Source organism: Hevea brasiliensis, chromosome 3 (genome assembly GCF_030052815.1).
Source record: "Hevea brasiliensis isolate MT/VB/25A 57/8 chromosome 3, ASM3005281v1, whole genome shotgun sequence".
NCBI classification, from domain to species: domain Eukaryota; kingdom Viridiplantae; phylum Streptophyta; class Magnoliopsida; order Malpighiales; family Euphorbiaceae; genus Hevea; species Hevea brasiliensis.
Genome location: NC_079495.1, coordinates 111,608,829 through 111,669,661, shown reverse-complemented (window position 1 = coordinate 111,669,661; position 60,833 = coordinate 111,608,829). Strand labels below are relative to the sequence as shown.

The 60,833-nt window shown below is 35.0% G+C and overlaps 6 protein-coding genes, 3 long non-coding RNA genes and 2 pseudogenes across 20 annotated transcripts; 7 read left to right on the top strand and 4 right to left on the bottom strand.

Moving 5' to 3' along the window:
- The first annotated feature begins 1,413 nt into the window (after window positions 1-1,413).
- LOC131178561 (uncharacterized) lies at window positions 1,414-2,434 on the top strand. The gene is made up of 2 exons (XR_009147465.1): window positions 1,414-1,729; window positions 1,829-2,434. It is a non-coding gene; the product is annotated as an uncharacterized LOC131178561 (long non-coding RNA).
- Window positions 2,435-9,932: 7,498 nt separating this feature from the next.
- On the bottom strand, window positions 9,933-10,647 carry LOC110666552 (uncharacterized). Its single transcript, XR_002497168.2, has 2 exons — window positions 10,479-10,647; window positions 9,933-10,381 (listed from the first exon to the last, which is right to left on the bottom strand). It is a non-coding gene; the product is annotated as an uncharacterized LOC110666552 (long non-coding RNA).
- Window positions 10,648-11,661: 1,014 nt separating this feature from the next.
- Window positions 11,662-17,637, top strand: LOC110665804 (phytochrome A). 2 transcript variants are annotated; one of them, XM_021826072.2, is made up of 5 exons: window positions 11,662-11,940; window positions 12,660-14,726; window positions 15,213-16,029; window positions 16,715-17,005; window positions 17,246-17,637. In XM_021826072.2, exons 2-5 carry the CDS (start codon window positions 12,671-12,673, stop codon window positions 17,475-17,477), a joined length of 3,396 nt encoding a protein of 1,131 aa, XP_021681764.2. In that variant the 5' UTR covers window positions 11,662-11,940; window positions 12,660-12,670; the 3' UTR covers window positions 17,478-17,637. The 2 variants fall into 2 exon arrangements, with proteins under 2 accessions (XP_021681764.2, XP_021681759.2); XM_021826067.2 differs by having other exon boundaries at window positions 11,662-11,945.
- A 597-nt stretch (window positions 17,638-18,234) lies between these two features.
- LOC110665815 (glutamate--tRNA ligase, cytoplasmic) lies at window positions 18,235-22,777 on the top strand. The gene is made up of 7 exons (XM_021826093.2): window positions 18,235-18,451; window positions 18,552-18,724; window positions 18,800-18,896; window positions 19,002-19,155; window positions 19,475-20,574; window positions 20,985-21,452; window positions 22,398-22,777. The coding sequence occupies exons 2-7, from the start codon at window positions 18,582-18,584 to the stop codon at window positions 22,614-22,616; spliced, it is 2,181 nt and encodes a 726-aa protein (XP_021681785.2). The 5' UTR covers window positions 18,235-18,451; window positions 18,552-18,581; the 3' UTR covers window positions 22,617-22,777.
- A 1,381-nt stretch (window positions 22,778-24,158) lies between these two features.
- On the bottom strand, window positions 24,159-25,235 carry LOC110665832 (germin-like protein 5-1). Of its 2 annotated transcripts, none has more exons than XM_021826114.2 (2): window positions 24,940-25,235; window positions 24,159-24,804 (listed from the first exon to the last, which is right to left on the bottom strand). In XM_021826114.2, the coding sequence occupies exons 1-2, from the start codon at window positions 25,046-25,048 to the stop codon at window positions 24,269-24,271; spliced, it is 645 nt and encodes a 214-aa protein (XP_021681806.2). In that variant the 5' UTR covers window positions 25,049-25,235; the 3' UTR covers window positions 24,159-24,268. The 2 variants fall into 2 exon arrangements, with proteins under 2 accessions (XP_021681806.2, XP_021681799.2); XM_021826107.2 differs by having other exon boundaries at window positions 24,159-24,807; window positions 24,940-25,234.
- Window positions 25,236-28,531: 3,296 nt separating this feature from the next.
- LOC110666693 (membrane-bound O-acyltransferase gup1-like) lies at window positions 28,532-31,995 on the top strand (annotated as a pseudogene).
- LOC110665871 (PH, RCC1 and FYVE domains-containing protein 1-like) lies at window positions 29,125-31,144 on the bottom strand. Its single transcript, XM_021826167.2, has 2 exons — window positions 29,850-31,144; window positions 29,125-29,727 (listed from the first exon to the last, which is right to left on the bottom strand). The coding sequence occupies exons 1-2, from the start codon at window positions 30,018-30,020 to the stop codon at window positions 29,332-29,334; spliced, it is 567 nt and encodes a 188-aa protein (XP_021681859.2). The 5' UTR covers window positions 30,021-31,144; the 3' UTR covers window positions 29,125-29,331.
- A 15-nt stretch (window positions 31,996-32,010) lies between the features above and the next one.
- Window positions 32,011-37,086, top strand: LOC110638063 (uncharacterized). 7 transcript variants are annotated; one of them, XR_009147797.1, is made up of 7 exons: window positions 32,018-32,200; window positions 33,183-33,245; window positions 33,451-33,560; window positions 33,643-33,735; window positions 33,826-34,099; window positions 36,435-36,493; window positions 36,563-37,086. It is a non-coding gene; the product is annotated as an uncharacterized LOC110638063 (long non-coding RNA). The 7 variants fall into 7 exon arrangements; XR_009147796.1 differs by having other exon boundaries at window positions 32,019-32,200; window positions 36,594-37,086; XR_009147794.1 differs by having other exon boundaries at window positions 32,020-32,200; window positions 36,435-36,643; window positions 36,758-37,086.
- Window positions 36,905-43,634, bottom strand: LOC110665844 (flap endonuclease 1). Of its 4 annotated transcripts, XR_009147790.1 has the most exons (19): window positions 43,475-43,634; window positions 43,267-43,383; window positions 43,086-43,141; window positions 42,884-42,946; window positions 42,686-42,739; window positions 42,517-42,565; window positions 42,384-42,431; window positions 42,169-42,234; window positions 41,950-42,000; window positions 41,595-41,714; window positions 41,434-41,518; window positions 41,216-41,297; window positions 40,535-40,649; window positions 40,366-40,422; window positions 40,202-40,248; window positions 39,176-39,230; window positions 37,504-37,620; window positions 37,386-37,420; window positions 36,905-37,286 (listed from the first exon to the last, which is right to left on the bottom strand). XR_009147790.1 is itself a non-coding variant. In XM_058144619.1 (18 exons), the coding sequence occupies exons 1-17, from the start codon at window positions 43,484-43,486 to the stop codon at window positions 37,552-37,554; spliced, it is 1,146 nt and encodes a 381-aa protein (XP_058000602.1). In that variant the 5' UTR covers window positions 43,487-43,634; the 3' UTR covers window positions 36,905-37,420; window positions 37,504-37,551. The 4 variants fall into 4 exon arrangements, 2 of the variants coding, with proteins under 2 accessions (XP_058000602.1, XP_058000601.1); XR_009147789.1 differs by having other exon boundaries at window positions 37,386-37,620; XM_058144619.1 differs by having other exon boundaries at window positions 36,905-37,420.
- Window positions 43,635-45,142: 1,508 nt separating this feature from the next.
- Window positions 45,143-49,647, top strand: LOC110637895 (uncharacterized; annotated as a pseudogene).
- Window positions 49,648-54,111: 4,464 nt separating this feature from the next.
- LOC110634967 (pectin acetylesterase 12) lies at window positions 54,112-58,284 on the top strand. Its single transcript, XM_058144617.1, has 12 exons — window positions 54,112-54,562; window positions 55,175-55,257; window positions 55,965-56,094; window positions 56,195-56,268; window positions 56,415-56,501; window positions 56,590-56,714; window positions 56,818-56,878; window positions 56,972-57,025; window positions 57,112-57,189; window positions 57,438-57,543; window positions 57,741-57,886; window positions 57,988-58,284. The coding sequence occupies exons 1-12, from the start codon at window positions 54,364-54,366 to the stop codon at window positions 58,093-58,095; spliced, it is 1,251 nt and encodes a 416-aa protein (XP_058000600.1). The 5' UTR covers window positions 54,112-54,363; the 3' UTR covers window positions 58,096-58,284.
- Window positions 58,285-60,833: the final 2,549 nt, after the last annotated feature.

Sequence of the window (60,833 nt, the reverse complement as noted above, 5' to 3'; positions counted from 1 at the left end):
TAAATCTCATGCAATATATATACAACATCATCTAACTCAACATACACATCAATTAACATTAATCTACAAATTTAATTGAAACTAAACCTTCAAAACCCTAACCCTCTCATGGCTGCCAAAAATGGGGAGTTGCCCTAACATGTACATATTTGTTCAATTTCTCAATTTCCTAGCGTAATTCATGAGACTAACACAAAATCTAAAGAAAAGAAGAAGGATTAAGCACTAACCCTTGTGTGAGCAGAATTTTTTCTCATCCAATCTTAAATTTTCCTTCACTTTCTTGGCTTTTCTTGGCAGCCAAACACTTTTCCAAGAGATGTAAACAAGTTTTAATGAAAGATGTTTAGGGTTTAGTAGTGAGAATTCATGGAAAATGGAAGAGAGAGATGAAAGAAAATGTTTATGGAGGAGAGAGAGACATTTTTAGCTGGTTTGGGTTAAGGTAGAAGACAACTGAATTTTATTAGTATTTATCTCATTTTGTTTGTTTTAAACATGCTTGTTGAAATTTGATTGGTTGGAGAATGTTAAATGACATCATCTTATATCATAATTAGGTATTTATTTCCATTTTCTTTTTTTTTCTTTTCTACTTATTTTGAATTAAATTTTTAGCAATATTTATTCATATTCTATATCATAATAATTATTTATTTAACTGGACAAGTCGGTAAAAAATTATCTCTGAAGACGAAATGATCAAAATGCTTTCCGTTTGACTCCTCACTCTAGTCTAAATATTTTTTCAGACGTTCTAACTGTCCGAACCGATACCGATCACTGAAATAATAGAATGTACGAAAGAAATTATTATAGTGAGGGTGTTACATGATAAGCTCTGCATTCTCTTCTATTAATATGTGCAACTGGATTTGGAAATTTCTTATTGATTATCATGTGTCATGATATCCAAATCATTAAGAAATAGCTTCCAAACTCTGCGCGAAAGGCACTTCATTTACACGGAAACTGTGAATGACAGATGCAGAAACTGTGAATGACAGATGCATTTATTTGCACTTTTGAATTTAATTTCAAATCAAATATAAGATTCTATATTTTTAAATACGATTTCAATATCAAAAACTAAAACTCATTAACACATACATGCATGTTTTTTAAGGTCTTGAATTTTGGTACTACACGTTGACATAAAGATGGTAATCTTGTATAATAATCAAGACAGATAGGACCATTTGCATGGTTAAAACTTGCAAGGAAGGAAATTGTACTAATATATAGAAGGTGTGGTTATACCTGTCTGACCTGTATTTTTTATTATCAGAGTTTACAGAGCAGAGCAATCTGGCAAAGCCATTGCTTTCCAAGAATGTACTATCTATATCCCTTCACTTCCCTCTTGTTTATCCTCTAAGCATGCATCACCTTTGGTTGCCTAGTTGGCATTTAAAACATATTTATAATCTTATTACAATTTTGTTATTATCAATTAAATATAAACATAAAAGGAAATAGAAACACAAAAGGCACGTGACCTCCCATATGTCTTATCTCAATCTCATCCACAAGAAGGCGACTGCCCATGTGGTAAAGTGCAAAAGAAGGAAAAGCTTGGCTCTTTTCGGCTTCGCTCCTGACTGCTGTGGCGGCTTCCTTCTTGCAATTGCATTACTAAATCAAGCAAAGCAAGCCCATTTCACTTCTAACCCAACCCAACCTCGCGCTCTCCCATCGCCACCACCGCCTCTCATATACTTATATACATGTATGCTTTAGCTTCTTTACACTGTTAAAGACTTGTTTTATTATCTTTCTTCTTCCCCAGTTGTTTAATTTCTGTTTTCTCCCGTTTCATATAAGCCAGGGAAATGCCTCTGGTGAATCGAAACTATGGTCATTTGGGTCCAACTCCGATTCTGAGGAGTGACTCGTTACTTGGATACACAGAACAGAGCTCGTTGATGATGGAGAAGAGACAGTTGTTCCTGAGAAGCTACCAGTTCTGCAGAAAAAAGAGCCTTACAGAAAGAATGAAGACATCTTTGGTCGGAGTGAAGAAAGTTATATGGCTGAAACTGCGATCTGCTTGTAAACTTCGAAGGTTGTTGTGGTCTGGACTTCGTTATTCATTCTACTTCCGCCGCAGAAGAACTTTTTTACGTTTCCGTAGTCCTAATCACCATTACTACTCTTTCTCCTCTCCTTCTTCTTCTTCCTGCTTCTCGTAGGAGTTCTACAGTTTCTCACTTCGTTTCTTTCTGCTTCTCCCTGTTTTCTGGATACCCTGTTTCTGTTTATGATGATATCTGTAATATGTCTAGCCCAGAAAAGCTTTAAAATCTGTATTTAAATTTATGTCAACTTGTTTGCAACATGCGAGATGTTTTAAACTAGTAAATTACTCTCCAACTCTGTATTCTATCAAGAAAATTCTCAATTGTTGCAATACGAAGTTTATTATTAGTTTCAAGCAATTCTTCAATCAAGTCCTGAATCTGCTCTTCAAAACTAGTCCTAGTTGTTGGCGGCCCTAGGAGGAAACATGCATACATACATGTAATGTGTGAGAATCCCAAGCAAAATGGGATGGGATTCCACTGTGGTCGGTATGCTATTGCGCAAATCGCGAAGTCCTTTTTGTCTCCTTATCTTCTTTTTCAACATAGGAAAATCAAAAGCAGGCTTTGCCTAGGCTACGGGGGGGAGATTTAAGTGTAAAACTAGGAAATCAAATTTCAAAGTTTGATTTCAAACTAGGAATCTCATTACAATCAATAATTCTAAAGCATCGCACAATAATCTCTTGAGTTCTCAACTTTCTCACCAAAAGAAATTAAAAGCTTTTGGCTGCTTGCACGCAAATGCTACTGGCATCACTGCATTTTTAGATGAAATTTCCAATTGGGTATTCATGATTTGACAAAAATGGAAGACATTATTGGTCCTTTTGGTTACTTCTTTCCATTTAAAGATGGTACAAAGGTCATTGACAATCTAACGTCACCTATTATTGGATCTTCTCATCAATTCTTTAATCACAAATGAAAAGATACAAACATGTTAAGCGTCATGTTAATGTAAAACGATTCACTCAAAGGGCATCATCCAGTATCAGATGCTGACAGATCCTGTCCTATAATAAAACCCATTATTTTGTCTTCTTTGCAGCACACGACACATGAATCATCCCTCACCCTGTACACGCCCTGTTGAGTTTTTACCCTGTTTGGGTGTGTGGAAAATAAGGAAAGGAAAATAACTTAAAGAAAATAATGAAGGATTGACATTTTTTCATGTTTGGACAAGTGGAAAAATTAGGGGAAAAAAAAGAGAAAGGAAGTAAAGTTTATTTTTTTTTCTTATTATTTTCTCTTCAATTTAGATAGAAATGACAAAAAAATGTGAAAGAATGGGTTTTTTTTTATGAGGAAATTATAAAATTACCTTTTTTTATGTAAGCCCTTTTAAAAAATATATCGCATAAATTTATAAATTCTTCCTAACTTTCTTTACTTTCTTCATTTTTAATTCTTTTCAAATAGAGGAAAATAACTTCATTTTTGTTTCTATATTTTTTTCCTTTCATTCAAACAAATAAAAGAAAAACAATAAAAGGAAAAATATTTTTGATTTTCCTTTTTTTATTTTCTTTTCTCTCTGAAACAATTATCCAAACAAAGTGTTAATATCTGCAGGAATATAGGAAATTGGTCACTGTTTGCATGAAAAGTAACTTATTTACCCTTATGGAGATAAATAGCTCACTGAAAAGTGAAATTCTCATTCCTCAAAAAGTAGGGAGCTTGACCTAAAAATACCTAAATCACTATTTTAGACATTTAAAGTGGTGACGATAAAGTAGCTAAGCAAAGTAGAACATCAAAGTTGCTAAGCAAAGTAGAACATGGAGAAATAATATTAGTTATTGTGGAATAGATCTGGAGACTCATGTATTTAAGTCTAAATTACAAAGTCAAATTTCTAGTTTTTAGCTGCTTTCAAGTTATGGGGATCACTGGCAAAAGGCACTCTCCCTATTTACTACTATCTTAGTACACTATTGCAAAGTCAAATTCCAAGGTTATTTATTTATTTATTTTAAGGCATGCTTGTACAAGTCAGGAAAATGTGCATAAAAATGAATAGTTGCTGTGATTCCCTTGATGTGATTTATCTGGCGGTGCTGGTAGTTGTCCTAAACAAATAACTAGCAGCTCCGCGGCTGTTTTCTTCTATAAGGTGCAAATTAGACCAAAATGTTCATAATTCTGACTTGATCATGGACTAATCTCAGTCAAATTAATAAAGAAACATGTTTTGGTTAAACATCACAGCCATATACATCCTTTTCTTAACCAAATGATTCACGCTGAATTTGTATATCCTAACAGTTTAGCTTCAATCATTGCACATGCCTGCAATATTCCTCTCATCATTTACGAATCAAAAAAAATTGCAGAATGAGCTTGTCTGTTTCTGTGTTTGTGTGTGTTTAGCAATCACTAATCTGGCTATGTCCATGGTGTTGGCCATGTGTTAAAAGTAGAATTGGGGGGCATTTCTCTCCCTCGCTCTCTCTCTCTCTCCTTCTCAATGGGGAGTGTACCAAATTAAAATATGCAGCCACCCATGTGTTATAAGGAATCAAATAAGGCATTCTTCATCTTTTTTTTTTTTTTGGTGCTAATATTAATAGTATGCATTTAAAGGGACATTAAAACCTGATTCTGCATGAACTCTGCACTTTCATTTCCTTTCCTCTCTTTATATGCTTGCATAAACTCAGTTAGCTTAGGTATCCACAATGTGTTTCTCATCTAGTTCCTATTTTTTCTTCGTCTTCCTCTTTTAGTCCTAGCAGAGTCTGGAATTGTGCAGATGGGTTTCCAAGATATTGTTGGAATGCACTTGAGGTATCGGTGCGAAAAGCTGATTTCTTCTGAGGAAAAATTGGCGGGGCTTTGAAGGCGTTCTTGGGTGAAGAAAATGAATGGAGGACTAAAGGGTCTTCGATTATCGCGATCCAGAAAACTTACATTTAAGGCATTGTCTGTGATGGTATTGCCAAGCAGAATTGTCAGAATGTATGCTGATATTATTAGCAGAATCAAGATGGATGATCTTTATCCCAATATCATCTTCTCCACTCAATGGGGACTTCCTATTTTATTCCACCCATCTGTTAAATGTAGAAGGAGTGCCATTTTTCTTCAAAGGAGTTTGTTCTAACAGAAAAAAAAAAAAATCTAATGAACTTTCTTTCTATCCATTTTCCTTTTAGCTCTTCTTTCTCATTCCCCTACACTACAGTTACACTTTATTTTTTATGGAAAGACAATGGCCCAGCAGCCACACTCTAAACATGCATCATAATGATACATCCCAAAAGCATAGGCACAAATGATCTGGAGGGTGTTTATAAATTTATATATATGTTGTTATAATCTTTTTATTTTTATCTTTTATATTGGTGATCAAGTGGGAAACATGATTGCCAATGGCATGCCTGATACATTTAATCTTTGTTAATTTTTCACGCTTGTACAATCTGAAAGTATATGTAAACCTGTCTGCTTGATTCAAGTTTGATCCTCACAGTCTACATCTTTGGTAATCATTGTGATCCCGCAAAGGGATGGGTGTCTTTCAATAATCAGTGTGCTATATAGGATGACTAAAGTAGGAGACGACAACACCTGATCGGCAACTTCAACCCGAATTAATGGAGCAATGACTAACACACTTATTATTTTTTTCCTAATTAAAAAAAAAAAACAATTTTAGCAAGTCTCCTTACAGAGAAATTAAGTCCTTACAGAGAAATTAAGGTATGCGGAGAGAACTTCATCTTAGTCATGGTCAAATGATCACACAGTGCAGTAGTTGTTGGTGGGTTGGACTTGATTGAAGCTTCACTGTAAAGGATGGACTATGTATCACCTTTCCAACCACTACAAACAACTCTGTATACCCGTATTTTATTCCTGAACCTTCTCCCTCAATATACAAAAAGCAGCGCTAACAGGAAAATGTTTCATACTTATCATTTCAGGAAGGTATCTGATCACACACAAGTTCATTATATCTAGTTTTTGTTTTTTAATACTATGAAAATTGTTAAAGGGGGTGGATTTATCAGGCCTTCATTATATATAGTTTGTCGCCCTGTCAGTGCTATATCCTGGGGGGCAAAAATGAGGAGAGGCAATTGCAGAATGTCGAGTGTGGTGCCTTGCACAAGCAAGGCAGTCTCGCGAACTGAGTCAAGGAAGGACATAATAGAAATAGTCAAGACCAAGTTGGCAACCATCAAAGAAGAGCCAGAGCAGGCAGAGATGTGTGAATTGAAACGGACACCGGTGAGAGTAAACTTGCAGGTGGCTAAGAGCACCGTGAAGAAGAAGAAGAAGAAGAAGAAATCTTCTATTAATAAGGGTAAGAACAGAAGGTGTTCGGTTCCCAGGTTCGGGCTGAAGGAGTCCTATGCTTTATTCATGGCTGCAGGGTTTGCCTCCAAAGGTAGTAGCATTGGCTAAGATCTCTGAGCCGAATGGTGCAAAATCCAACCCATTTTCAGAGCCCTATTGGGTTCAGCCCATTTCTAGCACAGAGGGGATCCATTAAGCTGCTTATTTACGCAACGAATTTAAATTTTTAACCACCGAATAACTTCTAGACAGTTACGAAACCCATTTTATAAGGACACGTGGGCTCTTTCAATGTTTGTTTTCGATTTCGCGTTTGTGTGATTAACGTTTAAAATATAAATAAATTAATAAAAATGTGGCAGTTGTTGTTGATGGTGGTGTGAGTTGGGCAAACTTAGTCGCGTAACCTGTCTCTGAGTGAAGAAGAAGAACGCTACCTCCGATAACTCAGGCGAATAAATCGATATCTACCCATTTCATTTCAATTCCATTTCTTAACTGGGTTTCTCTCCTTTTCTCGAGAAATTACTCTTATTTCCATCTGAATATTAATGCCTGTGGCCCTTCCCTGTGTTTCAGTTTTTATTTTTCTTTTTCTTTAATTTGTTTAGCCGCGATTTCTGATCCTTGTCTCTATGCGTTGATGTCTGCATCTCAGTCTGATAGAGATATATCTAAAGTTGGTGGCAGAACGGATCTCGATGATGATGAAGATGATGAAGTTAAGATTAGTGGTGGGTCCCCGAGCAGAGACAGAGGCAGTACTATTGATATCGACAAAAATAATAATAGGAAGAAGAAGAAGAAGAAGAAGAAGCAGAGAAGTGGGTATGGGTGCTGTAATGGGGATTTCGTTAAAGCAAAGAAGGTGGTCCTCCTTCAATTTACAAAAGCCAAGAAATATCTGAAGCACCGCAGGACAAAATCCATTAAGAGGCCTTCTTCTTCTGAGAATGCAAGTACTGCTACTAATATAGGTAAGAGGGTTGTTGTTGGTTGTTGCTTTTGTTTGAAGCAACCTTCTACTTTGGAATCTCCTGCTGAGTCTCAAACAAGTGATCCTAATGATCCTAACTTCACCTTTGATAAGTTGAGGACTTTGATTGAGACGAATGATTTCTATTCCAAAGAATGCAACCACCATTGAAATGCTACTTCTCTTTCCTCTTCTAATAAAAATTCTGGGTGAAAGTTAAGGGTTTTTGCTAAATTGATTTGAAATCAAGCTTCAGAGAGGTTGCAGCCTTGCGGGAATTAATATAAAATCATATTGGGTTGATGAATTTTGTGTTGTTAGAAAGATTGGCTTGCTTTCTATAATTCTATTGGGTTTTATCGGCTTTGGGCATTCATTCATTCATTTATTGGCGTTCTATGTGATGAGGACCAAGTGTGATCATATATATATATATATATATATATATATATATATATATATATATATATATATATATTGGTTTCTTGAGTTTTCTCTGAGGTTTACCCATGAACAAATGGTGGAGCTTAAACCTTGTCTTCTCAACAATTATTCACCTTGGATGATTGGAAGCAACCTTATGATCTATCAGACATGCCTCTGGGAGTTTTGTCCACGTTATCTGAGGAACGAAATTCTGCTTGCGTTGGAACTGCACACGAAAATTTCAGATACAAGCATATTCGAACTACTGAAATTTACAAGGGTACACACATTATAGGACAAATGCTAGTGTGAAATAATTTGGTGGTACCCTTGGAATTCTTCAAATTGTATAGAATTTTTTTTTTCAATCCGTGAAATCTTGTTTCTTTTACATGTGATATAGTTTTTATCTGATTCATGGGCTGTGTTAGTAATCTTCTAAGAATCTATTGACTGCGTTTTGGAAGTTCCTGATCCTATAAGGTGCATGATCATAATATTTCTGGATGAAAGATGAAATACAAATGCAATATCTATGGACTAATTGGCGTCCTAACTACTTCCTCTGAGGTAATGAGGTTTCTTTACGTTGGAACACTGTCAGAAATCAGAATAATGCTTATAGCATAAAAGCAATGCGCCTGTATTTGAGCTTGAATTTTACTTACAGGAAGAGGCCATGAAGACCTTATAGCAATGAGGCACATCATCTTTGATTATTGTCATGCACCTGTTGGAAAGTTTCCAGGAATAAGTAATTCTCAATGTGTGCGTCCGTTAAGCTAATCTGTTTTCGATTCTGGATTACGGCATGTTTGTGCAGAACAAACATGAAGGATCTTATCCAGGCTTGAAATTGGGAGGGCATTGAGTATCTTTAATGGTAGGGTTTGGTGATTCTTGATTGAAACTCTTTCAAGTAAATAAGCCATATGATTAAGTTCAGATGGGAATTCATGACTATAATTGCACATCATTATTGCTTTGTACAGAAACACCATCTAACGTTATGGTACTGTCACTAATCACAGAAGTTGCATTAATTATGATCAAATTTCTTAAAGATATATTCTTTCATTAATTAGAGTAGGAAATAACATTTGTCATCTTCATTTTTTCGTCTGGGATGGATAAGTTTGCTCAAGATTGGCTGCGAAACAAGTTTTAGTTTTGATAGATAATTCTGGCGTCTGAGCTTAAACCTTTCATGTGATTTGGCATAAGAGATTACTTGATTCCAAGCACTAACAGTTGCAGCATACATGCTTGTGATGTTGAAAGTACTTGCCTTCAACCATAAATGAAAATTGGAGCACTCAATTGTGTCACTAATGCTAATATGCTAATCACACTATCACATTAAGCACTTGCTTTAATCAGTACAATTTGGATAGGCAATTGAGTGTTGGGAGCCTTTACACATGACAGTTACTTGTTGGCTAACTCTACCAATATCAGGAAGGAAAATACATCGGCTGCAGTCGTGTATTACCACAAACTAACGAAGGAAAATGCTTGACGTGATTCATTGTGAATTACTATACAATAGGTATGATGAGACCCATGTGAAAAATGGAAATGACCCATATATTTGCATACTGACTTTAATAAATAAGTTTTCAATTGGCATATTTGGCACTCATTCATTTACACCATGTTTGGATAGGTGGAAAAAGAGAAAAAAGAAAATGATTAGTGGAAAATAACTTTGAAAAATACTTTTTTTGTTTGGATAAGAGAGAAAAAATAAGGGAAGGGAAGAAAATTTTATTTTTCTTTAGTTATTTTCTCTCTAAATTAGAGAAAAAATAAGAAATTAAATGAAAAAAGTTAAATTTATATTATCTACCATTTATTTTTTGTGTTAACTTTTATTTTCTCTTTTTTATTTTCTATACATCCAAATACAAAAAAAATATATATATTTTTTCCTTCTTTTATTTTTTTTTCCTCTCTCAAAATTTATCTAAACAGTGCAATACATATAATGTATCCAAGTCTTTTCCTATCAGAAATTCACATATTATATGCTGTGAATCAAAGCAAAATAAAGCATTTCAACAAATTCAAGATTTGGATGGTTAAATTAAAACATTTCAACCAATTCGAGATTTGGATGGCAAATGAGAAAGCACATATGCAGCAACTTCCAGAACTCTTCAAGATTAGAAACTATAGTCTACAACAAGTTGAAGTTTTGTATCAGAAACAGTAGCTTTCTGATCCGCTTAAAAACAAAAACCCACAATCAAAAACAGCTTCCCAAAGCGGTCAAAACAAGAACAGTAGTTTCTTTCTTGAAACATCAAGTTCTGGAAAACAGGAATCAGAAGCATAGGGTCCCCCATCATGATGGCTTAGAGATGGCACCATCGAAGCTTAGTGTTGGGTACCCAAGTCCCAACATGAAGAGCCCATGTGGCCTCACATCGTTTTCTTCTTGGCAAGCGCTTCAAGACTACAACTCTTGGCATTAATCCCAAGGGATAAAGGGACAAAAACCACCGGGAATAACATGTTCACTTGCTGCTTAAGCTAGCTTCTATCCTTTCGTCTGCTGTCTGCATTGTTATACATGATATGATATCTACAAATGAACAGATTGCGTAAATGAAGACACCAACTTTTTTTAATCTCATATAAAGAAAATAAAATAGGAAAGAAAAGTGGGAAGATGACCATACAACTACTTCCCTCCGCCACCATCAGCTGCAGCTACAGATGATTCTACAACAATAACCAATTAACTAGGTATGGGTTGAAGCCAACCCTAAAAGGTGGTAGGCAAGCGTCGTGTAAGACAGTTGTTCACGTGACTACCATTACTCTATCATTTTCCTGATCACAGGAGGTATGTGGGTTTGCTAATCAAGGTTTTTTAAGCTTTAAAAATCATGAATTTATAATCAGAAGAATTCATAAAATTTTAATTTTTTTTTTATTTTTTACTTATTAAATCAGTGAATTAAAAAGATTTTATCTTCAAAATTTTTAAATACTTTTAAAAATTTTCACTTCTTCTTCAAAATATGAAAAATTTCACTTTAATAACTTTATTTTAATAAACATTATTTTATTCTATCTCCTTTTCAATAAGATGTTTGATGGAGGAAGGATGTGAAATGAGAGAGGGAGTAATATATATATATAAATTTTAATAATATGTGTTATATGTTATTAAAATTTTAAAACATATTATTAATAAAAATTATTAACAAATATATAATATTTTGCATAAATTATGTAATTTAAAATTTTAACAATATAATTTTTGTAATTAATGTACAGTATGCCACACCAAAACAACTATTTTTTTATCATATTATTATTATTATTATAATTTTTGTTTAATTTTCAATTAATTTATTGTTTTTATTTAATATATTTAAAAATTTTGACAGTTGTGCAAATTAGGAAAAGGGGAGAATCATGGAGGTCATCAGCTGTCTACCATCAATCTTTGGAAAGCAAATAATGCAACAAAGCTATATAAAAAGGAAACCTACCCACAAAGGAAATCTCTGATTTTTATTATTATTATTATTTTCTTTTGTGATGATGGAGATTTTTCATAATCCACTTGCATTCTTTATTTTATAGATGCAGATATGGGCATTAAAATATATCATGTTATGCTCCCACTTCGCTAGACATAAAATGTTAATTATTGAATGCATCTACTAATAATTATTATTAAATTTAACTTAAAAGATTTTATACATATGATTTAATAATAAATATATTGAAAATAGAATTTGATTAATTTTTTTCTATCTAAAGTTTTGAAATTTTCTATTTATTTATTTTAAAATTAATTGTATTTATAATGATTGTATAATAAATTTTAAATGGCATTGGATAATGGAAATCAGATTCCCCATTTATTTTTTTTTTAAATATTGTCGCATCTGCTGTCCGAGATTCATCTCGGCCCGATGCATGTATCATTGCTCTTTAATCTTTTCAATTTCTATTGATTGATAAGAGATATGGGATTGCTTGGGATTCTCGTTTCCCAGCTATACTTGTTCTTGTTCCTGCACTTCTTCTTCTTCTTCTTCTCCTCCTCTTCCTTATTCAAGCAGCTAAATTCATCAGGTGGACGAGGCTAGATCAAAGATTACTGGGTTTGGCTCTTTCAGTGCAGTAAGGTTTCAGACTCTTCCTTCTTTAATTTGTTTTAGTTATTTTCTTTTTCAGGTTAAGCACAAAGGCTTATAATGTTTGTTTTATTGTTCATATTTTGTTCTCATTCTTCACTAGCTAAAAGATTCATCTTTTTTGGGTATACCGTTAGCTGGAGCTAGTTTTATCCTTTGTTGATCATATCAAACCAAATTATTGATGTAACTGTTTTGGTTAAGACATTGTAGGATCAACTGTTGAGCTTTGAAACAAAAATGTGTCTTTGCCTGTTCTGTTCACTAAAAGCCAGTTGTTGTTGTTGAATCGTGCTTGGTATAATTAAGGATCAATGATATAAATATCTTTGGTTCATTGTTGTTAATGAACATGACAAATACCTACTAATAGACCATTGGATTTTCTGCCGCTGATTTTTCCTATCCTGTATAAATTTGATGGACACTTCATGAATTATGATACTATGGTATTTGAATGTCATTAAGAGATATGACAAAAACGAATCAACTTCACTTTATGATGATGAAGAAAAGACAACCATCGCCACAAGATGAATAAATAAACAAATAGTAAACCATCATAGCAATAATACATGCTCTTATGGTTTGAGTTGATGCTGATAAGAGAGAGGGATTTGTTAGTATTATTTTGTAGATCTGGATATAGCAATCTTGTGGGGTATCTAACTTTTTTTTTTTTTTAATTTCTGTATTTTCCCCCAGATTGGGTGAAGATGTCTTCCTCTAGGCCAAGCCACTCCTCGTCCAGCAATTCTGTGAGATCAAGACACAGTGCTAGAATTATTGCTCAGACCACTGTAGATGCAAAGCTACATGCAGATTTTGAGGAGTCAGGCAGTTCATTTGACTACTCGAACTCGGTGCGTGTTACCAGTTCAGTTGGAGATCAACCACCCAGGTCAGACAAAGTAACCTCAGCTTATCTTCATCAAATCCAGAAAGGCAAGCTCATCCAGCCTTTTGGCTGCTTGCTAGCCTTAGATGAGAAAACTTTCAAGGTTATTGCATATAGCGAGAATGCCCCTGAAATGTTGACCGCAGTTAGTCATGCAGTTCCAAGTGTTGGGGATCATCTAGTTCTAGGAATTGGAACTGACATAAGGACTATCTTTACTGCACCCAGTGCCTCTGCCTTGCAGAAAGCTCTGGGATTTGGAGATGTATCTCTTTTGAATCCAATATTAGTCCATTGCAAGACTTCTGGGAAGCCTTTTTATGCTATTGTTCATCGGGTAACTGGTAGCTTTATAATTGACTTTGAACCAGTGAAGCCTTATGAGGTCCCCATGACGGCTGCTGGGGCACTGCAGTCATACAAGCTTGCTGCTAAAGCAATTACCCGTTTGCAGTCTTTGCCTAGCGGGAGCATGGAAAGGCTTTGTGATACAATGGTTCAGGAGGTGTCTGAGCTCACTGGTTATGATAGGGTGATGACCTATAAATTTCATGATGATGACCATGGGGAAGTTATCTCTGAGATTACAAAGCCTGGTTTGGAGCCATATTTGGGTCTGCATTATCCAGCCACTGATATCCCTCAGTCTGCTCGCTTTTTATTTATGAAGAATAAGGTTCGAATGATTGTTGATTGTCGTGCAAAACATGTCAAGGTGCTTCAAGATGAGAAACTTCCATTTGATCTGACTTTGTGTGGTTCAACCCTAAGAGCCCCACATAGTTGCCATTTACAATATATGGAGAACATGGATTCCATTGCTTCACTGGTTATGGCGGTTGTAGTCAATGAGGGGGATGAAGATGATGACAGTCTTACTTCTGTGCCACCACAAAAAAGAAAGAGACTTTGGGGTTTAGTGGTATGCCATAATACAACTCCAAGGTTTGTTCCATTCCCTCTAAGGTATGCTTGTGAGTTTCTAGTTCAAGTATTTGCTATCCATGTCAACAAGGAATTGGAATTAGAAAATCAGATTGTTGAAAAGAATATCCTACGCACCCAGACACTCTTATGTGATATGTTGATGCGGGATGCACCCTTGGGTATTGTCATGCAGAGTCCTAACATAATGGACCTTGTGAAGTGTGATGGGGCTGCACTGTTTTACAAGAACAAGTTATGGAGGTTGGGAGTAACTCCAAGTGATCTACAAATTCAAGATATAGCTGTATGGCTATCAGAGTACCATATGGATTCTACAGGTTTGAGTACAGATAGCTTGTATGATGCAGGGTACCCAGGGGCTCTGGCTCTTGGCGATGTAGTTTGTGGAATGGCTGCTGTGAGAATAACTGCCAAGGACATGCTCTTTTGGTTTCGTTCCCAAACTGCAGCAGAAATTCGATGGGGTGGAGCAAAACATGAACCTGGTGAGAAGGATGATGGCAGGAGGATGCACCCAAGATCATCTTTCAAGGCCTTCCTTGAAGTTGCCAAGACAAGGAGTTTGCCTTGGAAGGACTATGAAATGGACGCTATCCATTCTCTGCAGCTTATACTGAGGAATGCTTTCAAAGACGTAGAAACAATGGATACACACACCAAAACAATTCATTCGAGGCTCAGTGACCTCAAAATTGAAGGGATGCAAGAACTGGAAGCAGTAACTAGCGAGATGGTCCGTTTAATTGAAACAGCGACAGTGCCAATTTTGGCAGTGGATGTTGATGGACTTGTTAATGGGTGGAACACAAAAATTGCTGAGTTGACAGGTCTTCCTGTTGATAAAGCAATTGGGAAGCATTTACTGACACTAGTGGAAGAAAGTTCATTTGACATAGTAAAGAAAATGTTGTTCTTGGCATTGCAGGGTATGTCTGATTCCAATTTCACAATTTTAGCCATTTATTAATTCTTATGTCTTACTGCTAAAATGATGTGTGTTAGCTTGGAGTAGAATTGAGCAAGTCAGGGGTTGCCTATGACTGCACTATTTGTGTTTGTCCTTTTATCCAGGGAAAATGCTTCTCATACCGCTTTGTTTCACCACCAACCACTGCCTCACTAAATGTTTTTAATTTTATTTATCATACTCCTTTTCCCCCTGTAAATTTTTTTACACAAAGTGTGAGCAATGAACATATGCTATTTCGCCATGTTAAGCGGGAGGGATGAATTTGTAGCTCTAGAATCTAGTCTATATGTCTATATGGTGCATTGTTGCTGTTAAGTCTATGTACTTGTTTTGCATGTCTTAAGAATTATGTTCTGCATGGTTGAAAACAAAAGAAAGAATTCTTCTTTTTTCCATTTTGAGTTTACGTTTATAGAGTTCCTTGTTTTCTCTTTCTAATTAGGCAAGGAAGAGCAGAACATTCAATTTGAGATTAAAACACATGGCTCCAAGGCTGATGATGGTCCCATCAGCTTAGTTGTTAATGCTTGCTCAAGCAGGGACATTCAGGAAAATGTTGTTGGGGTGTGTTTTGTGGCTCAAGATGTCACAAGCCAGAAGACAGTTATGGACAAGTTCACCCGGATTGAAGGTGATTACAAAGCAATTGTGCAAAACCCAAACCCATTGATCCCACCAATATTTGGGACAGATGAATTTGGCTGGTGCTCTGAGTGGAATCCAGCTATGACAAAATTGACTGGATGGAAGCGAGAAGAAGTAATAGATAAAATGCTTCTGGGGGAGGTTTTTGGAATCAACATGGCTTGTTGTCGTCTCAAGAATCAAGAAGCCTTTCTAAATCTTGGTATTATACTTAATAATGCCATGACTGGCCAGGAACCTGAGAAAGTTCATTTCAGTTTCTTTGCTCGGAATGGAAAATATGTGGATTGCCTGCTATGTGTGAGTAAGAAATTGGACAGAGAGGGTGCTGCTACTGGGGTCTTTTGCTTCCTGCAACTTGCAAGCCTGGAGCTGCAACAAGCACTTCATGTCCAGCGATTAACAGAGCAAACTGCTTTGAAAAGATTGAAAACATTAGCTTATATAAAAAGGCAGATAAGGAATCCCCTCTCTGGGATTATATTTTCTCAAAAAATGATGGAGGGCACAGAGTTGGATGCAGAACAAAAGCAGCTTCTACAGACTAGTGCCCAGTGTCAGCGTCAACTTGGCAAAATTCTTGATGACTCAGATATTGATAGCATTATTGAAGGGTATGACAAATTATTATTTTTCCTATTCTAAATTATGCTTCTATTGTGCATTTTCTGAAAAATATTTTAGAGAGGGAAAAAAAACTGTACTCGATCCTGTGTCCAAGCTTCATGGGAGACTGCTGCATCATTGTTTTTTCCCCTTTTGCTGTTTCATTAGGAGCCCCACTAGGCTTAAGAGGATAAATCCAAACCACCCCCTCCCCCCACTCTTTCAATTGCATAAAACCCTTATTGATTGATTAAACTATAGAGGGATTCAGGTCTGGTTTCAGTGGATCAGGTTAGGATAAGTGCATAGGTTAGTATGATCAGGATTGTTGATATATTTCTCACCGAGTAAGCTGAAATTTGATAAAAAAAAAACAGCTAAACATATTGGAAAGATAGATGACCAAGGTCCCTAACCACTCGAGGCTTGTAAAATCATTTAACTTCCCATTCATACTAAAACAATCGAATCCTATGCCTAAGCCTAGCTTCTTTTTTGTCAGCTAAAAACATGAGTGAAGTACATGAGGACTATGAAACAGTATTTTGTTCTGCTGTTATTCTGTAATTCCAAAATTTACTTGATGATTAATTGACAAAATGATATCATATGCATATAGACTTGCATGTGATAATTTTTTTTTTCTTGTATCATCTTTATTTATTGTTATCTTTTTTCTTGAATTGATGACAGATATTTGGATCTGGAAATGGTCGAGTTTACTCTGCATGAAGTACTAGTTGCCTCCATCAATCAAGTCACAATGAAGAGCAAAGGGAAGGGTATTCGAATAATCCATGATTCATCAGAAGAGATCACGACTGAAACATTGTATGGTGATAGCCTTAGGCTTCAACAAGTGTTGGCTGACTTCTTATTGGTGTCAGTTAACTATACACCAACTGGAGGCCGGATTACTGTTGCAGCTAGCTTGACCAAAGACCAGTTAGGACAATCTGTTCAGCTTGTGCATCTGGGACTCAGGTACTATTTCAAGCAAATATGAAGACATCAATTTTACATTTGCTTTAATTTTGTTATGCATGACAAATGTTTAGAATGCTTTGCATTTAAAGAATTGTACTGGTTCTAGCATCAGCAGTCTGTAACCAACTAGATTTGAACGAGTGAACAAAGCATGGTGCATTGAATAGGTTTAAAATTTACACAAATAGATTCTGCTAGATATATAGCTAATCTGTGGTTGCATTTACTTTTGGTCAGGATAACACATATTGGTGGTGGGATACCTGAAACGTTACTAAACCAAATGTTTGGTAGTGATGTTGATGCGACCGATGAGGGCATCAGCCTGCTTATCAGCCGAAGACTGGTGAAGCTCATGAGCGGAGATGTACAGTACTTGAGGGAAGCAGGAAAGTCAAGCTTTATTCTATCAGCTGAACTTGCAGCTGGCCATAAATCAAAAGCTTCACTGACTTTGAAAGAAACATGACTGGCAATCTGTTCTGTATAGAGCCTGAAGAATTAGGAGTTGGATTTTGTTGATTGCCATATCACTTAGTTCTTCATTTGTTTAATTTTGTTGTGTACGCATTGTTTGCCTTGCTTCCAAGTTGTAAATATTAATGGCAATTTCATTACTGTTTTATTAACTTGGGTTAAACTTTGCTAAAACAAACTCTTACATCCATATTTGCAACAGTGTTGATTCATTTTTCTTCCAAGGCAACGTTGCTAAGGATGAAATTGCATAGAATTTGTTGAAAACTTAGATGTTCAACAGTCATCCCTTCTTTTGAGGATTTGAATTATCATTTTATGTATTTTTTTATACTTATTAATACTTTGTAAATCAGTAATTTTGATAAGTTTAATTGACCAGAACTATATTTATAATTATTTAATTATAATTTTTGTTAAATTTTATTTTTTTTTGTTTCACCTCATTCAAGCTTTCGATTGTGTGTAGATTTGGAGATCCTTTGGCAATTTAGTTCATCTTGTGTCTTTAATAAACATGATCAATTTTGAATATTGACAAGAACTAACTATACCCATTAAAAGGTGTTGAATTTAATATTTAATTATGACTAATTTAAGCTGGAGTTCAAGCCTAATTAGGATTAAGTGTTGAATTCAAAACTTCTCTCTCTCTCTCTCTCTCTCTCTCTCTCTCTCTCTCTCTATATATATATATATATATATGAGGTATACAAAAAGGGTTTTGAATAAGAAATCTGCATCAAAAAGTCTCAGACTTTTGTTAGCTTCTTTGGTCAAGAACAAGGAGCAAGTTGAAAGGAAACCATGGAGCCAATCCATTGGTTTGAAGAAACTGCGGGCCTGAAGACCCAATAGCGGGCCGAATTGGTCTATAGCTTTGAGGCTTTTCATACATGTATCCCCTTTCCTTACTTTCAACGCCGATCCTTCTCTCTTTTTTTTTTCTTGCTCCACTCTACGAAGGTCTCTTGTGGCCGCTCTTCTTCTTCTTGCGTTTTCCAATTACTTTTACCTTCTCTCTTGTTCTAAATCTCAGTTCTTTTTCTTCAATTTTTTTTTCCAGATCATTGAACGGTGCAGGTGTTATCGGAAAATGGAGATTAAACAGCTGTCCTTTGCAGCTGATAGCCCTCCACTTTCAGTTCTTGCCTCCGCCAAGGTTGCTGCCGTCGTTCTTCCTACGCCTACTATCGTCACCGACTCTTCTTCGCCTCCCACTATTATATTCTCTGATGGGTATCTTTTCTTTCATTTTTCTCTTTTATAATCTCTAGTGCTTTTGCTTGTTTCCCAACTGATATTGTATTACAGGACGAAATTGCAAGGTACTTATGTGCTTCTTCGCTACATTGGTCGGGTTGCTAGCCTTCCCAATTTCTATGGAGAAGACGCTTTCCAATCTAGCCAGGTGATTTTCATTTTTTTTTCCCCTCTTTGATTTGCTATGTTGCTTTGGAAATTTTATTTGTTGTTCAATTTTGCTAATTCGGGATAAGTGTTCATTCCTTCCCAGATTGATGAATGGCTGGACTATTCTTCTATCCTTTCATCTGGGTCTGAATTCGAGAATGCATGTACTTACATTGATAGTTATTTGGAGAAGCGTACTTTTCTGGTTGGATATTGTTTATCAATTGCAGACATTGCGATTTGGTCAGGTCTAGCAGGTATTTGCTTCAGCTATCACCTGAAATTTATTTTACTGTGTCATTCATTGCTGAACATCTATGCCACTTGCACAGTGAAGCATTAGCAATTTCCAACCATTTCCATGGCTATAGATTAATTGGTTTGACAATAATCCTAAAATATCAAGCAAAAGAGCAAAAAAGGGAAAAAAAAACAATTGTTATTGTTATCATGGTAATGGTAATATCATGTACTGTGATGAGCCATTTCCATTTTTTCAATTTGTGTTTTAAAATGTCCAAATTTTGGTTGCTTAATGAATTTTTTCAGAGATCTAGAATACTCTATTCTTTGCAGCGACTGGGCTGAGATGGGAAAGTTTGAGGAAGTCGAAGAAATACCTAAACCTAGTACGTTGGTTCAACTCAATATCTATAGAATATAGTGATGGCTTGAATGAAGTCACAACAACATATATTGGGAAAAGAGGCTTGGGAAAACCTGTGACAGTTAAATCGAAAGAGCTACAGGTTGTCAATGGAGATATCTCTGAAAAGGGAAAGGTAGGTAGCAAAACACCTGAAGTTGATCTTCCAGATGCTGAAATTGGGAAGGTGTGCCTACGATTCGCTCCAGAGCCCAGTGGTTTTCTTCACATTGGGCATGCAAAAGCAGCATTATTGAACCAATATTTTGCTCAACGTTACCGAGGTGAGCTAATTGTTCGCTTTGATGATACAAATCCTGCGAAAGAAAGCAGTGAATTTGTGGAGAATCTTCTGAAAGATATTGAGACACTGGGCATCAAATTTAAAAAAGTTACACATACATCAGATTACTTTGATATGTTGATGGAAAAGGCTGAAGAGTTGATCAAGCAGGGTAAAGCTTATGTTGATGACACACCACGTGAGCAAATGCAGAAAGAAAGAATGGATGGAATTGAATCAAAATGTAGGAACAATAGTGTGGAGGAGAGTCTGAAATTGTGGAACGAGATGATTAAAGGATCAGAGAGGGGTTTGCAGTGCTGTCTTCGTGGGAAGTTAGACATGCAAGACCCAAACAAATCCCTTCGAGATCCGGTCTATTATCGTTGCAATCCTGTCCCTCACCATCGAATTGGGTCCAAGTACAATATATATCCAACATATGACTTTGCCTGTCCCTATGTTGATGCCATAGAAGGTATATCTCATGCTCTTCGATCAAGTGAGTACCATGATCGAAATGCTCAATATCACAGGATTCAGGAAGATTTGGGAGTTAGAAAGGTTCATATTTATGAATTTAGCAGGTTGAACATGGTCTATACACTTCTTAGTAAGCGCAACCTTCGCTGGTTTGTTGAAAATGGAAAGGTTGATGGATGGGATGATCCTCGGTTTCCAACTGTCCAAGGAATTGTACGTAGAGGTTTGAAAGTTGAGGCATTAGTGCAATTTATTCTTGAACAGGTATGATAATATGTGCCACGATTTCATTTCTTTCCATTATGATGCTTGTTTATAGTACATGCAGATACTGTACCCATTGTTGTGAGAAGTTAGTTTTAGTTCAGTAATATTGTATGTAGCCAAAGGCCCAAAAATCTGCCTTTGTGAATTTGAGTATATTGATTTATCTTGGATTGCTCTATTTTTTATCTATATCAAAACCATTTATTGCATTGCTGCATTGTTTGTTTAGATTGAGGATTTTATTGGCTATAAAATTGCTTAGGAAGCCAAATTCAGATTCATTTATTTTGTGTTTCCATCTTCATCTGCAAGTTTATGCTACTCTGCTTGTAGATATACATTATCTTGATTTCTGGGATAGGCCTCTACATTCTTGAACTTCAATTTCTATGTCCATACTGTTTCAGGGGGCATCGAAAAATCTCAACCTCATGGAATGGGACAAACTTTGGACAATTAATAAGAAAATCATAGATCCTGTTTGTCCCAGACATACTGCAGTTATTGAAGAAAGGCGTGTGTTGTTGACCTTGACTAATGGTCCTGAGAATCCATTTGTTCGTGTCATACCTAGGCACAAGAAGCATGAGGGTGCTGGAGAGAAGACCACAACCTACACAAAGAGGATATGGATAGACTATGATGATGCAAACTCCATCTCAGAAAATGAGGAAGTAACCTTAATGGATTGGGGGAATGCCATAGTGAAGGAAATTGTGAAGGATGAGAGTGGAAATGTTACACAGTTGATTGGGGTTTTGCATCTTGAAGGATCTGTCAAGACAACAAAGTTGAAGCTTACTTGGCTTCCTGAGACAACTGAATTAGTTAACATCTTGCTGATGGAGTTTGACTATCTGATAACAAAGAAAAAGGTAATATTCACCCAGGGACACTTTTAAGTTTGCATCCTTACAAATGAGTTCAGTTGTATGTTGATTTGAAAATTGCTTATTTTGAAAACTTTTGAGAACCTTACTTGGACCTTCAAGTCTGCTACTCCTAACACCTTCAGTCTTTAGATTCTGTGTCTATGTAATTATCCTTCAATCTTAACATCGAAGTGCTTCAAGTTCTGTGATATCTGCAGAGAATTTAGGGTTTTATTTATTAATATTCTCATCAACCATGTATTTAAATGTTCTTCTCAAAATTTATTCTTTGGAGTAGGGATGTTTTGTAGTGATGCAAATTAACAGATGTATTGATGCAAGGAACTCCCTCCCACCACCACTCTTCTTTTTTCCTGCCTCTCCTTTTTTGTACACCTGCAGGAACTCAGTTTTGGGAAAGGGGAAAAAAAATCTGATTCCACTGTGTTATACTGTCCATCTTCTTCATATGTGGCGATTTTCTTGATGAGGGCTTTTATGTCTCTTTATATCATTTTAATTATGTTATTTTGGATGAAATTTTTATTTCTATTTTTATATTTATACAAGGGTTTCAATTACAGTTACAGATTTTGTTGATTTTGTCATAGAAATTTTTTATTTTCTTTTTTCTTATTATTTGAACCAGAGGAGCTACCCTTAGGTTGCCCCTTCTATAGTTGCTCATTAATCTCTCTCTCTTCCACTAGTATTATCAGAGTTTGTTTGGAGTTAGCTTTGCAACATTATGTAGTGGTGTATTCATGTTGAAGTTGATTCCAATTATGGGAATTAACTAGAGGCATTTTATTGTTGATAATTTGTTGACAATACTGGGCACTGGCATCTTAGTTCATAAAATCGTTCGGCATTATCCTAAGCATTTGGTTAGTTTTTGGTAGATAAAATTGACTTGAGGGTTGGTGCTTCTAACTTTTGTGGATGCAGCTGGAAGAAGGAGAGAATTTCCTTGATGTGCTTAACCCATGCACCAAGAAGGAGACTGCAGCACTAGGGGATTCTAACATTCGAAACTTGAAGCGTGGAGAGATATTGCAACTGGAGAGGAAGGGTTACTTTAGATGTGATGTTCCTTTTATCAGACCTTCAAAGCCTGTAGTTCTGTTTGCAATTCCAGATGGCAGGCAGGCAACCTCATCAAAGTAGACCTTGACATTTGACTAAACTATTTTCAGGTTCTGAGAAGTTGAAGTTAAACTTCATGTTCTTCTTGATTATATGGGGAAGAATTGGAGTTTTCAACTCACTTCCTCTAGTGTGTGGACATGCAAAGTTTTATGGAAATTTTTGATAAATCTCCTACCTTATTCATGTTTCTATACGTGTTATGAATTAACGTATGCATTTTTGTAACTGAACCAAGGTGTCACTTGCACTGCATGAGAGTAGTGTCCATATTGAAAGAACATATTAATGTAGAAAAATCTGAAGCGGTACAATGAAGCAGGGGTGAGAAGAGACAAAAATTAGTCGTTCTTATTGAATGTAGGAATGTTTTGGATCTGGATGGATGTGTTCTTTACATTCTCGTACATCTTTAATTGGTAATCTCTGGATTGATGTAGCCATACTCTGTCTGCATTTTTGCTAGCTCCTGTCATATTCTTAGAAGAAATTCATTGAAGCTTTCTGCTCGTAGATTGGAGGGATTTGGTGCTCATTGTTGTCGATGTTGACCTGTACTACCATAGGTAAGATGTCACCTCGGACAGCTTGGCCAACTTTCTTCTAAGCATGTCTCTAAATGCATGAACCCATCAAACTCTTTCCTCGATAATCATGTACACTTGAATTCACCACATATAATGATTATATCAGAATAATTTTTAAGATGTGAAGCCATATTGTTCTCTTTGCAAGTTGACTATGAAACAGAGGATGTCTATGCTTATCTTAAATTGCAATTACTAATCCATCAATGAAGTAATAATGTTCCTACTAAGACTTCCTATCATGAGCTAACAACTTCTTTAGTTGGTCTCAGAAAATTCTAGAGGCAATGATATTGTATTTGATTTCAGGTCATTATCATGACAACATTATCCATTTTGGCCTCACAATTACTTTGACAATTGACAAGTCACCCTTCTTTTGTTTCTTTAGGGTTCAATTATGTATTCACTTTTGTTTTTTTTTTTAACAAAGAATGCATTGTCGCTTTCATTTTGGGAAAACATGATAAAAGATGCCCTCTATAAATCTTTCCTTTGAATCAAGTGAAGCTGTAGGAAATATGGCAAGAGCAACAATACCTGCCAAGGGACAAGGTGAAAGAACAAGTTTTGAGGGTAAAGAATCAAATCCATGTTCCCACAACGGTCCCCTTTATCATGATTTGCAATTATTATTATTATTATTATTATATTGACGGGATTTAAGAAATTATTTTAGCCATCCACTAAGTGAGTCTACCCTAATCTTGATTGTTCTTCTTGGGCAGTGTCTCCCATACAAGTGAAGTATGGCTTAATCTGCTATAAAATTACGTTCTTAAAAGGCTGTAGGATTTGGAACTCACTTAATTCCTGAATTAAAAATAAAAAATGGTATCAGTGCGTTAGTGACTGTGAACTTAGTACAGCACCATCCATCAAGGGTTGTTCTTTTTAATTTTATTTTTAATTTAATTATTTTTTATTTTTAAATATTTAATTCGATTAAATTTAATTTAATTCAAAAATTATTAAATTCAGGGAAATAAAATTAAATATTAGGAAGGACAAATCCCACAAATTGTTTCAACGGTGGAAACAAATACAGATTATGAAGAAGGCAAGAAGGCACAAAACACAATTCAATTACTTCTTGGGTGCCAACCTAGACTTGATTTTCTCAATCTCCTTCGTCCCTACCTGGAAAGCCTTGGTTAACACGTGGTCTGGAACCGGCGGTGTGGCAGCAAATAAGGTGGCGGCGATGGCTTGAGTACCCGGAAGCTGGCTGTTGAAGCCGGCGATCACTGCTGCGGGAACCTTGCCATTGTTCTTCTGGAAATGCACCAACCCTCTTGGGAAAACAAATATCTCACCTTTCTTGATGTTCCTTGAGACCAGAACATTAGCAGTGGTGATGAAGCCCACGTCGAGCTGGCCTTTGAGGACAAAGACTATCTCGGTGGCTCGTGGGTGGGTGTGTGGAGGATTAAGACCGCCGGGGGCGTAGTCAATGCGGGACAAGGAGACTCCAAGGGTGTTAAGGCCTGGGATTTTCTGAACATTGGCTGCAGTGACCAGAGAGCCTAGGGTGTTGTTGGTTAGCCCTGGCTTGGCTAGCCCAGCGAAGAAGAAGTCATCTGCTGTTATATTCTCTTTGCAGGCGAAGCCATTAACTTTCACTGCTGTTTGATGATTTAGAACAAACACAAACACATTAATAAGCCACTAAAAATTGAAATTTCTTATCCCATTATCAAGAAAAAAAAAATACTGGAATAATAAAGAATGAATTTTGAAGAAGGGGGGAGGAGTACCAGAGGAAAGATCAGCAACACAGACATCTTGAAGCAAGTCAGGGTCAGCAGTAACAGAGGCCAAGAAAAACCCGAAAGAGAAAACAAATAGAGCCACCACAGCCTTCATGATTGCAGGGACCTTGTGTTTGTTTTGTCCTTCACTCCCTCTTTCTCTCTCTCTGTGTTTCGAGTTTACCGTTAGAGCATAGAGAAAAGGGAAAGAAAGAGTGGGGCAAACTGAAAATAATGAAAGTGAAGAGAAGAGAAAAGAAAAGAAGGATTCGTTTGAAATGGATGAACAAGAGAGAAAGTTGGAATATGTATTTATAGTATACACATTTCTTCATATATATCTTTTGAATTATAAAAAATATATATATATATATATATATATATATTTTAAAGTATTAGCCAATAGTATGAGGTTATTTGTTTAATTTTATCTCTTTTGGCCTTATGTTAATTTGAAGGGAAATGAAACGGTTACACCAAGTCACTCTTTGGCAGAACGTTCAAAAGTGAAGATAGGGACACACAAGCTTTCCTCCAGGGAAAACCAAACCCACTCCTTGGGGGCTCTCTCTTTTTGTTCCTTATATATCATTTATGTATAAATTTCAAAATTAGCTCAATTGATAAATGGGTTTGCTTCCCACCTTGTTTAAATAATATATTTTTAATTATAATTAAAAAAAAATAAATTTATTATTATACATGAAAGATTGAGCTTTTGTGCGTTTCTTGTGACGTTTTCTTATATATGCAATCAATCATTACAGTTTGATGAGAATATAAGGAGAGCATATAAAGTATGAACCTAAATACTTCCAGTTTGAGCTCCAGGCCATTGGAAGGGACAAGAGCAGGCAATTAATCAAGCAGGTGGAATGCAATTCATATTTGGTTTGGTACTTGGTACACATCATTGGCTATTGTCACTTGTGTTTTTACATTCATATATATATATATATATATATATAGTAGCTTCCGAATATATTCCTCATTGATTTTTCAATTTTTTTATCATCCTGAATATGATATTATAAAATCAACTCTTGGAGGTTTCAGTAACAGCATATTTTTTTTTATATTAAAATTCAAAACTTCACAATTTTAAAAATATTTTAATATAATTAATTTAAATATAAATTTCAAAACAAGAAGCATTGATTATTGAGGAATAGATCTGGCCACAATAAAATTAAAAAAAAAAAATCAAGGATTTTACCATTGTTAGTATTCATGCTACCGTTATTCTATATTGTATAAATCGATTATTAAAAATTAAAAAAAAATTTATTATATAAGATTTTAAAATATAATAAATTTTATATTAAATTTTTAAATTTAGAGATATCTCAATTATTGCTCAACAGTTACTGAAATTTATCTTTATAATTTGCCTATATTGTAGTTGGCCCAGCTTCAGGAGTTAGAGTGGATAGTTACGGCCCAAAAAGCATACTTCAAATTAAATGGGCTAGACATTATAAAACGAGAAATGGTCCGGTTTGGCCCAATCGGACTAAGAAAATTGCGACACCGTTTCAAAAATTAAATGAAACGGCGACGAGTTCAGTTCTGTTGTCGGCAATTTCTCATCGGAGCGTACCGGTATTCTACTCTTCTCCACTTTCCATGTTCCTCATTGGATTTTTGGTGGCAGAGGCTATGCTTGGCAGCGGTCGTGACGGCGGAGATGAACAAGGAATGGAAGCGAAGAGAACTGAGCATTTTGGTGATCTATGCCTTTGCTTTCTACACTTTCATCATCCGTCGATCCCTTCAACTCTCTCATGGTATTCCCCTTTTCCCTTTCCTAATTTTCATTTTTTTGAGAAAAAAAAAAATCTTCGCTTTATGTCAAATTAGGGATTTTTTTTTTTTGTTCTTTTTGTATTTATTTTGTAATTTGCATTATCAAACTGTCACACTGATCATCAGGCAAAAATCTATGGTTTACGCCCTGGATGGCTTCTTCCTCGTCGTCCCAATGTATTCATTTTGATTAATTTAAGTTTTATTTTTTTCATTAATTTTTGTTTCTAATAAGCTACTTATTTTCTTATTCTCATTTCTACTTAGGATGTCTCTGATGCCAATGGAGAAACTTTCGCGGAAGCTTACCTATTCTTACTGTTGTTTTTGGAATTTTCTGTGTATTGGCCAATTTCTTAACGGCTTTGTTGGGTTTAAAAGCAAAGGGAACGCCCATTGTTTGGCTTATCATTTCTTTAATCTACTTATTATATCTTCATGGAGTTTGGTTTATCTTCTTTCTCATAAAAATGCTCTTGTTTCTAATTGTTTTGCTTTTTTTTTTTTTTTTGCTAACCCTATTCCTTCTTTTTGGTCTTCTAGCACTTTATTTATACTCCCCATTGCCTCGGTTAATTTTCTTCTAGTAAAGGTGCGTCTCCGATGAGTTTTGGATCTTTTTTTAATAATGGTTGATATCTGTTCATATCAATGTTATTATTTTTTGTCCTTATACTGCACTGTGCCATTAGATTTGAAGTATACCGTTTTGGGAGATAAATGGTTTCCTAATCGTACTTCAAGAACTACAAATTCCTTCTTGTTGTATGCTTTGTTACATTCAAAGCTTGGTTAACTAGCTTCTTTTTTTTTTTTTTTTAATGAAAGAATGCCTAACATGTTCAAGAAAATGATTGCAAGATTTCACACTGGCATAGTCATTATAGCTGTGATTGGTTGAGTACTCTTTGAGGTCCATAAACTTGTTATCAAGGTGTTCCAGCATTAGATATTTTGTTTCCCGCTATTTGTTGTTTTCCAAAATTAGAATCTTATTCATCAGATTGGTTATGGTACCATTGATTTATACTGCTCCTAATTTGTGCCATATTTTACTAGATTTGCATATCCGCAGATTTTGGTGCGAACCACAAACTTCTCATTCGTACTTTGGGTTTTGAACATATTTTTTCTTGTATGTAATCGTGTTTATGAAGGAGTTAGTTTGAATGGAGCGGTACTGTCCCAAAGTAATCACTTTAAATATCTAGGCTTAGTCCTTCAAGTAGATGGGGGATGTGAGGAGTATGATAGTCATAGGATTAAAGCCGGATGGTTGAAGTGGAGACGTGCCACGGGAGTTTTATGTGATCGTAAGATTCTCAATAAATTGAAAGGAAAATTTTACCGTACAGTCATACGACCAGCAATGTTATATGGTAGTGAGTATTGGGCACTAAAAGAGTCGTATGCATCTAAGATAAGAGTTGTAAAAATGAGAATGTTAAGGTGGATAAGTGGCCATACTAGACTAGATAAAATCCGTAATGAGAGTATTAGAGAAAAGGTAGGAGTGGGGCCAATTGAAGATAAGTTGAGAGAAGGGAGATTGAGGTGGTTTGGTCATGTGAAGCGTAGACATGCGGAGACTCCAGTTAGACAAGTAGAGCACATTAGGTTAGAGGATAGAAAGAAAAAAAAAAGGGGTAGACCTAAATTGACTTGGAGGAGAGCAGTACAACATGACCTAGAAGCATTACATATTTTTGAGGATTTAACCCAAAATCGTTCAGAGTGGAGAAAGCGAATCCATATAGCCGACCCAAAATTTTTGGGATAAAGGCTTAGTTGAGTTGAGTTGAGTTGTAATCGTGTTTATGAAGGATATTCATTCTCCACTTTTGGGTGAGTTGTATAAGGTTATTCCTTTGTCATTAGTTTTTATTTAGAACACAAGAAATTATATTACTTCCATTCACCAACATTGCCTTCCATTTTTGTGTAGGCAAAGGTGGGCATACTTGGACAATTTTCAAGGCAGCTTTAGGTGGCACATTTGCTTTAATTTCGGTATTTCCTTCTCCTCGTTCATTCGTTTATCAGGATATTAGTTCCAGAAATATTTTTTGAGGCCCAAAATACAAGTTAGGGAAAAAGGAGCTTTGCAATTGTTTGCACTGAAGAAGGTTGTTTCTTTGTGTCTGACAGTTATATTGCGCATGATAAGCTTCGGATATGATTACCATTGGGCACATCTTGATACTCGTTTTGATCAGAAGGTAATATTGCTTACTTTTAATAGCTGTGTCTCTTTCATGTACCAATTCCTTGTTTCCTGTCCCTAAATTTACTCTAAAGAAAATCAGTCAAGTAAGTATACCCTTTCTATGAGAAGATGATGCTGTAAAAACTTTTTGTGTCTTTAGTTATGGTTAATTTATATAGTGCTGAAACATTCTTCCTGATGCTTAGATTAATACTCAAAGTTTACCACAAATTTTTACATCAAGGGAACTTAACAAACAAATAAGACAGAAGATGAGTGTGCAGATGCATTGGAATAGACATGCACATTTATGTTAATACTAATAAATATAATCATTTACCACAGGAAACTAAGTGGTTGATTCAGATTATTACAGTTGGACTCCCTTAAAAAACGCACCTGAAGCGTACTCGCTTAAGATCCTTGACACCTCCTGGCAGGGAGGTAAGTGTTATGTATACTCCAGGCTCATCTTGCTCAACCCATTCAGCTTCATGATGTGATTCACCATCTTTTGTTCTGCTTCCATTTCTAGATGTTGCTTCCAAATGGCCTTGTTTGTTGTAACCTGAATTACGGATGCTGGCGGCACTAGAGCCATTAGACAGCAGCTGGCTGTATAATCCATTTGTGTCTGGTCCTTCAGATGCCATTTGACCATTCAGACGAACAAGAGAAACATTAGGAACATCATTGGAAGGAGTTGAGGCAAGTGAAGTAAAGGAGGGTGATTTCACGTTTCGGGCTGCTCCTACTGGTAGCCTTTCAGCCATGTCTTTTAACTATTAAGGATAAGGATATAAAAACAAAAACCATCATCAGTATGAAGATCCCTCAGAATGTGAAGTGTCAGCAACTAAACATTATCAATCCATCAGTATAATGCAAATAAAATCCATCTTACTTGGGCAGTCAGTGATTTGATAACTTCCTTAGCTGCTTTGCATTTAGCGGTCTCTTCTCCTGCAATTGCTATTGCTTCCTTCAGCTGTTTAGTTGTCCTTTCCAGCTCAACTTCCTGAAGCTGGGCTTCATGAGTAAGATTTTCTACCTGAGAGAAAGATTGATGAGTCATAATGCAGAAGCAGACAACCAAGCTAGTTATATATGCTTGTTAATGGATCAGAAAAACCGAGGTAGCAACATCTGAAATGCCAACATTAATCTTTATGACATATTCAAGGCTTAAATATTAGTTCTATCAGACAAAGAAATTCAACTAAATATTTGAAATAAAGTTACTCAACAAGCACAATTTGTGAAGTATGAATGATGCTCCTTTGAAATACATTGTAACACGTATGATTTTAAAAGACAACCAATCAAGTGCACACTTAGTACCACCACTACACCTAAAGGACGTGGAATGATATTAGCAGCCTCAGAAATTTGATGCAGAAACTACAATAAAACTGTTAATTACTTAAGCTTGTTTAAAGCATAACAGAACTATGAACTTCAAGTAATGTTTAAAATGGATATTTGAAACAATTGATCTAGAAGTAATGTTAAGCTTTCTGCTTTTCTTATGCATAGACATTGCTGGGGCTTCCAACTGATCCGTATACAACACCCAGTCCCAAACCTATTAAGACTACTTTGTATAAAAAGGGTAAATACTTTGCATAAAATAGTAAGTACTCCGGATAAGAAAAACATGCCCCCAACTTTTTAACCAACTCCTGAATTCACAAATGATAAACAAAATGCTCCAAATCCAAACATTTTCCTACCAGCTTTGCTTGTTGCTTAAATAAAAATTCTCTGCACATAAAATGTATTTTTGTGTAGGAATGGGGATTCTATTAATGCAACTTTTGAATTTCAATTCTGGTGTTGAACATTTGTGTCCTTTGCTACTTAAGGTTCTGTACACGATGCATCATCATCAACTTGTTTCATTTTTACTTGTCTTGGGACTTAAAATCAACCATGACCTGCCCCAATCAGCTGCACTTTTTATTTTTCCCTCGCTTCTTGACAGCATACAGTATTATATCTACATATTTTGACTTCATTGTTTGCATTTGAGATTATATTTTAAATAATTGTGCTAACAGAAGCTAGTTGTGCTGATATTTTATTGAACCAATGATCTTAGAGACACATACAACGTTGCGATATATGTAAGTCTGGAAAAACATGCTACCAATTTTAACAGGTTAGTTTCTTCTTAAGCATGAGCTAACCACTTAGTATTAACTGCTCATTTGTTGGGGTTCCTTTTTTTTTAAGTAGTTAATAATTTTATTCATTTTACCCAGGAGAGAAGTGGCTCAAATGACAATTTCTCCTTCAACATAGACCTTTCTTATTTGGTATATGCTCCCCTTTATATTGCTGGGCCAATTATAAGCTTCATTGCCTATGTCTCAAAGGTCTGTTATATTATTTTATATTATTATTTTTCTTTTTTTCTTTTTTTTTTTGGCATAATATTGATCAATTTGTAGTTTATGCCTAAAATATGTTCTGCAGTAGAATCATACTAGAGAATTCTGATTTCCTCATTTGGTTGGGTTTCAGAATCTTACCCAGTTGCACTTACTCAAATAGTTTTCTGGACTTTTTACACTGTGGTTGTAGTTAAAAATGTGGAATAGTGAGTACATATTTTCTTTCACTGCTAATATGCTAGTCGTTGTAGTCATTCTTAGTTATGTTTCATTTAAACTTATTAAATCCTATACTCAAACCTTATTGCAGTTAGACATGCCTCAGAATAATTATGCAGCCCAAGATGTGTCTTGGTATGGGTTAGGTTGGATATTCAGCTTTTTTCTAATAGAAGTTTTGACACATTTGTTTCACTATAATGCTTTTGCAATCAGGTTAGAGTCTTTGCAACTCAAGAATATGGCATGCATTAAATCTCTCTGTTCCTTCTAAATTTAGAATTAATTACATTTATTTTTTCACAACTCAGTTGCCTGTGGAAATTGTTATCACCAGTGGACATATTCGTCAGAGGATATGAGGTAAGATGATTTTTACTATGTTACAGTTTTTTCATATATACATTTTTGAGACAAGATATTTGTTAAGCAGGATCAGTTTTGTATTATAAAAAGTATTGCTTTTGAACTCTACATTCTTGTAATTGGAGTTGTGAACTATATAATGTGATGAAGTTGTTAATAACCATACTAAAAATGAATATGGATGTGCAGAGACTGAACTTATGACAAACTATCCAGGCTTGTGTTGTTGAGACAAACCATCTGTACTCAACTTCGGACTCTTCCTTCTTCTGAGGTGAAGCTTGCCCCTAGTAGAGTGTGTAAGTTAGATTTTCTAATAATTGTAGTGTATCAAATGAAACAAAATTCTTAGGCAAATGACCAGAATGAGATGAATCGGTAGAAACATTCTGATGATTAGCTAGTACCAAATGTGAAATGAAATTGTGGAAGGACATACTGGTCATATTTGAAACAGCTATACCATTACCAGCTAGTAGGGACCAATACAATATGAAATTAACAAGCATGCTTAAAGCCCTGGCTATGTGTAGGTGTGAGCATTCGGTTCGAACCAAACCGAACCGAATTAAATTATAAAAACCAAATTTTAAATTTTAGAAACCGAACCAAAATGGGTAAAAAACCGAATCGAACCGAACCGCTCTATTTCGGTTCAGTTTGGTTTAAACAGATCGATTTTGATTTTTGATTAATTTTTTAATTTAGACTTGATTTTCAAGTTATTTGGTCTAATTTTGACTTTGGTTTGAACCTAATAACCATTAATCAATGAAATTAAACCATTAATATATATAAAATTAAATGTAATTCATAAATTTTTCATAAAAATAAATCAATTCAAAAACCGATTCGATTCGATTTGGTTCGATTTGAGTATATAAATTACTATTCAGTTCGGTTTGGTTTAATTGATTTTTTTCTTCAAAACCGAACCGAACCGAAATAACCGAAATTTTTATAATGTAAAATCGAACCAAACCGATTGAATTTTAAAACCGAACCGAATTGACTCGGTTCGGTTTGATTTTTCGGTTTGAACCGAATTCTGCTCAGCCCTAGCTATGTGGGAAAAATGACTTTGATTGGGATCAACTAAGTCTGACCCTTGTACTATTGGATACTGACAATAGGTTTATTCTTGTTGCCTACAAGTTCTGTAAATTTTTTTTTTGAACCTACATTTAACTTAAATGCACAATACTGGCCCAATATATTTAACTCTTATCTAATGTCATTTACTTATGCTGCTACAGGTCTTGAACTTCATGTGGCTAAAGTTTTACCTCATTTGGTGCTATTTCCAGTTCTGGTCACTGGTATGCTCATTGAGTTACAATTTTTCCCTCATTCCCCCATTGGACTTGAAATATATCTTTGTCCAAGTCCCTAGGCAGTTTAGTCTAATTTTTTGGACAGTGTATCTACAATTTTATCATAACTTGTAATAAGCTTTAAGCTTTTGTCTTTTACTATCCAAGTAAACACAGAAGAAAGTTATTTTTAATAACATTGTTATTTTAGGTTTGTGACATTGAGGCCCCAGAGAACATGCCAAGGTCTATCAATAACTGCTACGACTTGTAGAATTTATGGAAAAATTGACATGCTTCATACAATAAATGGCTTGTGAGGTGCAATTTTCAAAACTTTTACTCTTGGTCTCACCCTGTTTTCCTCTATGGTATGGTTGCTTTATGAATACAATGATTCTAGGTACATGTATATTCCTCTTGGGGGTACGCATAGAAAGCTACTCAATATATGGGTTGTATTCACATTTGTTGCTGTATGGCATGATCTAGAGTGGTAATCATAGCTTGTCTTTTCATCCCTCTTTTTAATCACTTTTCAGTATGCTTTAGCACTAACCCAACAGCTTATTCCCTTTGGTGTCAGGAAACTTCTTTCATGGGCATGGTTGACATATTTATTCTTTATACCAGAAATGGTGGTGAAATCAGTGGCAAATGGATTACAGGCGGTCTATCGATAACTTTCCAATACTCTGATTTTTATAATATGGCACTAAATTTGAACTCTGCTTGCAATCTAATCTCTTTATTTCCTAATATATGATATGTTCTCAAATCTCAGGCAGAGTACTGTTGGGGAGCTTCTTTTTCGAGAATTTAGTGCTGTTGTTGGTGCTGTCACCATCACATGTCTAATGGTATGTGATTTACTTTATTAAACCTACAGCTAAAGCTCAAATTTTGAATAGCAACCATAATTTCCTTTTTTATTATTTTATTAAATTACTATGCCCACGTGAGGCCTCTTTTTTTGGGTCGGGGTACAAGAAGAGAGTACTAAACTTGAACCTGGACTCTATCTGCACTTGTGACTTTGTAGGAAATGGTCTTTTATTAGATGCTCGACTTAAGTAGACATTGACAAACCCTTTATACATAGCTGTCTCATTGGATTAATTGCACTAAATGTCCCTCAACTGTGGGTGCTATTTCATTTTAGCCACCCAACTTTTTCTATGTTAAAATAAAATAACTCAATTTTATTTTAACGGCAAAAAAAGTCCCTCCGACCTTCTATATAGGTTTCCCGACTACAATTCACCCATCTCTTTTTTTGGCCAATCCTTCTCCCTCTCATCTCTGTCTCCTTTTTTCTTCTGATCTTGCTATCTCTCTCTAATTTTTTTTTTTTTTGATAAGCCAGAAAATTTTATCAATAAACAGAGCAAACTAAGAGGAGAAAATCAGCTCAGGAACCTAGGAACAACCCGACAAACTCCACTACTGCTCCAAAAACCGAAAAAAAAAAAACACAACCCGACAAACTCCTCTGCTGCCTCAAATGCAAATGAACCAAAACATGAAAACACAAAAATGATAATTGAGAAATGAGCTAAAACTAATCGGTTGGAATTTATGGCAGAAATCTGCTGGCTAATTCTTCCTTGGGCATTGCTCAATTGGGACATTTGACACTCATGGGAATTGCTCGGATTTTTCGGCTTCAGTTGAGGTAGAATCTAGTGTGGTGAGCTTTTTGGAATTAGAGACATGTTGGCTGTGAGGGAGAGGGAAAAGGATGAGGGGGAGGAACAAGGGATGGCGTCAAGGCAGAGAAAATTGGTAGTTTATATATAGATGACAGAGAACAAAGAGGGGTGGATCTATGAAGCATGCAAACGCCTATCACTGGCGTTTCCAAGTGTTAGAAACGATTCCGTCCTGGAAACGGTGGGACACGGCCTTGAAACGTTTCGGGGCCGTGTCCGGAAAATCCAAAAAAAGGAAACGCGTTTCTCCAAAAAAAAGGAAATTGCAGCAAGAGGAGAAGAGGACCCAACTCTCTTTTACTGTTTCATTTCTCATTAGCAAGCAACCAGACCAACAAATTTACCAAATCAACAAACCAAATCTTTTTTTTTTTCTTTTAATTACACAATAATACAAAATGTAATAAAAAAGATCAAGGCAAAGCAAAAGCATAGGAATTGAAAGATGAATTAGAAGAAAGAAAATCCTAGATTAACTAGGCAAAAGTTCAAACAATGACTCATTTGGAAGAGGAGATTAGACTGAAAAGACAAATTAGAAATGGAGGTTGTGAGATCTGAAAAAGTTGAAAGGCAATTAGGGAGAAAGAGAGAGGGAGATTAGGGTTTGATAGAATGAAACCAAAAAAGATGATAAAAAGCTGATAATCGGTGGAGAAGAAGAGTATTAGAGAGAGCGTGAGAATGAGAAGAACGGCAGGTTGGCTTTTAACGTTGTGTCGCACATGGCCAGAAAACAAATGCTAGAAATGCTAGCTTTTTAAGGAGAGAGAGAGAGAGAGAGAGAGAGAAATGAGAGGCTGACTTTTAAATTGAAAATTTTTATTGTAATTTTTATCTTATTATTTTTACTCTTTACTTTATTTTTTGAATTGATTTTAATTGAGATGTAAACTTAAATTTTAATATCTTTAATATACTACTTTTTTTAATAATTATACAGGAGGTGAGAGTTTAAAATAAATAATTATTTTTATAATTTTTAATAGACTATTGATTTTATATATATACCCCTATATTTTTTATATTTACGCGTTTCCCCCACATTTTCTTTTCCTATATTTTTTAAAATGTCATTTCCCAGTGTCTGTTTCCTCATTTCTCTGTGTCCACGTTTCCGTTCCCGTGCTACGTAGGGGTGGATTGCAATCAGAGAACCTGTTATAGAAGGCTAGATGGGTTTTTTCTGCATTTAAAATTTGGTTACTGAAATGAAATCACCTCTAAAGTTAAGGGACGGTTGGCGCAGATAACCCATCTCATTTCAAATAGTAACATCAAAGAATCTGTTTGAAATTCTGAAATGACTGGTTTTTGCTGTTTGGACTTTGGAGAACAAGTGGATGCTACAGTAAAATAGATGTTATCTAGTTTCAAGGATTTGCAGATTTCCTTACCTCTCCTCTCTCAATTTGAGAAACAAATATTAGAGATCAATCTCTCTACTTAGGGCACAATTTTTTTTGAATTATTCATTATGCAGGTTGCAAACCTTACCATCAGGCATTAATTGGTTTATTTCACAATTTCTTACAAGAAAAGGTAAATTAACACCTTGCTCCTATATCTCCTATATCACCCTAATTTCCAATATTGGTAATACACGTGCAGCTGCATATTTGGTGCAATATTTGTCTTGTAGGATTGCCTATACTGGGTGGCATGTTTATAACATTTTATGTTGGGACAAAGGTATATGTCATGAACTGTCTCAAGTATTAAATTGAACATGTAATCTGTGTTGAGGTTTCATGATCTCTGATGGTTTGATTACAATGTTGCTCATTTGTATGTGTTGAAATCTAGTTATTTTGCGGCTTATGTTCTACATTGATGATGCCAAGCAAGAGAAGCACTGAACAAAGTGGACTATGAAGTTTTCATAGTCAGCCTATACTACCAACGCGGATGTCCCGTTGTTAAAAGTGGGGAGGAAAACGTGCCGGCAAAAAATAGGATAGATGACAATGCAATAGATTGAGCCTCTAATTTGATGGCTGGGTGTTTACATAGTTTGCTTCATGAGCACATTTAGTTTGTTCAATGTACACAATTACTCAAGTACGAGGTTTGTTGCCTGCTGACACACGTGTTTTTTCAGTAAATGACAACTTTGATAAAATTTCAGGTCACAACAGCTTTTTTTCAGTCTGAATTACATAACAGAAGCAGAAGTCTCCAGGGTAATCTATCACAAGATCCACAAATCTTACCCAGGTCTACAGGACAAGATTACAACATTATATATACGCCTTGCAAGTTTCCAGATCGATAGCCAAAAGTATCAATATGCATCCGCTGATCAAGAAACATGTCTCATGCAGAAACTGCTAACCTGATAAATAGTACAAACAAGAAACACTACATTGTAAGGAAACTAGCAACTAGAAACAAATTTCAATAAAATGTCCGGTATCAGAATGGCAACCATTACATGCTTAAAGACCCTTCACATGCATGAAACAATACCTGCTCCACAAAATGAATTGGAACACACACCAAAAAGAAAAAATAATTCAGGCAAACAACTTCTCACAAATCACACTTTTTACCTGATTACCTTCCTTGTGTTTGTTAAGGTTATAATGTCATCAAATTTACTACTTCTTACCACCTCTGGCCCTGGACTTCTTAGCACTAGTTTCTTTAGCATTGATATTCGGCGTTTCCTGTCAGAAGAATGTACAAAGAATGAAAACTAAAAATGAGTAGCAGCTGGCAATTAATTCCTTCCAAGATCTAGACACATGTACTAATGATTCAATATTATGTCTACCATTTACACCACTGGAGAGAATTAAGAATCATCAATAACAATTCGCTTTCCTCATGAAAGTAAATTGCAATATGCAAGTATATGACTATTATGCTGGCAGCCTGCTACAGTGAGCTAGGCGGAATAGAGATGAATACAAATTGGTTCTGAAGGTTCACCAAAGTTTTCAGCTTCATGCGCTGAAGCAGACACCTCTGGATGATGTGGAGCGCTTGGATCCCAGCAAGATAATTGGTAGGCTTAAGCTGCCAATGACCTTGGGAACAGAACAATTAAAGACTTGAAGAGAGAGAGCACTTTAGACTTGATTGTTGGTTTAGGAGATAGAAACACACATTTAGTTTCCTGTCATCCCGTGTACCAAGAAATTAAGGTGCTAATCAGTTCAAAACTTCCCGATGGATCAAAAGAAGCAGGGGATAAGGATCATTATTCTATCCTTTACAACAAATTTATTTTAGAAAAGAAAAAGGAGGTCTACAAATTATTTAAGATTAGTATCTATTCATGCTTGCAGCACTTTAAAAATAAATAACCAAATTATTTAATGTAAGATCACATGTGCAAATTTTCCATGCTGAAAAAGAACAGAATAAGATGAGGGATTCCCTTGGAGTTATCACAAGTTACCACCAAGGAATGAGTATCATGGTCATGGGTCCAAACCTATTGCATGGAAAAGAGGAAGTTCAGAGACACGCATGCAAAGAGAACTGAGATCTTAGAAATGCTCCTCCAGTCCCACCCTACCATAACTGTCCACCCCCACCCTGCCCTTTTCCCAAAATTTAGGGGCAAAAAGCAACTTCATCTACATAAGCACCTCCTTCAGTCAATGAAATTCATTATAAAAGAAAAAAAGACATGCATAATCAGCATAGAAAAGACTCAGCAAAAACTCGATGAGAAATAAGGGGTTAAAGAAGAATAAGCAACCTAGCAGGCTTAAAACGCTATAAGCAAAAACAACCACTCCTATGAATGGCATCTAGGACTAGCCAAAAACCAACCCTGCCTTGCCACCAGAACACCATAACATTATCTGCAATTAACTCAATGTCCAAAGTCAGTTGGGCAAAGCAAGATCCCCAGAAAGATGCTAAATTTCATGCTATCAATCTTACTGAAATTTTTGCTTTTAAAATCTCAGTATTTATTAGAATATGTGGATAGAATAAGAAGGCCAAACCAAGTAGAAGGCTAAGGCCTAGGAGCAAACAAGAGGAGAGGCAAACCAAAAATGACGTGGGCAGAATTGGTACAAAATCATGTAGCGTTATAATTCATCAACAGGTCACAGAAAGTCCCTAAGCAGAAAAGAAAAGAGAACAAGATCCAAACAGCTAATTTGGGATTGACACTTGATTGAATTGAGCATCAACCCCAAAGAAACATACATAGGAAGAAATCTCAATGAATGACAATTGAAATACTTAATAGGATATTACCTTCCGTTTAATAGGCATAGATGAGTTGGCAACTGGCTTAAAAAATGATTCCAATCTGTCAGAGAAATGAAACAAGGCATGATAAGAAAATGGAAAAAAAAATTGACGAGTGCAAATCAGTCTAGAGCTTCAACGAGTTGCAATTCATCCCAGCTTCTAAAACTTGCAATTTAAACACTATGCATTGAAATGTGTTTGAATATGGTCTGTGTGAGCTAAGCAATTAGTTTCACACCCATAAATCAGAAAATAGTAGTTAACACTGAACTGTACCTTTAACATTCTAGAAAACAAATTTAAACCAGGCAACTGCCTTGCAAGCAGAAAATATTAAAAAAAAAAAAAGAACTTGAAAGGTGGCATATCATCATAAACATATGGTGAATATTGAAAATCAAAAGAGTGAAAGACCAAAAAGTGGGATGATTAACCCTCTACTACAAAAAACGAAGGGGAGGAAGGAGGTTTGTGTGTTGGGGTGAGGAGGGCGCTCTCCCTAAAGCCAAATCCCAAGAGAATTACAGATTTTACTCCAAATTCCAATAACGCTGGTTCTCTACTCTCACGTGTATGCATCATCACTCAACCATTGCCCTTTACATTCCTCCTGAGGCAGTATTATAAATTTACATCAGATATGGCTAAAAGTCCTAAACCTTGAAGACAATTGGGTGAGGTGGGCTGGCACAATTTGGGTAGCCCAGTTCCATGTCCTAAGAACCAAAAGGGGGAGAGAAACAGAAAGAGAGAGTAAATGGACCTTTCCCCCTTTTTTGGATGATGAAAAAGAGAGAAATGGTGATGATGTGGCAATAGCCAACAAGAGATAGAACTATGAATATCATGTGCATCATCAATCCCAATGCAGGGATATAATATAGGCATCACATTGAAACACTTGTGCAAGTGTAATGAACACATAGCAACTCTTAAAGGACTGTGGATGAGACTTACATGCTAGTCACTAATTTGTACTTATTTCGGAAAATTCAATACCACATTTGCTATCACGTAAGCATCACTTACCGGCCTTGTGATGACTTGTTCTTAGCTGCTTTAATTTTTTCTATTGCCTGTCACAATTACACAAATGAATTGAAGACCAATAAATAGTATGCCATATTTCCTAAAACAGAACCCATTAGGGAAATCCTGCACTAGATTTTTGTAATAATGATCTAAGGGCTCACCTTTGTCACCCGATCACTATTGAACCCATTTTCATTCACCAAGAAAGTAATCAGCCCCTGCAAAAAATGATGAGATGAGTAAACCCATTTTCATTCAACATGCCAGAAAAAATTTACAACACTTCCACCCAATCACTATCAAACCCATTTTCATTCACCAATAAATCACCTCTTCATCTGAGGCAGTCCACTTAAGCTCAGGCTCCTCTTCATGAGCAAGGACAATTGGTTTTTTAAAAAGCTGTCGAGCCTCCTGATATGGCCAATCCTCTGGTATTTGGTATCTGAACATGTAAGAAATATGATCAATGCAGATTCAGAAACAGTATTTAATACTTGAAGACGCTAGCGTACTCTTTAAGTTCTGATAATACACAGCTGATAATTATTGATGAGACAAAAATATCATGGATGTGATAAAATTTCATAACTAGAACATCCAAGTGCCAACAAACCATCAGCCACAGCCCACATTCAATTGTCAATACAATAACACTTAATAAGGTAAGCCAGTTTTTCAAATCCTAGCAAATCAAAACCAACTTTGGAAGGATTCCAAAGAAACTCGTATTTAGCCAAGCCAATAGTTTTGCCAAGCCAATATGAATAACAGCCTCATCAAAAAAACATGATGATTCAAGGACCAAAACAGGAAAATAAAATATTATAACATGCTTCATAGTTCATCCTAAACTGAAAATTTTGACAAAGGCAAACTGATATTAAATTTTAGCAATTATATATTTTTATCACTTTTAACAAGGGGAAATATCATATTAAGTCAATTGCATAACTGGTTCACCATTTGACATGCATGAATGACATCCATCCACTGAAAAATGACATTCACCTCTCTTTGTTTATGTTCTCCAATATGTTCTCTATAGATCCATGCTGACGGATGAGCTTCAAGGCAGTCTGCCCTCCAATTCCTGCAGCATGGATTTGCCATGGCAATGATTAATGAAAGCATTATCAAAATTTCAAGCTGATTACAGGTAAGAGCTTCAACTCTTATATGGTTGATTAAGATTACTCAGGGCAGCCATAACTAAAAATCCTTAATACCTCGAATGCTGTCACAATAATCACATCCAGAAAGAATACACAGATCGATGAATTGATCCATGGTAAGGTTCAATTCCTCCAAAATCTGAAACAAAATCACTCAGAAAAGTGGATTAAATATCAAAAAAAAAAAAATTCCCAGTGTACACAGTTCTGAGCACCTTTGAGACTTCAAATTCCATAACCGGGATTTTTTTTGAGCTGGGATCCATCAAGTGGCGAAGAAACCTAGGAGCTCCAAAAGTTAAGGAATCCATGTCCTCAGAAGCTACAGCATAAACCTGGGAGATATAAAAATTTTGAAATAAATCACAAGAAAGCCAATCACAGATTCAGGAAACCTTAGGAAAAGGAGTTATCCCACTTCTTTCCAACAAAATTAAACCCACAAATCTAAAACAAAAGGATAAATCCATTCCCTTCAGGCATTAGAAACAAAATGGACCCATTCCAAATGCCATGCAAACATACAGTGAACCCAAAACTAGCCAAATTAAAAAGCAGAAAAATACATGCCTTTCCTGATTTGCAAAGTGCAGCACACTCTGCCTCTGCCTCCGAAGGAGCCTATACAAACAGAAAAAGATAAGTCCAAAGCATCAATATATTTTTATATCATCATTGGCCACAGATGCATAAAATACATGAAGTTTCAAAATATAAGATTTTTTTTATTGCCATATTCACATGTTAAAGCTCTAATTAGTAAAAGTAAATCAAACAACGGGAAAATACCTCAATTACAGGTACTCCCATGAGTTTTAAAAGTCTTTTGCAGTCTTCATTGTGCTGCTTTGTTACCTGTAGAAATAGAAGTACAAATAATCTCGCTATCCAAACCTTTGTCTAAAAGGGATACCTATGCAAGTGTTCAAGAAAACCATAGTGACCTCCAGAGAGATCACAGAAACCACTACTGTGGGGGACTGAGAGTCGAGCAAAGAACCAACCTTCACTGTCCGCTTACTGAATTTCTCAATGTCTTCCTTGTTGCCAGTCTACAATGAAAAAACAGAATTTTGTAAAATGAAATCTCAAAAAGAAATGCTAGAAACTATTGAAAGTAGAAATAAACACATGTACCTCCACAGCTTGAGCCAAATCCTCAGTAGCATCTGCCCTTCTTGAGTAACTGTATTGCAAGTATTGTATGACGATCATCATTTTTCATCAACCATCATAGAAGACTTCCGAATTGTAAAAGTGCTGAAAAATAAAAATGAAAAACGAGAAGCATAGATAGTAATAGTACCGCTTTGCCAGCTCTTCTTTTTTCAAGTCTGGAGGCTGCCCATCAAACACATAACTGAAGCACATACATTAAGTGATTTAGAAGAAGCATAAACCTCACCAAATGACATTCAAGTAATAAAGAGACGCTATTTCTTATATTGAAAAATAAAATGCAGAAAAAAAAAAAAGAAGAAGAAGAAGAAGAAGTGAGTCATACACAGGCTTTATTCCAGCCTCAAGAAGCCTGATTGTCCGAGTAAACATGCCTTGCAAATGGCTACAACATTGACCCAACAAAGAGAGGGGAAAACATGTTAATGATTATCCCAGAGATTTCAAAGAAAAAAAAAAGGTGAAACCCTTTAAAAAGAAATACTTTATGAAATTGAGAAAAGATGAAATCATTTAGTAAAGATCTAGTGACTTCGCCAGCCTCATTAGTAAGCATTTCAGTTCCAATTCTTCCCACTACAATCTGCAAACATTCAATAAGACGCCAACTCATTCCAGATAAAACTCCAACACACGCGCACACAACCACACACACATACTCCAAAGAAAAAAAACTAAAATTGAAATAAAATGGGAAATAATACAGACAAGGAACTGGTAGATGCTCATGCTGGCATCAATGGCAATCTTGCGGCCAAAGTAGCTCTCAAATTTCTGCTCTTTCATAGCTTTCGGGGCATTATCCGCCAACAGCTTCGTTAAACCCTACATTAATCAATCAAATAAGAGTATTCCAAGCAACTAACAATGGTGCCAAATTGCGAGAAACAAACACTGATTGAAGATACCAACTGACCTTAATGCCCATTGATAATTACGATACAGTGCACTCGAAATTGCTATGAAGATTAAGAATTCAACAAGAGTATCAGATTTTGGGGTTGGGGTTTTGCGAGGCTTCTAGGTTATGGAAGACGATAACTCTTTCCTTTTCCCGCCTATTGAGAGTACAGACGAGCGTATTATTAGGTTTGGGCTGCGTTAATCTATCAGCCCTAAACTACAATGGGCCTTCCTTTTCTTATTGAGCCCAAATTCACTATTTATAATAGAAAATTTTATAAAAAATTAATCCAATCTCTTTGCGATTAGTTTTTATTTTTGAAATATTAAATTTTTATTAATTTAAAAAAATTTTTTAAATAAATAAAAATTAAAAATAATGATGTAAAATTTTAATTAAATTTTTTTATAATAAATAATTTATGTTAAATTCTAACTTTTCACTTTTTATAGAAAGATCAGATTATCTAATCTCCATTTAACATTGTAGCATAGTAAATTTTATTTTTTGTTTTTTATTTTTTAATTACAATCTCAAACAAAGCCTGTTTATCCTGGCTGCGAAATATCATCACTTGCCGACAAGGAATCAAGATTCCAAGAAACTCATTCAATAAAAAGTTACAGATAAAGAAATCAAGCATCATTTGTGAAGTTATGAAAAGTTGAGCATAATAACGAATAATACTACCAAGCGAGCCTTGCTTCATCCGTCAATCAAAAACAATAATATTCAGTAAATTTCCAAAGTGACGGCTGACAGCTGACAGCAATTTTTTCCTTCCTAGCAAGCACAGTATCTGCCATGAAAGGTCTAGCTTGAAGGCTTACGATTCCCTGGCTATTCATCAGACAATGCAAGTAATGAGATGAGCTTATATCTAATTAATTGATTAAAAAGATGATTATTTTTCTCCTAACAAAGTTTCCAGTGTCCGGGAAGAAGCCATTTTCACTTGTGAACATATAGATTTTACTAGCAATGGATGTGACTGGATATAAAAATTTTAAGTGCATATAGAAATAGGTATGCAATGCTAAATCCCTTCTCGAACAAACATGAATTAGAGTTGTTTTTACATTGCTTTTAAGAATAATGTTTAGTAAGAAGTGATTAAAAATTGATTTTAATAACAGGATAATTAATATTCACCTTGGGAGGAATGATGGGTATTCTTTACTGGAGTACAAAATTGAGAAAATCAGTGTTATTTTTGTGGCTTGAAATTTAGATATGTTTTTCATAGATTCGAATTGTGTCTCAACCCGAAAGTTTCACGCTGCGACCTGATTGGGATAAAAAGTGAGATCTGTGGTGGTGGGCTCGGGCCTGAAGCTCACCACTGATCTCCTTGGGTTGCCTCCGCGGTATGGATCAATATAAATATTATAATATTCTACCATTTGCAGAAGAGTCATGGGATATTCGGGAAATACACTGGGATTAGGGTTTGAGAGTTCTGATTGATTGTATCTTGCTCTTTTCATCACAGTGGAACTTTTTTTCTCTTGTCTTGCCCGTAGACGTAGACCTTATGGTTGAACCACGTTAAATCCTGTGTTATTCTTCTTCTCTTTTTAATACTGTATGATTTTGCGATTTGTATGTGTATCTTAGATTTATGTGCTTGTTATAACAAACTGGTATTAGAGCTTTGTGCGCAAAATCTAAGGTTTACAGATGGCGTCGTCTTCAACGAAGTATGAGATGGAGAAGTTTGATGGTGGATCGAATTTCAGTCTGTGAAAGATTAAAATTAAATCTTCCTTGATCCTACAAGGTCTATGGAAGGCAATTGATGATAACTTTCCAGAAGGTATGAAAGAGGCGGAGAGGGCTGATCTAAAGGAGAGAGCCTTGAGTGCGATTTTCATGAGCATAACTGATAATGTCGTACGTGAGATTGTTGGTAAAAGCTCAGCATCTGTGGCATGGAAGAAATTAGAGGAGTTGTACTCTGCCAAATCGCTGACCAATCGCCTATATCTGAAGAAAAGGCTTTACAATCTGAGAATGAGTGAAGGCACGCCCATTAAAGAACATCTGAATGAATTCAATTCAATCATTATGGACCTGAAGAATATTGATATTGAGATTGATAGTGAGGATTAGGCTCTTATTGTGTTATGTTCTTTGCCACCCTCCTATGAAACTTTTGTTGATACTCTGTTGTATGGGAAAGACAATATTTCACTAGACGATGTTAGTAATTCTCTAAAATTGAAGGAGTTGAAAAAGAAATTTCCAGATAATAGAGAAAGATTTGAGGGATAAGATTTGGTGAGCAGGGGAAGAACACATTCAAGGGAGGGTTCTTCTAGCAGGAAGAAATCTAAGGCCAGATCTAAGTCGAGAATGAAAAAGGCCAACTGTTTTGAGTGCGGGAGCAAGATCACTACAGGAGAGACTGTCCCAAGTTGAAAAATAAAAAAGGAAAGCAACCAGAAAGTTCTACGAGTGTGGTTGATAGTTTTATTGATTCTGTCAATGATGACAGTGCTGGAGAAATTTTATCTGTGAGTTCAAATCATGGACAAAATTCCTGGATTTTGATACTGGTGCTACTTATAATATATGTCCACACAGAAATTGGTTTGTCACTTATAAACAGATGAGTGGCAAGGTGTTTCTGGGCAATGATTGTGCATTATCTGTTGAAGGAATTAGTAACATCAGATTCAGGACGTTTGATGGCGTTGTCAGAACTATAAAGTGTTGGCATATTCCAGAACTAAAGAGGAACTTGATTTCTCTTGGGACACTTGACTCTTATGGATTTAGATACCATGCAGAGAATGGAGTTCTCAAAGTGTGCAAGGGCTTTATGGTACTCATGAAGAGCAGTTTGATTTCAGGATTGTATTTTCTTCAGGGTAGTACAGTTTCAGGGGAAGCTACAGTAGCATCCGGCAGCATTAATAAAAATCAGACTCAATTGTGGCATATGCGCCTTGGTCATATGAGTGAAAGAGGATTATCTGTGTTAAGCAAACGGGATTTGTTGGATGGGTAGAAAATAGAATCTATGGACTTTTGTGAACACCGTGTGTTTGGTAAATAGACCATGGTGAAGTTCAATAAAAAGGCAGTGCGCAAGACTAGTGGAATGGTGGATTATATCCACTCAGATCTATGGGGTCCTAACAAAATCCCTTCAAATAGCGATGCCAGGTACTTCATGATTTTGATTGACGATTACTCTAGGATGGTGTGGGTGTATTTTCTGAAAATAAAAGATGAGACATTTTCAACCTTTGTAAAGTGGAAGACGATGATTGAGAAGCAAACAGAAAAGAAGGTCAAGCGCCTTAAAACTGATAACGGGTTGGAATTTTGCAATCGTGAGTTCGATGCATTCTGCAGCAATGAAGGTATAGTGAGACATCGCACTTGTACAAAGACACCACAACAGAAAGGTATTGCAGAACGCATAAACAGAATGCTTTGTGACAAAACACGAAGCATGCTCTCACATTCAGGATTGGTAAAGGATTTCTAGGCTGAAGCAATTAATACAGCCTATTTCTTGGTTAATAAATCTCCATCTACAGTTATTGAGTGCAAAACTCCTTTTGAGATCTGGTCCGGTTCACCGGCTAATTACTCTCAGCTAAGAGTATTTGGTTGTCCTGCTTATGCTCATGTGAAAGATGGTAAGCTTGAGCCGAGGGCAAGAAAATGCATATTTCTAGGGTATGCATCTAGAGTGAAAGGCTATAGGTTGTGGTGCAATGATTCAAAGTCTCCAGGATTAATTATCAACAGGGATGTGGCACTTAATGAGTCTGTTTCATTGGATAGTCAGAGGAAGAAGTCAATAGCAAAATCAGATCATGGTGTTAGAGAACAGGTGGAGCTTGATATCGATACTTCAGTAATTCAGCCTAGTGATTCAGAGGATGAGGTGCAAGATCCTGATCAACAAGAGGATGCACCTGAGCAACAGCAACATGAACCATATAGCATTGCAACTGATAGAGAGAGAAGACATATTAGACCACTGCAAATATATGCATATGCAGATCTAATTGCGTTTGCCTTGTCAGTTTCTGAAACAGTTGATGTGCATGAATCCAGCAATTATAAATAAGCTATTTCTTGTTCAGATGCAGATCAGTGGGTCGGTGCTATGAGTGAAGAAATTGAATCTCTTCACAAGAATCAAACTTGGGAGCTTGTAACATTGCCTAAGAGATAAAAAGTGGTAGGTTGCAAATGGGTGTTCAAGAAAAAGGAAGGCACTCCAGGGGTTGAAGCACCTCGATATGAGGCACAGTTGGTAGCAAAAGGCTTTACTCAGAGGGAGGGGATTGACTTTAATGAAGTGTTTTCTCCAGTTGTGAAGCACAGCTCTATTAGAATCTTACTTGCTATAATTGCTCTTCATGATCTAGAGCTTGAGCAACTAGATATGAAGACAGCATTTTTGCATGGTGAGTTGGAGGAGCAAATTTATATGAGTCAGCCTGAGGGGTTTCTCATTCCAGGTATGAAAAATCGTGTTTGCTTGCTTAATAAATCTTTATATGATCTATCTGAAATAGTCTCCTAGGCAGTATTGGATTACGCTAACTATTGTGCTTGGCACAACTGTAGGTGTAGCAGGCATTATTTGGGCTAGCATCAATGATGATTGGTACAAGGGGTTCATGATCTCAACCGTGGTAGCCTTTATGGGTTTTCTTGTTCTTGTATTTAGGAAGCCTTTTTACCACCAACGAAAATCTGGAGAGATCCCCCTCATAAGAATCTCACAGGTACTTCCTATCCTATTATTTCGAGTCTATTTGACATTGATATTTGAAATTGATTCAATGAAAACCTTCGTTTCCCTGCTTAGGTTATTGTTTTGGCAATTAAAAACAGACGATTGTCCCTTCCAGCGAACGTTGATGAACTATATGAGATCAACGATAAAGAAACACTCTCTCCTGAGGAAAAAATTGCACATACTAACCAATTCAGGTAGCCTAAAGACTGTTAAAATCGATGCCACTCTACATATATATATATATATATATATATATATATATATATATAGAGTGTTTAGTTTTCTGAAGAAGTTCCAATTTAATTACTCAACCAGATTCCTAGACAAAGCTTCCATTGCTCCCCTAAAGACCTGAACATTGTAACATGGACAATGTGCACTGTGACCCAAGTTGAAGAAGTGAAGATCCTAACAAGAATGTTGCCTATATTATTCAGCACTATCATAATGAACACATGATTAGCTCAACTCTAGACCTTCTCAGTACAATAGGGATCTATGATGAACAAGCATTTGGGCAAGTTCGAGGTTCCTGCACCTTCAATTCCTGTAATTCCACTAGTTTTCATGGTCATACTCATTCCTTTCTATGAGTTTATTTTGTTCCTTTAGCTAGAAAGATCACCGGTCACCCATTAGGCATTATGCAGCTTCAGCGTGTAGGAAGTGGTCTTGTTCTTTCTGCAATTTCAATGGCTGTAGCAGGTATTGTGGAGTGGAGGTGAAATGAAGGGACCAAGCACTTAAAGACAAAGCACATCCCATGAGTCTTTTCAGGCTTTCTTTCTAATATGGAATTTTTGGAATAGCAGACACGTTCACACTAGTTGGACTAGTTGGACTAATGGAATTACTAGTTGGACTAATGGAATTTTTCTACAAGGAAGCACCTTGAGGAATGAAATCCCTTTCTACTTCATTTACATGGCTATCATTATTATTTGGCTACTTCTTGAGTACTGTTTTTGTTAACATCATAAACACAATTACAGAAAGAGTTACTCCAAGCAAGAAAGGTTGGTTACATGGTGACGATATAGACGAAAACAATTTGAATCTTTTCTACTGGTTCTCAGCCATTCTCAGCTACATCAACTTTGCAAACTATCTTTTCTGGGCTTTATGGTACAAATACAAGGCCAATAAGGTAGATTCTAAACTTGACACAAGGAGTACAGATGGTTTACTGCTTCTTGCCAATAAGGTAGAGAACAATATTACAGAGAGTTTTGTTAAGACAGAGGTAGAAGAGAATAATAATACAGAGGAAAAGGAAGTGAAAACAACTGAAGCTGAAGCTGAAGCTCCCACTTCTGAGCAGCTTAAGGATGCTAAAGAAAACCAACAAATTGATCAGTAAGACAATCAATAATAATCTAGCAATGGTTTGGTTTTCTTTTCTTTTTCCTGTCCTGTTTTTGTGATGTTAAGCAAAACGGCATCGTGTTAAGCAAAAGTCTGAGTTGTGCAGGGTGCAATGTGTTGGTAGGGGTGAGCATTCGGTTCAAATCGAACCGAATTAAATTACCAAAATTGAATTACTATATTTTAAAATGGAACGTAACCGAAATAAATGAAAAATCGAATCGAGCCACATTATTTCGGTTTTGTTTAAACTGATCGATTCCGAATTTGCTTATTTTTTTAATTTAGACTTGATTTTCAAGTTATTTGATTTGATTTTAATATGAGTTTGAACCTAATAACCATTAATCAATGAATTAAGCAATTTATATATATAAAATTACATCTAATTTATAAATTTCCTATAAAAATAAAATAATTCAAAAATAAAAAATATTATTCAATTTGATTCAGTTCAAACTGATTTTTTTTTTCTAAAATCGAATCAAAATGAATTATATTAAAAATCAAACTAAATTATTAAATTAAAGAAATTCGGTTCAATTTTTTAATTTAAATCGAATAATGCTCTATCTATATGTTGGCACACGATAAATAAATTGATGGAAAAGCCCACCGACACACGTGATCACGCCACCTCATAAACATGGTAAAAAAGGCATGCTCAATGGTCAATGCACATGCGCGACCTTATTATAGCAGCAACCATAATTACGTGCATTAATGGCTAATCTAAAACTAATTAATTAATTAATTAAAGAGAACACTAACAAATTAAGCAGCAAACTAAAAGGTGCATGTGGGTGAGAACAAGTGTGTGTCTCGCTTGCATTCATCCTCTTTCCATGTTGGGTTCACCGTTAACATTAATATCAGTGTTCTTCTTCCATGTGATTATGCTTACTAACACTAACACTCATCATATATATTTGCTATGGAAAATTCATTCTTATAATGTTTTTGCAACTAATTTATAGAAAATTATTAATATACAAACATTTATATGTGAGATTTGCTATGATTTTAGTTAATATAATATTTATATTATTTTTATGGAGCTTGAATATTGATATGCTTTCGTGCACTTGATTTGTAATCCAAACCCAATTGAAAATTTTTGTGAAATATATGGTAGTAGCGAAAGGTATAGGCCGATAAGAATATTTTTAATTTATTGTAATAATATTGTGAGAAATTTAGAAGACATTATAGGGTTAAGATTTCAGAGTGTTGATTGATTGTATTAACTTTTTTTTTGTCTTGTCCGTTAACGTGGACCTTACGATTGAACCACGTAAATTTTATGTTCGTTCTTCTTATTTTCTCTATATACTATGTAATTGTATAATTGTGTATTTCTTAAATTTACATGTCCATTTTAACAAATTAGAGGTTTAGGGAGTAGTTCATGAAAAGTTATCTTTCCTAACTTTTAGAGATCAAAAGAGTGTTTTGATCAGGGTCAACGAGATGATATCATTATTTTTACATTTAATAGCTAATTCAATAATTATTTTTTATCAAACAATTCTGCTTTACATCACTATATAAGCAGTTATCTATTAATAATTAACGGTCATTAAGATAATTGATAATTATAAAAATAATTAATAACTATTAAAATAATTAATATTATCGAATAAGACTTAATTGTAGTCTTAGCAAGCATGGTAAATAGGAATGTCAATGTGTAATATAATGTTATCAATGGATAGCCTTATCACAAAATGAAAATGAAGGCAGTAGTGATGAGAGAATGTATGCAGACGCGTGAGAAAGGATGAGCACAAAGTGCAAGGAGGATAACAAAAGCAGTTGCGTGAAGGCAACGGAGGCTTCTTGATTAGGAAGACAAGCATAACCATTTCCATGGTTTTGGGCTTCTGGAAAGGCCATCTTCTAGGATCTTGTCTTCCTAATGAAAAAGAAACTGTAATTGTCCGTTTTGGACATTCCAATCTCTTTTTTTTTTCCTTTGTCTTTTTTTACTTTTTTTCAAATAAAAAAAAAACAAAAATTTCTCTTTTCTTTCATCCTATTAGCTGCCAAGCACCATTATGAATATCTTATTCTACTGTTTATTTTAATTTAATAATATTAAAATTATTTCAAAAATCGTAAGATTTTTCAAGAATGAAAGTGGATGATTTATATACATAAAAAAAAAATGATGATAACCATGTTTCTTTTAGGTCCATTGATGCATTATTTTTAGAAGGAAAAGAAAAGAAAAAGGATATGGGCAACAGAAACCTAATGGGGGGCCAAGTGTGTTGACAAAGGTGGTGAGGAGGGTGATGGTCCTCGAGCCACAACCATCATCAATTATGAGAACCCACCACAGAAACTCACTCAACCTTCTATATTTTGTAAGCATATGAAATGGCTTTATCTTCCCTGATATATCCTATACATATATAATTCAGGAATATTGTTAAATTAAGTGTTTAATTTAACACTGTACAAACAATTAATTGGCCCACTCGTGACGAATGATTAATGATGTTATGCTCACTAGAACAGCATTTCAAATCATAGCCCTTTTTTTTTCTTTTACCCCAAAAACACAGCATTCACGATAATAATTAATTGGTTATATGAATATTGCATGTTCAAATTATCCTTCCGTTCCCTTTACTTTCAGTGACCCAACCCAATGCTAAAATCTTGAATTATTTTAGACTCCATGACTTGGTCTAGTCAATCATGCATATCAATAGGGGTATACAACAAAACCATTGAATTGATAAATCCAATCAATTTGAATGTATCCAATTCTAAATTAATGATTTTATATATTTAAATATTAGTTATATTTGAAAATAATTATAAATTGAATTTTCAATTTAAATTTAGGATTAATATAGTAAAAATTTAATCTAAATTAAATATATGTCATTTTATATATTTATTTATTAATTTTAATTTAAATACCATTAAAATTAAATTTATCAACTTGATTTGAGGAAATAAAGTGAATACACACATAGAGTATACATTTCAAGGATTGTTCTTAAACTTTAGGGATTGTAATAGAATCGTTCCTAAACTTAAAAATGTAATATAAAACTCATTATACTTTAAAATTTTGCACAACAAAATCCTTTTAATTCTAAATAGCTGATTTATGCAATCTAAAGTAACAATGACGTATTCTCTCTATTTAATGTAATAATAACAAAATCAGTTATAATTTTTTTCATAGATTAACCATAAAAAAAAATCTCAACTATATAAGGTAATAAAATACTATATGAATAACAATTGATTAGAGAAACTTCGCCTTTAAAAAAAATAACAATTATTCACGTTATCGCCACTTTAAATTGTTCACATTAATGTATTTATAAACTGATTACTGTAAATTAAAAATGTTTTATTGTGTAAAATTTTAAAATTTAAGAAATTTTATGTTACATTTTTTTTTAGTTCAGATACGACTTTATTATAACTCTTAAATTTATAGTGCGGCTACTAAAATTTATTCCCGTACAGAGCCTTCCATACCAATCTTCACGTATATATATCTTTTTGGATTTATATATAGATGCCTCTTTAATTAAGCATGTGGATAGGCATTAATATGAGCAAGATGGCAAACTTGCAACTACTAAAATATTTAAAATTATAAATTTAAATGATTAATTATTATAAATTTAACGTGTTTTATTTATGAAGCTCATATGATCAATTAATAGTTGTTTTTACAACTGGTCTGAGAACCAAACACTACAAAAGAGAAAGATGACAAAGAGATTTAAAAAGTGACCACCGATTATTAATAAAGAACAATCTAATTAATTGTTCTTTTATGTTACATTTTTTTCTTTTCTTTATAAAAGATCTTACATTATATATATGCAGGTAATAATTAATTTAAATTAAATAAATTCGTTACTGGGAAATAATTTAACAATGAGAATGCTTTCATGTGAGAAAAGAATCGTTGAATTCTTCAATAATATTCTATTGGATACCATCCAATTCAGATCTCCAAGAAGCAGAGAAATCTAGCTAAAAAGAAAGCTATAATAATGAAAAATAAAATCAAAACCTATGGTGGTCTCTCAAGGACAACTTCAAATGATAATAAAAATCTTTTTTTTTTTTTTTTTAATTGGCTTCTTTCAAGAACGATGCATTGAAAGAAAAAGAACCTCAAGAACAAGAAAACAAAATGTAACAGATGCAAGCTTCTCAAGAAAAGGTTGCACCATAGAACCATGAAGTAGGTCACACCCAATAAAATGAAGCTAAGAGAGAGAGAGAGAGAATTCCCATTTCCCACCACACAACCCCCAAACAATAAAAGTCACAGCATACAGACTATTTGGAACCCACCCTACATCCACATCACCTAAATCGGATGGTAGATAACTGTCTGTGACATTGCATAGGTCAATTGAATGTAATGCTAGATTTGCTGGTTAACCTAAATCATTGTAAGATTCCAAACGTGCCCGAAGTTTGTATAAACCTTAAAAAAGCCCGGCAAATACTGTGCTTTGCAAAACAGCTCAACACACTCTCTCTCTTTCTCTCTCTCTCTCTCTACATTTCTGAATCTCATTAGAGCTGTGATTTATTTTTCCTATATTTAGTTTTCAACCTAAACGCTAGCAGATTTTGAAGATAAATACGATCTATTACTAATAATGGCAGACTGTTAGGCAAAGTTTTAGCTTTCTGTATTTTTCCTTTTCATTTTTCAAGATTTGTGAGCCAGAAAATTTGTGACAGAAGAAAGAGAGAGAGAGGGGGGCAAATGGGGAAGCTTTTGTGGGTTTTAGTTGCTTTGGTTTCTGTTTTTGGGAAATGGGTGGATGGGTTTTTTGAATTCAATGAGACTGAGTTATTTTACACTGGACATGAAGCTTATGGTTATTTTAATGAATCTAAGCTCATTAATAATGCTCTCATGGTAGGACTTACTCTCATTCAAGGAGCTGGTGCAAGAGGAGCAGGTACTTACTAGTTTTCATCATTGCTCTTATTTCAGTCATTTTCTGGTAATTATAGTTATGCATTTGCAGATTACTTCATTTTGCTGGGTTAGTGCTCTCTTTTTTTTTTTTTTTTTCCTTCCTTTTAATCTCTTAATAAAAATCTCCACTTCTTTTCTTACTGTGAACTTTATTAAAATGGGTAGATTGACAGATTATATTGTACTTATTGCTAATGGATTTGCTTCTGGTATCTGGGTTCTCAATTTAGATTTTTTTCTTCTTTTTTCTATTATTGAAAGAAAAGGATATTGCCCTTTAAAAGGAATTTACTTATTTAAACAAATGGATGTTTTCAATCCGCAGAGACGTTAGTTAAATAATATAAGGCACTCAGTTTTCTTTGTTATTCCCTTTTCGTCCAATCATTTTGCTCAGAGTTAGCTCATTGGCTTTGGCGAAACAATTTGTTCTGTTCTCAGTTGTTGTTTCATACTCTTTTTTATATTTTCAAAACTTAAAATTTGTTTAGTAAATGCTGTTGCCAGTTCTAACAAAGACATAAGCATTTGATAATTTATTGGATTAAGTTTCCCTTAAATCTTGTCCTAATTAAGTTTTTCAATCTCACAGTCTGTTTGGATGGAACATTGCCTGGCTACCATTTGCATAGAGGATACGACTCTGGAGCTAATAGTTGGCTCATTCAATTGGAGGTTTGTCATCCATCACTGATTTGAGAGCATTATAGTATTATTCTTGGTCTCTAGTTGCCTTATTATATTTACTCGCATAATTTGAACGTCAAGAGCTTGTCTTTATATGTGTTTCTTTCTCTAGTGATCGATATTTTCCAAAGTTTGATGTTCTTGTTCTACCTGGAATAAGTACCACTAGCCACCTAAAGATTTATAACAAAAATATCACAGTAACACTAAGATCAGTAAATGGTTGAATTCAAGATGATAAATGCCTTGTTGAATAATTTTTTTTTTTAAACTGCCGAAAAGGGTTAGTCACTACCCTCTCCGGCTGGGGCCGCTAGTTGAGCTTTTATGTCTCCGATATAAGCTACCCCACAAGACGCATTGACCACCGAACACTGTTGGGAGATGTGGATCTGATTAAAACAACATAATAATTAAAAGAATTTGAATGATATGCATGATTTTTGTCATGGTTGGGTTGAGGATATCTAGTCTATTTTAAGCATGGTAATAAAGAATTTTCCTGGTTGAGAAGCCTTACAAGTTACAACTCTGTTTTAAGCCTTCTCTTAAGGATGCAATGCCTTGAACTAGCAAAATTGTTTTTTTGCTTGTGCAGTTTTTCTGCTCAATTTGGTGGTTATACAAGTCGCACTGATTCTTACAATTAACAATGTCGGGATTGAGGACTAAACTTCGTAATAATTCTTGTGCAGGGAGGAGGATGGTGCAATAACATCAGAAATTGTGTATACCGCAAAACAACGCGACATGGTTCATCTAGATACATGGAAAAGCTGGTGCCATTTACGGGAATTCTAAGCAATAAGCCTGAAGAAAATCCTGGTACACTTTAATTCTCAAACTTCTTAGGAAATTATCAAGACTTATCAAATTATGAAAATATATAATTTTTTCTAAAATTCTATTTGGCATTTCATTGCAGATTTTTTCAACTGGAACAGAGTAAAACTCCGTTACTGTGATGGTGCCTCGTTTGCTGGGGATAGTGAAAATAGGGTCAGCATTTGCTGTTTGATTTGGTGATTGCGTATTAAATTGACTATTCTATCACTATATGATTTGATTTAAAACATTCTGAACAATCTTAACAAAGTTTCTAACAATGCAAATTGCTTGTTGAAATTAAATGGTTGTGTTCACAGGCTGCACAACTGCAATTCAGAGGACAACGTATATGGTTGGCTGCGATGGAAGATTTAATGTCAAAGGGAATGCGTTATGCCAACCAGGTTTTATATCTATTGAGCTCTCAATCTCTTGTTGTTCATCTTTCTCTCTTAATTCTTCCCTCAATGACAACTTCTTTTTGCACCTCAGGCACTTCTTTCGGGGTGCTCTGCAGGGGGTCTGGCTTCTATTTTACACTGTGATAAGTTTAGGAACTTGTTTCCAAGCACAATTAGAGTGAAGTGCCTAAGTGATGCTGGTTTATTCCTTGACGCGTAATGTCTACTTACATGGACATTCTTTCATGATTGGCTTTAGTTTGTCGTTAGTTTACTTAGTATCTCATATACCTATTGGCTCTTCTATTTGTGATTGTAGAATTGATGTATCTGGTGGTCGCTCTCTAAGGAATATGTACGGTGGTGTGGTGGGCTTGCAGGTAATATATAGATAGGATTTGTAACTTCCATTGTCTAATCTGAAGGTTTTATTGCTGCTGCTGCATGCTCAAGGAAATTGTCATATTTATCAGGGGGTGCGAAATAACCTGCCACGCATTTGCACTAACCATCTCGATCCAACTTCGGTAATCCCTTCTTCCTTGAGTTCTTGTCAGGCAATAAAGTAACTCTGGAATTAACCTTTTTGTTCCTTGATTTTCTTTTGGTCCAGTGCTTCTTCCCTCAGAATGTAATTGGCAGCGTAAAAACCCCATTATTCATTCTCAATGCGGCCTATGATTCATGGCAGGTAGTAATCCTTTCCTGTATGTCATAACCTCATTTAACCTAAGAATTCACGAAGATAATTAGCTATGGGAGTGATTGTGCATGAATAGAGCCTGAATGCCAAGACTAGCAAACAACATACATTAACTTATCATTTGGGGAAAAACTTGGGAAGATTATTGAATCTCTTTTCTACTATGTGAAATTAGATCCAGTCCAGCTAGTGATTGTGCAAGATTATTGAATCTCTTTTCTACTATGTGAAATTAGATCCAGTCCAGCTTAGCCCCACCAACTGCAGATCCCCATGGCTACTGGAGTGAATGCAGAAAGAACCATGCAAAGTGTTCTGCATCCCAAATCCAATTTCTACAAGGTGATTTCAAATATGACAGACTCCTATATCTCATGCAATACGAAAAACATAACTGATGAATTTAGTATGCTTGTTAGGGGTTTATTTTTGGTTCATTTGGCTCCAACTAGGGCTTGAATTCGAGATCTCAAAAAACAAAAACAACTCCAGTACAACTAAACTAAATGTTTGTCATTTCTTTTGTTTCTCTGGAACAGGATTCAGGAATCAAATGCTGCGTGCAATAAGAGGCTTCTCAATGTCTAGACAAAATGGATTGTTTATAAATTCATGCTTTGCTCACTGCCAATCAGAAAGGCAAGATACATGGTTCGCAGATGATTCTCCTGTTATTGGAAATAAGGTATGCTTATGCCCTAGTTACATTTTGGCTTGTGTGCCTGTGCTCTAATTTTATACATACAGGAAAAACAAAGTTATGATATCAAACTTGATCATTTGCAGGCAATTGCAATTGCAGTTGGAGATTGGTATTTTGATCGCTCCGGGGTTGAGGCTATCGATTGCCCATACCCGTGTGACAAGACCTGCCACAATCTGGTTTTTAAATGAACCAAATTATTTTAGCCATTGATTTAGCTTAGATACCTCCTTATATATCTTCTCATTTTTATTGGAAAAGAATTCTGAGATTCAATGCAATTCTACAGAAGACAATAAGAATGAAGGTTGTCAAGAAATGCAAATTTATCCCAAGCTTTTCCACATTGTTATAGCATTTCTTGTGCATTGAAGTTGCAATTTTTGTCTTCAAATATGTGCTGTATTGATATATATATATATATATATATATATATATATGAATTTTTTTTTTCCAATGATTAATCAACTAAGTCCATGATTTGTATTTGTTGACTGCACCAATGATATTTAATTCAGTAATCTCTTTTGATAGGGCAAAATAGAATTTATAAGCCCCCCTTCTCTCTTTTGGGTTTTTGACCAAACTAGCCACACCGACAGTATTTGATCTTTATTTTAATAGCTGGACAAAGGAGCAGTCGTTATCCATGAAAGTTGAAAGCAGACGGGAATTCATTTAAGCGTGAATTCATTTAAACAAGAGTTCATATTATTCCTGTGATGTCTTTCGGCTAAGCAGGCCTACAGATTTTTATTTTAGATTAGGTGGTCCAATCTTAAAAGAGTTCTTTGAACTCTGAAATTTTTGTCAAATTCTTGTAACTTACAAGCCCCTCCTCTCTCCTCCCTTTAGCTTTGCATATTGAATTTATTTGAAATAAATTATTTGTAAGAAAATAATTCACACAATAATTTTTTAAAGTTATTTTAAAGTTAAAAGAATATATATATATTTTTTTATGTGATTCAGTTGGAATGTGATTGGATTTAATGTGGTTTATGTATTGAACATTTAATTTCTGCAAATAAGTACGTTAAATTCAGGTCCTTTAATGGTTAACTGGCAAAATCTGCAAGTGAAAGTGCCATGGCACCATGTGATCCAATGGAGATAGATGATGAAAGGATTTTGTTTTGTTAGTGTAAAGTGGCTAGCATATCCTTGAGTAAATTTACATTCAATGACATTAAATTTTTTCTTTGAATAATTTTAAATATCGACTTGATAAATTCAAAATTTTACTGTTTAATAGCATTAAAATCTTCACTTAATAAGAATAATTTTATTATAATATTAAAATAACGATAAATTAACGACATATAATAATTATAGGTAAAATTATCATTTAAATTTTGGATATTTCTTCATGTTCTTCAACTGTAATACGAATCAAAAGTTACGCGTTATAACTTAATTGGAATAAAAAATGAGGTGTATCCTAACAGCGGAGGGCACAAGCCGATAACAGTATAAATATTATAATATTCTATGGTTTACTGTAGATTTGTGAGATATCCGAAAAACACATGATTATGGTTTGAGAGCCGTAAGTGATTGTATCTTTTTTTCATAGCAATGAAACTTTTTATTCCGTTTTATCCTTACAACGTATACTTTACGATTGAATAATGTAAATTTTAATAATATTAATTTTTTTTCTATATTATATAATTATGCGTGACTTAAATTTATGTGCATGCTGTAATACCATAAAATTTTTGTAGTGCTGACATTTGAGGACTAGAGGGGGCCATGGCGCTATATATATTCCTTCAATATTTGGCCCCTCAAAATTAAGTACTCCGCCGCTGATTGATTCCATGTGATACACTTCCTCAACTTGTATTGTTTTGATACATTTTAACAATTTTAATTAATTTTGTTGATTATTAACTTTTCTTATCGTACAATAATCTAAATGAGCAAAATGGGGAAATATATTTCCTCAAGTTGATGCATTTCAAGACTTTAAAAAAGGCCAGAACAATTATGAGAAATTGAAAATGAAAAATGAAAAATTATTATTTTTCATGAAAATCCAAATTCATTTCCCAACATTTAAAAAAAAAATAAATAAACACACTAGAACACAATTTTACTACTCTAATTTTTCTGCAATAATAATAAAAAAAAAATATGACTTTTCTTCTGCTTAGCTCAAATGAGTTCTGCTGCAAAATTTACAGCACTTACAAGCACAGTATATACAAGAGTACAAAATCTCAGAAAGGTGAATGTGACACCACCTTCATGAGATGTTCAATTAAAATTTCTATGCAAATGTACAACAGGAAACTGTTTTTAAAACTATTCTACCATTGGAGACTGTAAAAAATCAAAGTCACATCTGCCACTTTCATGTAATTTGATCCATTTCCTTTTCCTTTAGAGTTGTATATCAGTTGAATCGAACTAATCACCCCTTAACCATCTAAAATAGCTTAAAAATCTCAAGAGATTGACAACAGAATATCAATCTCTTTATCAAATAACACGCTTGATATCTCTTAGACTCAAATATTAGATGTTTATGCTCCAGTGCCTCAATGCTAACCATTAGACTAAGGTCTCATTTGGTTATAGGTAACTCGCTCAAGGCATTTCAAATTCAAGTTTAAAGGAAGTATAAATATTTGTCTTGTTTAGTTGATCATAATTATTGACTTTCCAGAGATTAAGGCTATTTAAGAAGTCAATTACCCTAATATAATTATGTTATTTTTCAGAAGTAAATTTCTCATAAAATAAGTCATTTGAACCAAACAAGTCCTAACATATCATTAAGTTATTTTTTTTAATCTAGCCCAAAAAATCATTTAGTTCGTAAATAAATAAAAAAAATCTAACTTGTAGTTTGTCATCAGTAGCTAATTATACTATATATGCCGGAAGCACTATTTTTCATTACTCTTTTAGATATAATTTT

What these genes read in the sequence shown, in the direction of transcription:
- LOC110665804 (XM_021826072.2), top strand. Translation starts at nt 12,671, where the DNA reads ATGTCTTCCTCTAGGCCAAGCCACTCCTCGTCCAGCAATTCTGTGAGA. An exon ending in GTTGTTCTTGGCATTGCAGG is followed by an intron (nt 14,727 to 15,212) that starts GTATGTCTGATT and finishes CTTTCTAATTAG; the next exon opens with GCAAGGAAGAGCAGAACATT. An exon ending in CTTGTGCATCTGGGACTCAG is followed by an intron (nt 17,006 to 17,245) that starts GTACTATTTCAA and finishes ACTTTTGGTCAG; the next exon opens with GATAACACATATTGGTGGTG.
- LOC110665815 (XM_021826093.2), top strand. Translation starts at nt 18,582, where the DNA reads ATGGAGATTAAACAGCTGTCCTTTGCAGCTGATAGCCCTCCACTTTCA. An exon ending in ACGCTTTCCAATCTAGCCAG is followed by an intron (nt 18,897 to 19,001) that starts GTGATTTTCATT and finishes ATTCCTTCCCAG; the next exon opens with ATTGATGAATGGCTGGACTA. An exon ending in GATTTGGTCAGGTCTAGCAG is followed by an intron (nt 19,156 to 19,474) that starts GTATTTGCTTCA and finishes TATTCTTTGCAG; the next exon opens with CGACTGGGCTGAGATGGGAA.
- LOC110665832 (XM_021826107.2), bottom strand. Translation starts at nt 25,048, where the DNA reads ATGAAGGCTGTGGTGGCTCTATTTGTTTTCTCTTTCGGGTTTTTCTTG. An exon ending in TGTTGCTGATCTTTCCTCTG is followed by an intron (nt 24,808 to 24,939) that starts GTACTCCTCCCC and finishes ATCATCAAACAG; the next exon opens with CAGTGAAAGTTAATGGCTTC.
- LOC110665871 (XM_021826167.2), bottom strand. Translation starts at nt 30,020, where the DNA reads ATGACTCATCAATCTTTCTCTCAGGTAGAAAATCTTACTCATGAAGCC. An exon ending in TCAAATCACTGACTGCCCAA is followed by an intron (nt 29,728 to 29,849) that starts GTAAGATGGATT and finishes TATCCTTAATAG; the next exon opens with TTAAAAGACATGGCTGAAAG.
- LOC110665844 (XM_058144619.1), bottom strand. An exon ending in ATTTGGCTCAAGCTGTGGAG is followed by an intron (nt 42,432 to 42,516) that starts GTACATGTGTTT and finishes TTTTCATTGTAG; the next exon opens with ACTGGCAACAAGGAAGACAT. An exon ending in CTATGCCTATTAAACGGAAG is followed by an intron (nt 37,621 to 39,175) that starts GTAATATCCTAT and finishes TTCTTCTGACAG; the next exon opens with GAAACGCCGAATATCAATGC.
- LOC110634967 (XM_058144617.1), top strand. Translation starts at nt 54,364, where the DNA reads ATGGGGAAGCTTTTGTGGGTTTTAGTTGCTTTGGTTTCTGTTTTTGGG. An exon ending in AGCTGGTGCAAGAGGAGCAG is followed by an intron (nt 54,563 to 55,174) that starts GTACTTACTAGT and finishes TCAATCTCACAG; the next exon opens with TCTGTTTGGATGGAACATTG. An exon ending in TAAGCCTGAAGAAAATCCTG is followed by an intron (nt 56,095 to 56,194) that starts GTACACTTTAAT and finishes ATTTCATTGCAG; the next exon opens with ATTTTTTCAACTGGAACAGA.